Raw genomic sequence first — 69778 nt, 5'->3', positions numbered from 1 at the left:
TGACTGATTTTCTTATGAGCTGTAACTAAAATCGTTGAAATTGTTCAATGTTGCGTTTTTAGATTTTTGTTAAGTATACATAGAGCAGGGGATTTAAAAGACCAAAGAGTTTAATCTGATTCGTGTTTTGGTATCGTCCCGGCCCTAATTACACACACACGCTCTGTTTCTCATTATCTTTACTTCTCGTCAATCTTTTTAGCTGTCTTCCAAATACACACTTGTTGTTTGTCTCCAACTCATACATTCTCAGTACACACAGACCAGTGTGTGTCTTCATGACTGAGATGTTTTTCTGCACCTCCTTGCTTGTCCTCTTTTTCTCAATTGAGTTCTGATTAAGACAAACTGAAATCACAGGATCATAGACATCACTCTCAAATAAAGAACTTCACTGCACCTAATGAGAAGATTAAATCACAGAGAGTGGCAAAAGAAAGTGAGGAGTGAAAGGGTGGTTTGTTTAAGAAGGAAATGGTGTGTGTACTGAGAAATTAGTTTTGGAGACATTAACAACTAGTGTAGGGTTCCCCAACTGACACCCCCGGGTGGTTTAAATTGCCCCCCCCCCCCCCAGTTTTCTGACCCCCTTGTTGGACATAAGACTGTACAAACACCAGGAAATCAGCTCCAAATGATTTTAATTTAAGAAATCTGTTCCCAAGTATTCCCACGTGATTGTATACAAATGTAAGCAAGGTTTGAAATGATTGTTTTAGTCAAACACATGTTTGGGCTTTTTGCAGTCAATTTTCAGTCTACAAATTATTAGTAATTATTTTCCAGTGTATGTCTGTTTGTTGCCTCTCTGCTTGCTCTTTGGGGCTACAGGCCTGGTTTGCTGTAAAATGCATTTCTAAAAATAGCTGTATAGTGAATGCAAATAATTTGAGGGTGCATGATTGTTGGGGTCTCATCATTGGTCTCTCTGTCCTCAGCTGGTGTCAGGGGACGGTGCTCACTCAGACGGGGGCTCGGTGGTTGAGAGTTTGTTGGAGCTGCCGGCCCCCCCCCTGGAGAGGACAGGGGGCATCGGGGACTCCAGACCACCATCCTACCAGTTAGTTGTGTGTGTGTGCCTGTTCAGATGTGTGCGCAATGTACTGTTGTGACTTTACTTTCATTAATCTGATGACTGTTATTTATCTAATCAACTATGTTTATTTGTTACCCAATTTTTAAAGTAATCATGTAACAATTAACTCATTAGGAATTTGGGCACCACAAAAGTTACCATGTCCCAAATTATACTCTAAAGGTCTTTAGCTATCACCTCCATAAACAGTCAACGGATGAATCATAACCTCGTATCATATCATCATTCTGAACAGTCGTACCCTCCTGCATCTGCAAAAAACCCAGCCTTATGATTCAGTACTACACAAGTTAGTTGAATTATTTATTTACTGGCAAACTACAGGATAAACATACAAACTTAATACATTAGAAACGGGTCAACCAAAATGACATTATTATTATTCTTAAGATCGCCTCTGACCATCCCCCACGTTCTATGTTAGAGATGTTGTTCCAGTATTTGCTCTAGGATGTTTTTGAGTTTCGTCGAGAAAACCTCTGTGAAACAAAGGTACACTCCTGTGTGAATTTGGAGAGGGAGACAGCTGAAAGTTCTAATCCTTGATTTACAGCAAGGTATGAGCTTTCAACCCACCCCCCACCACCAGTTCCCTCCTCCCCTCTCTGTAGGTGAGAGAGAGTTTGGTTGAAGTCACCCAATGCAAAGCTGATCCGACCCATCTGGATCATCACAGTACAGTCATGACAGCACATCTATTTGACTGTTATTTTTTTGGTTGTGTGTGTGTGTAAGAGAAGTTGTATGTGTGCTTGTGAATAAGTGTGTTTTTGTCTCTCTCCAAGACTCTGTATATGTCTTAGGGTGTGTTTGTAAAATCACCCTAAAGTGTCAGAGTGCACTCTGGGCCCATTCATAAATTCACAGCGTTTTGTTCTTGGTGCGGTCAGAGTGACCGAGGTGGACATTGTGAGGTTTAGAACACTTGGAACAACGGCAGTCAAGCACCCAAGCTAACTGGCTAAAGGTGGCAATTTAAAAAAATATATATATTATTGTTGAACCTTTTATTTAACAGTTGAGAACAAATTCTTATTTACAATGACGGCCTACCGGGGAACAGTGGGTTAACTGCCTTGTTCAGGGGCAGAACGGTAGATTTTTACCTTGTCAGCTCGGGATTTGATCCAGCAACCTTTCGGTTACTGGCTCAACACTAACTGCAAAACCTACTAGCTTCCAGACACGATGAAAGAACACCATATAATCGCTTGACTCCCAAGTCTACTTTGATATGATGGTAGCAATATTTGTGCATAAAGGTGTTTCCACCTACATTTCTCGCATAATTATTTTACAGACACAAAAAGACCCCACCATGTCAAACGAACAAATTACCTGATGGCATGTACAATTTTTACCGGAACTTCCTGTTTACATCATAGCTGTTGTGATTTTTCTTTAAAATACGGTATGACTTTACTCACAAACTGTGGATAGTAACGTGCTTACTGGCCACAAATATATTTTTTGCCAATGTTTACTTAAACCTGCCATAACAACCAAGTTTATGGTGTTTGTCATTTCCTAAATTATTCTGTGCTCTAGCTCTATCAAACCAGCTCTGAAGTTGGTGTAGATTGACAGGGTGAATTTACAAATAATGTTTTTGTGCTTCTAACATCTGACTAAAAACCATGACAACCGTGAGCACAACTTTTTGCTCAATGGAATAATTATTACTTTTGTGACATGCCACTCTTTTCTCTCTCCCCCTCTGACCCGCTCTCAATTTCTCTCCCCTTCCTCATCCCTTTCTCCATCCGTTTTGCCATGTCGCACTGCAGTGGGAAGGCCACAGGTGGACGAGACTCGTTGGACAACGAGACTGAGACGGGCTCAATGGTGTCCCAGAGGAGAGAGCGGGAGCGACCGCGCCGGAAACCCACTCACCAGCCTGGTCTGAGAGCAGTCTGTCCCCTCCACTCCTCTCTTTAGTCACTCACTCAGCATCTCTCTTCCACTCCTCTTTGACATACTCTCTTAACTCTACTGTCCACTTCCTAGTGGAATGTGACAAATGACAGTTTTTGGATAAGCTTGGTGGATTATGCACCTATCAAGGGGCAGTAGGAAGCTACTACCACCATTTTAACCGATCCAGCTTTATAGTTATCCAAACTACATGACGTTCCTAGGGCCTGGGCCTATAGCGTGAGGCCTTTCGCTGAGTGCCGTGTCGCCCCCTGCAGGTGGGAGGAACGGTTACTCGCGAGTGGGCCGAGGGGCTGAGCTGAGCCAATATGACAGCTGCTCGTCCTTCATGAGCAGTGAGCTGGAGTCCACCAGCTGCTTCGACTCTGAGGATGACGACGCCACCAGCCGGTGAGGCCCTCCACCTAACCGTCATGCAACGTTTGTCTAACCTCCACTTTCTTGCCTCCTTCCAGTGGGAACCTTTGCCTTATGTATACTGTGACCCTTTTGGGCTTTCTCCTCCCAGCTTCAGCAGTTCCACAGAGCAGAGCTCCTCTCGCCTGATGAGGCGACACCGCCGGCGCCGGCGGAAACCCAAAACGTCCAACATGGAAAGGGTGAGATGGGCGGACACGCACACAGTATTTTGATATGTAAATTACCTTTCGTCTTTCGTCACGCTTCTTTGTCTCCCGCTCCTTCTTTGTAGTCTTCATCCTTCAGCAGCATCACAGACTCCACCATGTCTCTGAACATCATCACTGTCACACTGAACATGGGTAAGTATTTATGTTGCTGTATTTCTCACTTTTCCTGATAAATTGTAATAAAACTTTGGATAGTCCTCTCTGTTCGTAGTTCTCAAAGTGTTTTTTGACAAACTGGATTATTAACTAATTAACTACAAATATGAAGTAGAAATCCTACACTGTCTCAATGTGCCTCCTCTATCTTTCTATCTTGTAGAGAAGTATAACTTCCTGGGCATCAGCATAGTGGGGCAAAGCAATGAGAGGGGAGACGGAGGCATCTACATCGGCTCCATCATGAAAGGAGGGGCTGTGGCTGCAGACGGACGCATTGAGCCCGGAGACATGCTGCTGCAGGTGTGTCTGTGACTCCAGAAATGTGTGGCCCCCATTCAACATTGGAGCAGGGTGATCAAGTAGTTGTATTCAGGGTTGAGTTCATGATGCATTAAATGGACTGAAACAGGGTGGAACTACCTGAATATGTCCAATAAGAAATGTTTGTTTTGCTACAATTTCCTACGGTGAAACCTAATGCGTACCAACCAGATCAGACATTGTCTCCTCACTCCTAACAGGTGAACGACATCAACTTTGAGAATATGAACAACGACGATGCGGTTCGAGTGCTGAGGGACATCGTACACAAGCCAGGGTGATTCTCTCTCACACACACACACACACACACCTGTGTGTTTCAACAGCACATTTACAAACACACACAAGTTGCAACCAGTCTTAGGACATAGAAAGAATGTTGTATTTTATACTTTCACTTTCTTTGGTATTGTATTCGGTCTGTAAAAAGACAGGTGTAAGTTTAGCAGCTTTGCCTTATACAGTGGGGCAAAAAAAATATTTAATCAGCCACCAATTGTGCAAGTTCTCCCACTTAAAAAGATGAGACAGGCCTGTAATTTTCATCATAGGTACACTTCAACTATAACAAACTAAATGAGAAGAAAAATCCAGAAAATCACATTGTAGGATTTTTAATTAATTTATTTACAAATTATGGTGGAAAATAAGTATTTGGTCACCTACAAACAAGCAAGATTTCTGGTTCTCACAGACCTGTAACTTCTTCTTTAAGAGGCTCCTCTGTCCTCCACTCATTACCTGTATTAATGGCACCTGTTTGAACTTGTTATCAGTATAAAAGACACCTGTCCACAACCTCAAACAGTCACACTACAAACTCCACTATGACCAAGACCAAAGAGCTGTCAAAGGACACCAGAAACACAATTGTAGACCTGCACCAGGCTGGGAAGACTGAATCTGCAATAGGTAAGCAGCTTGGTTTGAAGAAATCAACTGTGGGAGCAATTATTAGGAAATGGAAGACATACAAGACCACTGATAATCTCCCTCGATCTGGGGCTCCACGCAAGATCTCACCCCGTGGGGTCAAAATGATCACAAGAACGGTGAGCAAAAATCCCAGAACCACACGGGGGGACCTAGTGATTGACCTGCAGAGAGCTGGGACCAAAGTAACAAAGCCTACCATCAGTAACACACTATGCCGCCAGGGACTCAAATCCTGCAGTGCCAGACGTGTCCCCCTGCTTAAGCCAGTACATGTCCAGGCCCGTCTGAAGTTTGCTAGAGAGCATTTGGATGATCCAGAAGAAGATTGGGAGAATGTCATATGGTCAGATGAAACCAAAATATAACTTTTTGGTAAAAACTCAACTCGTCGTGTTTGGAGGACAAAGAATGCTGAGTTGCATCCAAAGAACACCATACCTACTGTGAAGCATGGGGGTGGAAACATAATGCTTTTGGGCTGTTTTTCTGCAAAGGGGCCAGGACAACTGATTCGTGTAAAGGAAAGAATGAATGGGGCCATGTATCGTGAGATTTTGAGTGAAAACCTCCTTCCATCAGCAAGGGCATTGAAGATGAAACGTGGCTGGGTCTTTCAGCATGACAATGATCCCAAACACACCGCCCGGGCAACGAAGGAGTGGCTTCGTAAGAAGCATTTCAAGGTCCTGGAGTTGCCTGGCCAGTCTCCAGATCTCAACCCCATAGAAAATCTTTGGACGGAATTGAAAGTCCGTGTTGCCCAGCAACAGCCCCAAAACATCACTGCTCTAGAGGAGAGCTGCATGGAGGAATGGGCCAAAATACCAGCAACAGTGTGTGTGAAAGCCTTGTGAAGACTTACAGAAAACGTTTGACCTCTCCCGGGTGGCGCAGTGGTTAAGGGCGCTGTACTGCAGCGCCAGCTGTGCCATCAGAGTTCCTGGGTTCGCGCCCAGGCTCTGTCGTAACCGGCCGCGACCGGAAGGTCCGTGGGGCGACGCACAATTGGCCTAGCGTCGCCCGGGTTAGGGAGGGCTTGGTCGGTAGGGGTGTCCTTGTCTCATCGCGCACCAGCGACTCCTGTGGCGGGCTGGGCGCAGTGTGCGTTAACCAAGGTGGCCAGGTGCACGGTGTTTCCTCCGGCGCATTGGTGCGGCTGGCTTCCGGGTTGGATGCGCGCTGTGTTAAGAAGCAGTGCGGCTTGGTTGGGTTGTGTATCGGAGGACGCATGACTTTCAACCTTCGTCTCTCCCGAGCCCGTACGGGAGTTGTAGCGATGAGACAAGGTAGTAGCTACTACAACAATTGGATACCACGAAATTGGGGAGAAAAAGGGGTAAAATTCAAAAAAAAAAAAGAAAACGTTTGACCTCTGTCATTGCCAACAAAGGGTATATAACAAAATATTGAGAAAATTTTGTTATTGGCCAAATACTTATTTTCCACCATAATTTGCTAATAAATTCATTAAAAATCCTACAATGTGATTTTCTGGATTTTTTTTTTCTCGTTTTGTCTGTCATGGTTGAAGTGTACCTATGATGACAATTACAGGTCTCATCTTTTTAAGTGGGAGAACTTGCACAATTGGTGGCTGACTAAATATTTTTTTGCCCCACTCTATATGTGTGTTGTGTGCATAGCCAGCTCTGTGTTAAGTGTGTGTGTGTGAACTCTGTTTACAGTCCCATCACTCTGACTGTGGCTAAGTGCTGGGACCCCAACCCCCGGAGCTGCTTTGCTCTGCCTAGAAGTGAGTATTCTCCTGCTGTGTCTTCCTCATGCAACACACAGCTCAAAATATGTTTATGTTTGTGAATATTTGTGGTGGTTTTATGAATGGTTTTGTGATATCTGTGTACTATATCCCTCTAACCCCCTTTTTCTCCCAACAGGTGAGCCGATCCGGCCCATTGACCCTGCTGCGTGGGTGTCCCACACTGCAGCGATGACGGGGGTGTACCCTGCCTATGGTATGAGCCCCTCGATGACCACGGTCACCTCCACCAGCTCCTCCATCAGCAGCTCCATCCCTGAGACTGAGCGTGAGTCACACATACACCTGGGTTCCATCAAAACTCATGGAAACACTCTAAAATACCTCTTGTTTTTATTGCGTCATGAAGCAATCAACAGTCTAGTATGTGAACGAGATCCTAATGTGATGCCTTTTAAGTTCTACTAATCTTTGAAAGGAACCCACAACTGTCATACTGGGGAAAACCTGCATCCTAACTAAAGAGTCCCACTGTCCCATTCTAAACCTGTAAGCCATGGTAACCACCCTGGCTAAACCCAGTAACCCACACCTCCCATTTGCTCCTCACAGGCTTCGACGATTTCCACTTGTCCATCCACAGCGACATGGCAACCGTTGCCAAAGCCATGGCTTCCCCGGAGTCGGGCCTGGAGGTGCGAGACAGGATGTGGCTAAAGATCACCATCGCCAATGCCTTCATTGGTACGCTCACTCTTTTCCTCTACCTCTCTCTCTATCTACCCCTCTGTCTGTCTTCCTGTTCTCCGTTTTTTTCACTATCTCATTTAGTCTAGATGTCTTTCTAAATTCCCTGTGTTCTTACTTTCATTTTTGCAGGTTAATTGCCATTGAATGTGTATGTTTGTGTCGAGACTCATTGTGTGTCTCTTCCCAGGCTCAGATGTCGTGGACTGGCTCTTCCATCACGTGGAGGGCTTCTCGGACCGCAGGGAAGCCAGGAAGTACGCCAGTAACCTGCTCAAGGCCGGCTACATCCGCCACACCGTCAACAAGATCACCTTCTCCGAGCAGTGTTACTACATCTTCGGAGACCTTTGTGGCAGTGAGTGTTTTCAGTAGATCCTCATATTTCCTAGTTTGAAAACAACCCCTAGTCTGAAACTACAACATTTATGTTCTTGACCTCTCTCTGTGTATCTCTCTCAGACATGGCCCACTTGTCTCTGCAAGACCATGACGGCTCCAGTGGAGGGGCGTCGGACCAGGACACCCTGCCCCCTCTGCCCCACCCTGGGGCGGCCCCCTGGCCCATGGCCCTGCCCTACCAGTTCCCCATCGCCCACCCCTACAACCCCCAGCCCCAACCCGACCTGCCCCAGGGCTTCCCGGGAGTAGGGGCGGGCAGCGCTGGCAGCCAGCACAGCGACGGTGAGGAAAGCTATGACTCACCAGCAGAATTCAGTCAAACCCAGACACAGAGAGATGGGGAACTAGTTTCAGTTAACCAACACTACAGCCTAAGACAATGCAACACTTTGAGTTAACACACATTGTAAAAAATAATTAAACTGCATCATAATACAATCGTAACAATATTTCCTGTTGATTTAAAAGCTATTGAGCTATTTATCTGGCGCATTTGAACTTATTGGCCAGTCAATATCAATGATATGTGTTGGCCCCGGCATGAATCAGCACTACCATGCCTGACTTGTGTTCACAGCGTAAATAAATTATATAGAAAAACCTCAAAAGGAGATTTTAAGATGATACAGGAGTGTTGCTCTAATAGATAAATTAATTTGAATATATCTACAAGTCATGCACGCAGCAAAGCCAGAACGTACACACGGTCAATCATATAAAACATTTGCAGTCATGTATGAAGGACAAATAGTTGGATGTTCACACACTTTGTTTGTTTTCCTCCCCTGACTCCAGGCAGCAGCGGCTCCAACTGCAGTAAGACCGAGGGCAGAGGTGGCGCCGGGGGCTCCAACAAGTCGGGTGGTAGTGGCAGCGAGTCAGAGATCAGGAGCCATCGGGCCCCCAGTGAGCGCTCTGTGGCCCCTAGCGAGCGCAGCACCCGCAGTTCCTACAGCCATCGAAGCGCCCAATCACTGTCCTACGGCCCCGGCTTGGTCTATGCCCCCCCAGGCCTACCCCCTCAGCCCCTCCACCTGGCCACAGCTGCCCCTGGAGCACCCCCAGGCCGAGAGCTGGCCAACGCTACCCCAGAGCTCACCGGCTCCCGCCAGTCCCTGCGCATAGCCGTCGGCAACTCTGGCGAGTTCTTTGTTGATGTCATGTGACGCAGGTCATGTCATAGGCACACCACAAAATGGTGGATAGGAATTGTTTTGTTTAGTGCTGAGAGGGACAGACAGAGGGACAGACAGGAGGAGGAGGTCTCTAGGAAATCGTTGTTGGGGTCAATTCCATTTCCTTTTTGAATTGGCGGAATTAAAATGTAATTGAGCCCAACCCTGCTGGAAATGTCCTCTTGCTCTTCTGCTCTACTTTCTTCAGTGAAGAAACCCCCCGTCAGTTTCCTCCCTGTGAGGCGAGTTGTGTTTGGGTCGTGACCGGGAGGGAGGCCGGGGAAACAGCTGAGGATGACTCGGCGCTTTTCTACATGGATGTTTTTAATTTGTTGTTTTCTGTCTTTCCTCTCCTTATCTGCACGTCCTCTGTCCCCCCCCAACCCCAGTCCATCAGAGACAAAGGTTAAAAAAAGCTTCCTCCCTCCCTACATACTTTCTTTCACCTAAAATGGTCCCTTAACAACCGATTTATGTTTGCAAAGTGAAAGAAATAGAAAATTAACACTAATCTTAAATTGACTTTTATTTGTATGACTTTGTTTGACTATGAAAATGTAGTGCAAGAGACTTGATGCCCTTTCTGTTCTCTTGTGTTTATCATAGCTGGTTGCAGATACATGTAGTTTCTTTTTCAACGCTTAACATGAGCTTCCAGTTTAGACTCATTGTTAAAGTACATTTCTGTTAACCAGAGGTATATTTGTGTCTCTGTCTTGCGATAATGTACAGTGGAGAGAAAAAAGGTTTTCTTACCAACTCACTACTCTTTTATTGAGAAATGTGTTTTTATTTATAAATATAGTTTTATGACTTTAATGTGTTGTTTTGTGTGTGTGTCAAGAAACCTGGGGAAGGACATTATTTGTGTGTGTGTCAAGAAACCTGGGGAAGGACATTATTTGTGTGTGTGTGTATATTTAAGCTTCTTTTTAACTGGTTGATCCACTGCATCAAAAATATTCCAAATGTAAAGGTCTGGATAGGACACTTTATGAAGGGAAAATGCTAAGGGAGCAATGAAATGCCAAACCAACAATGCAGTTTGCAAAAAAAATAAAAAAATAAAATAAGGTTAAGAATAAAAGTAACAAGTGATTAAAGAGCAGCAGTAAAATAACAATTGCGAGACTATACAGGGGGGTACTGATACAGAGTCCATGTGTGGGGGCACTGGTTAGTTGAGGTAATATGTACATGTAGGTAGTGTTATTAAAGTGACTATGCGTAGATGACAACAGAGAGAAGCAGTGGTGTAAAGAGGGGGTGAGGGTGGGCACTGCAAATAGTCTGGGTAGCCATTTGCCTAGATCTTCAGGAGTCTTATGGCTTGGGGTAGAAGTTGTTTAGAAGCCTCCTGGACCTAGACTTGGTGCTCCGGTACCGCTTGCCATGCGGTAGCAGAGAGAACTGTCTGGGTCTTTGACAATTTTTAGGGCCTCCTCTGACACCGCCTGGTATAGAGGTCCTGGATGGAAGGAAGCTTAGCCCCAGTGATGTACTGGGCCGTTCGCACTACCTCTGTAGTGCCTTGCGGTCGGAGGCCGAGCAGTTGCCTTACCAGGCAGTGATGCAACCATGCTCTCGAAGGTACAGCTGTAGAACCTTTTGAGGATCTGAGGACCCATACCAAATATGTTCAGTCTCCTGAGGGGGAATAGGTTTTGTCGTGCCCTCTTCACGACTGGATTAGTTTGTTTGGACTATGGTAGTTTGTTGGTGACGTGGACACCAAGGAACTTGAAGCTCTCAACCTGCTCCACTGCAGCCCCGTAGATGAGAATGGGGGTGTGCTTGGTCCTCTCTTCCCTGTAGTCCACAATCATCTCCTTTTGTCTTGATCACATTGAGAGAGAGAGAGGTTGTTGTCCTGGCACCACACGGCCAGGTCTTTGACCACCTCCCTATAGGCTGTCTCGTTGTCGGTGGTCAGGCCTACCACTGTTGTGCCATCGGCAAACTTAATGATGCTGTTGTAGTCATGCCTGGCCGTGCAGTCATGAGTGAACAGGGAGTACAGGAGGGAACTGAGCACGCACCCCTGAGGGGCCCCTGTGTTGAGGATCAGCGTGGCAGATATGTTACCTACACTTACCAGCTGGGGGCAGCCGGTCAGGAAGTTCAGGATCCAGTTGCAGAGGGAGGTGTTTAGTCCCAGGGTCCTTAGCTTATTGATGAGCTTTGAGGGCACTATGGTGTTACACGCTGAGCTGTAGTCAATGAATAACATTCTCACATAGGTGTTCCTTTTGTCCAGGTGGGAAAGGGCAGTGTGAAGTGCAATAGAGATTGCATAAGTTATAAATAAACAAACAAAACACTCGGTTGGGGGCACTATATCGGCTGCCTTCTTCTCCGGTGCCATCTTACACATTCATATATGGAACTAATGTGGAATCCTTATATTATGTAGGGATACAATTGAATATCCTGGAAACAATATAGATTTTGCTATCCTTTTCCAGTAGACAGAATAAATGACCAATGTGATTATCTTCAGGGTGCGGTTTGACTGTTCCCAGTTCAGTTCAACCGTGCCTTTTTCCAATGGTATCCAGCTGCAACACTGAAGTAGCTGTGACTAAAACTAGGCTGTGACTAAAACCAATACTAACCCCATCTACTGGCCGTGGTTAATCCCTACCACATTTATTTTAATTTTATTGAACCTTTATCTAACTAGGCAAGTCAGTTAAGAACTAATTCTTATTTACTGGCAAAAGGCCTTCTGCTGGGATTAAAATAAAAATATAGGACAAAACATCACGACGAGAGACCTAAGACGACAACAGCGTGGCAGCAACACATGACAACACAACATGGTAGCAACATAACAAGGTAGCAGCATAAAACGTGGTACAAACATTATTGGGCAAAGACAACAGCACAAAGGACAAGAACATAGAGATAACAATACATCACATAAAGCAGCCACAACTGTCAGTAAGAGTGTCCATGATTGAGTCTTTGAATGAAGAGATTGAGATTAAACTGTCCAGTTTGAGTGTTTGTTGCAGCTCGTTCCAGTCGCTAGCTGCAGCGAACTGAAAAGAGGAATGACCCAGGGATGTGTGCGCTCTGGGGACCTTTAACAGAATGTGACTGGCAGAATGGGTGGAGGGATTGAGGCCTAAAATACATGTACTCATTTTCTTTCCTAGATTGCTTTCCTCCTCTCTTTCCGTTCCTAGCTTCCTCTGCTTAGCTTTTTTATGGCTATTTTTGCATGAATTCTTACTTTGCTTGCTCATGTTCATGCAATAATTTTCTATGACTGACAAACCTTTCTAGATCATGAATTGGAAGGTTCACACTTATCTCTCAGCCTTCCAGATCAGGAATACTACATTTGTACCTTTGTTCCCTGCACAGCGTGTTTACCTGTTGCTGCTGACCAAGATGACCAATGAAGAGGAATGAAAGGCAGACTCCAAGTTAGGCTGAAAAGACGGCATACACAACCTCTTCCTAGTATCCTGATGGTTAATGTCCAGTTGCTGGAAAATAAACTTTGAACTCAGAGCAAGGCTTCAATCGTGGAGGGACATCAGGGAGTGCTGTGTGTGTTTTTACAGAGACATGGCTTATGGATGATACAGTCTACTCAGCTATTCAACCAGACGGCTATCCCATTTTCCAAATGGATGGAACGGTGGCTTCTGGTAACAGTAAGCAGGGAGGGTTATGTTTCCTCATTAACAATTCCTGGTGTACCGAAGTTGAAAACATCTATACCCCACTATATGCTGAGGGAATTTACGTGTGTTATCACAGCTGTGTTTACTGCCACAAGCAAATACCAAGGTAGCACTCAGCGAACTGAACAAGATCCTCCTGTTCTGGATGACTGTGATCACGCTCTCGGTAGCCGATGTGAACAAAACCTTTAAACAGGTCAACATTCACAAAGCCGCTGGGCCAGACGGATTACCAGGACGTGTACTCAAAGCATGTGTGGACCAACTATCAAGTGTCTTCACTGACATTTTCAACCTCTCCCTGACCGAGTATGTAATACCTACACCATAGTCCCTGTGCCCAAGGAAGCAAAGGTAACCTGCCTAAATGATTATCGCCCCGTGGCACTCACGTCGGTAGCCATGAAGTGCTTTGAAAGGCTGGTCATGGCTCACATCAACAGCATCCTCCCGGACACCATAGACCCACTCCAATTCGCATACCGCCCCAACAGATCCACAGATGACGCAATCTCAATCGCACTCCACACTGCCCTTTCCCACCTGGACAAGAGGAACACCTATGTGAGAATGCTATTCATTGACTACAGCTCAGCTTTCAACACCATAGTGCCCACGAAGCTCATCACTAAGCTAAGGACTCTGGGACTAAACGCCTCCCTCTGCAACTGGATCCTGGACTTCCTGACCGGCCGCCCCAGGTGGTAAGAGTAGGCAACAACACGTCTGCCACGCTAATCCTTAACACTGGGGCCCATCATGGGTGTGTACTACGTCCCCTCCTGCATTCCCTGATCACCCACGACTGCGTGGCCAAACATGACTCCAACACCATCATTAAGTTTGCTGATGACACAACAGTGGTAGGCTTGATCACCGACAACGATGAGATGGCCTATAGGGAGGTGTGGAGCCAGGACAACAACCTCTCCCTCAATATGAGCAAGACTAAGGAGCTGACCGTGGACTACAGGAAAAAGCAGGCCGAACAGGTCCCCATTTCCATCGACGGGGCTGTAGTGGAACAGGTCGAGAGTTTCAAGTTCCTTGGTGTCCACATCACCAACAAACTATCATGGTCCAAACATACCAAGACAGTCGTGAAGAGGGCACGACAAAACCTTTTCCCCCTCAGGAGACTGAAAAGATTTGACATGGGTCCCCAGATCCTCAAAAGGTTCTACAGCTGCACCATTGAGAGCATCCTGACCGGTTGCATCACCGCCTGGTATGGCAACTGCTTGGCATCTGACCGTAAGGCGCTACAGAGGGTAGTGCGAATGGCCCAGTACATCACTGGGGCCAAGCTTCCTGCCATCCAGGACCTATATAATAGGCAGTGTCAGAGGAAAGCCCATAAAATTGTCAGAGACTCCAGTCACCCAAGTTATAGACTGTTTTCTCTGCTACCACACGGCAAGCGGTACCGGAGCTCCAAGTCTAGATCCAAAAGGCTCCTCAACAGCTTAAATCCCCAAGCCATAAGACTGCTGAACAATTCATAAAATCGCCACCGAACAATTTACATTGACCCCCCACTTTTGTACACTGCTGTTACTCGCTGTTTGTTTGTTACCTATGAATAGTCACTTCACCCCCACCTACACGTACAGATTACCTTAACTAGCCTGTCCCCCCACACACTGACTCGGTACCGGTGCCCCCTATATATAGCCTCATTATTATTATTCTAGTTGTTACTTTTTATTATGACTTTTTATTTTATTCTAGTTGGTAAATATTTTCTTCTTCTTTAACTGCATTGTTTGTTAAGGGATTGTAAGTCAGCATTTCACAGTAAAGTCTACACTTGTTGTTTTCGGCGCATGTGACAAATAAAGTTTGATTTTATTTGAAAATCATTAACCAGTAAGAATCTTCTCACCCGGAATGCAGTCTTTTATTGCAGCGTGTGATTTAAACCAAGCACGTTTAAAACACATTTTTCCAAAATATCACCAACATGTGTCCTGACCATCTACAGTATATTTTTTAGAATCCCATCCTCCCAGGCCATCAGCTTGGTGTAGGATCAGTTAGGGTCCAAGTAGTGGAATGGGGTAGGGATTGTTATTTTATGAAATAGTGGTATAGGTGTTGGGTAGTTGGTGGTGCAATTTTTTTCCTTATTCCACTTTCTATTTTCATATCACAAAATGTAACGCGATTGACCACACACTACCTGACTGTAGGTGGAGGTCTGCACAAACAAAATGTGTGAACACCATGATACCAACAAAGAAGAAGAAGGAGTATCAATGGTCAGCTAGTGGGATGCTGGTACATGAGCAGAATTGAGCAGTCGGAAATCCCGCTCAGTGGTGCGCTGGGGCCTCCTTGCCTCCTTGCTCAAAGAAAATAAAATGCCTCTCCAAATTCATTCAATTCATAAAAATCACACGTTAAACCAACACCCATCTATTTGTGTGACTACCTGGACCTACCATTTGGTTTTAAAGTATTAAAACCAAACCATATGACATGAATGAAAAGTACTTTAATAAACATGAAAAGGTGAATGTAATTGTATCTTTATTTAACTAGGCAAGTCAGTTAAGAACAAATTCTTATTTTCAATGACGGCCTAGGAACAGTGTGTTAACTGCCTGTTCAGGGGCAGAACGACAGCTCAGGGGTTTGAACTTGCAACCTTCCAGTTACTAGTCTAAGCTCTAACCACTAGGCTACCCTGCCACCCCATAAGCACTCATCATTTCAAATAGGCTACATGTTATATTAAACAACATATAAACAATCCAAATAGGTCAGAAACCAGGCAGGGAGCCTAAGAAGGAACGACAATTAATTATGTAGGCTATGTTATTTCAATTATTTTAAGGCTATAGCCTACAAAGAAATACATTGTGAAGCATTTGCGAGTGTGACACAATAGGCCAGTAGGGACAATTTTACCTTGTGCACTGGTCAGTAAAGGACGAGGTGGGAAGTATGGGATGTAGGAAGTTGTGTGGAGTAGAGTATGGGTTGGGCACACAGGGTTGAATGCCACGTTGTGGATGTGAAACAGGTCTGTGTGATGAGTGTTAAGGGGAGGAAACTATGGAGTATGTGTTGATATTTTGGGAGCTGTATGATGTAGATAGGGAGAGATTGTGTGAGGGGTTCGAGACAGTGTTGCCAACTCATTTTCAGGGTAAATTGCTTGAGGCAGGTTGATTTGTTGCTAAAAGTTGCTAAAAAACTCTGATGTCATTGCGTGATAACGTAAAACTGCGTCATTACGTAGAATACACAGTAACGTTACTCAAATTGACTGGCCATCTCTGCAAAAAATATGACTTGACATTTGTTCAGGTACAGACAGACTTCCACTCTTTTCTGTACTTCTGGCTGCACAATTTTGATTGAGACATGTTAATTGATGTTGTAAGTTCTGTTCAAGATCAAACATTCGTGACCAACTATATTCATTGGGTTTGCCTCGTCGAACCCGTACTATTACTGCTGCAGTCAGCCAACAATGATTTGCAATTTGCTGAAATTGCTGCTGCCTGTGCACGAGCTGAGCGCCTGCTGGTGACGTCGCTCACAATGCACTTTTGCAGCCAGGCACGTGTGTTGTGACTGAGTGTGTGACAGAAAATCGTTTTTGTGTCATTTAGAGGGAAAATGCGTGTATTTTAGAATTTGAGTCACTTTTCAAAAGTTGCTAAAGTTCCAAATAAATGTTTTAAAGTAGCTAAATTTGTTGCTGTTTGAAAAAAAAAGTTGCCAGGGTAGTCTGAAAAGTTGCTAAATCTAACAACATTGCTAAATTGGCATCACTGGTTCTAGAGGCTTTGACGGGTTTTTTAATATTTTTTTATTTTTTTATTTCACCTTTATTTAACCAGGTAGGCAAGTTGAGAACAAGTTCTCATTTACAATTGCGACCTGGCCAAGATAAAGCAAAGCAGTTCGACACACAACAACACAGAGTTACACATGGAGTAAAACAAACATACAGTCAATAATACAGTAGAAACAAGTCTATATACGGCAAAAAAAGGCCATGGTGGCAAAGTAAATACAATATAGCAAGTAAAACACTGAAATGGTAGGTTTGCAGTGGAAGAATGTGCAAAGTATAAATAAAAATAATGGGGTGCAAAGGAGCAAAAATAAATACAGTAGGGAAAGAGGTAAATGGGCTAAATTATAGATGGGTGCAGGTACACGTGCAGTAATCTGTGAGCTGCTCTGACAGTTGATGCTTAAAACTAGTGAGGGAGATAAGTGTTTCCAGTTTCAGAGATTTTTGTAGTTCGTTCCAGTTTGAGTGGTGTAGTGGGAGGAAAGGGGCGTGGTCTTCAGGGCTCTATTTCTTAGAGGACTCATGAAGATAGTTTAATGTAACTGGGTCGTGACTGGCCTCACACTCCAGTACAGTTGGTGGCGGTGTACTCACCAAGAAGAAGACGACGCTGGTCAACTGACTTCTAAAGAGGAGGGGAAAGCAGTAGGAGCATAATTAGCGAGTGTGTGTTGTAGAACTTTTGCTAACGAACCCTGAAATATATCGGAGTAAAAAGGGACGTGGACTTAGGTGTGTGAGAAGACTGAGGTAAGATTGTAATTATATCGAAGACAAACTAGTCTTAACATATTCAACAGTAAACACAGTCTAGCTAGCTACCGGCGTTTATACCAGAAAGGCGCTAGCTAACGTTCATTTTAGGCTGGCAGCTAGCTAACTATAGTATCTGTCTTGCTAACTCTCCATCCTGTTTATCCCAAACCGAAGGTCAACTATCCACTAAAGTTGTATGTGTAGCTAGCAAGACATGGTGGAGTATACGTTTTCAGTTGTGCGTTAAAGTGAAGGGAGGATATAAACAATTTATGAAATTGTCGAGATGGCGAGCTATCTTTTCCGGTCAGGCAGACATCTTGGTGGGGCAATAAAACAGCGAGTAAACCGCTTAACGTTAGTGGCTTCATGCCATGCACACCACACCGTGTCCGCCAAGTCAAACAACATCCTCCTTTCGTGGAAGGGAAATTATCTTGCTAATCCAGCTATATGTGTGTCCAGCTAAGTAAAAGCATGTGCTGGCACGGGAAACTGTCGCCTTCTGTTACCGTACCTGGTCACAGCTAGAATTCCAGGAATGTCTTTCATTTAATGCATATTATTCGTACGCCTCATATTATAAACTACAGCAAATTATTAACGTCTGTCCCCCACCGCACTGGGCATAATAAATAAATTCTGTATTCTTCAATCCAATACCAGCAACCGTCCCGTCCATATGAATTTGAAACCACTCCCATACTATTCATAGCTAACTAGCTACTGGGAATTTTGCAAAACATTAAGACCAACTAAAATGGCTCTCATTATCATATCTAAGCTACTACTGCATGTAACAGGAATTTGACTTGCTGAAATGTCATATCACCCATTCGCTCTTCGTTAGGTGGGTGTTGTTTTCACCATGGCCAGTTTGGACTAAGGAGCAGCCACGATGATTGGAGGACTGTTTATCTACAACCACAAAGGGGAGGTCCTTATCTCTCGTGTCTACCGCGATGACATAGGGTAAGTAAGGTGGTAATTGGTTCTGGGGATTATAGAAGTGGGTTCTGTTAAGAGGGGAGAAGGAGATAGGAAATGGTGTCCACCTGGTTGGCCTGAGGTAAGTTAGGGAGATAAATAAGATCACTTTATTTGTAAATTGTACACAAGGTCCAACAGAAATTTGACTTCTGCTTTATCCCAAGGTTGGAGCAGTGGGTTGCCACACGGGGCACCCGCAGAATAGTTGTTGGGGGGTGGTTAGGTGTCTTGCTCAAGGGCATAACGGCTGGCAATAGAATCTAGAATTTGATAGACCCAATCCCTAGCTTGCCAGCTCACTTTCCCGACTGCTCTGCCTTGAAGTGATCACTGAGGTTCAATGTGAACTGATCAGTGTAAGTAATCACACAGCTTTCACCTGTCAAGCCCTGTCTGATCAGGTTTGCTTCAGGGGAGGGATCGGGGAAGGATGCATTTGTATGAACATCTCTGTAGAAACCTGACAATAGCTGTGCAGCGATGCTCCCCATCCAACCTGACAGGGCTTGAAAGGGTCTACAGAGAAGAATGGGAGAAACTCCCAAAATACAGGTGTGCCAAGCTTGTAGGGTCATACCCGAGAAGACAAAGCTGTAATCGCTGCCAAAAGTGCTTCAACAAAGTACTGAGTAAAGGGTCAGAATACTTATGTAAATGTGAGATATCCATCTTTTTTTTTTGTGCCAGGCTCAAACTTCCTGTGTTGTCTGTTTTGCTTAAGCTGCAAACTTAATTACAGCCATTTCTGATTGAAAAGTTCTGTTACTGAAATACCTCATATATTTTTGGGAAAAACATTCCCTATTCCCTCAAGCCTTGCTCTCTACAAAATACATGTATGCATTGTGTGCACATGACCAATAGGGCCTGACCTATAGCATATCATAATCACGTCAATAAATAGCTTACAACAAACTATGAACGTTCGTTCATTCGTGAATGCAATTTCCGAAATGGAACGGTGTATATATTGTTTAAGCAATTTTTTTTTTTTTAACTAAAATGCTTGATTGCATTTCAAATCACGAATGACTCGTATGCTATGCTGTATGACGATTTATTGATACAGTAGCCTATAAGTATTGAAATATAGGCCTAAGTAAGTTACGGTATTAAGACAAAACCGAATGTACTCTTATGCCTACAGCTCGACCGTGGTAATACAAGACTACTATGCTAAGCCTACTAATGATAATGACATTACCTATTATTATAATGATCATAATATTTACAATAAGGAGGTCAAGAAAAGAGCATACTTAAATTATATTTACAGTAATGTAATTATTCTGACTATTTGGAACAATGTAAACAACACTAAATATATGATAAATAATACCAGAGGCTGTTCTAATTAAAATAAGTGTAAAGCTTTTATAGCAAAGATTATTTTTTTATTACACATTTGTGTAATTGTTTACTTGACATGTGGTTGCTTGAGGCTTCGTGCTCACGGATTCAGTAGGCTATTAAACACACACAAACAGGCAACAGAAGCAGGATCTGTCTTATTTCTGTAGATATACATGGATGATTTATAAAGCCAGGCACATTTAACAGTTAGGCTATTGATTATAGACATAAGTTGGGGTTTCCTCTCTCCTCACTTTTCTTAGTCAATAAGGCAAGGCCTGTTTTCTGATCTCCTCATTCTACTGCTGCCTCCACTGCATTGTTCTCTGCATTGTTTGCTATTATGCACATAGCAACATGGTCTAGGAAAAGATGCCAATTCAACAGCGCATTGATGTGTTTCAGAACCACGGAGAGCAACCGCTATCCAACGTGGGAGAAAGAGCATTTGTTATAAAATTATTATTTGTATTATTGTTGCACCATTGTTCTTATGTAATATAACTATATACAATTTCCTTAGACTAATGTACTGTGCCATCCCCATGGCCTCCACAATGGATTAGTACTCAGACGCCAATCAGAGAGGTCAATTGTACACCATGATATTTAGAAGAAAAAAAAAACATTTTTGCTACTGCTCGACTAATGAAATCTGTCGACCAACAGACTATTGACCAAACAATCGACCAGTCAACTAAATGGGGTCAGCCTAATAAATAAATATATAATTGTAATTACTTATGTTAACTTTGGTCTTAAAACAAGTGCAATGCCATTTTTTAAGTTATTGGTCTTTTCCTCCAAATGGTGATGGAGTGTGTGTACATTTTTTACAGGCATCACCTCAATGCACTGTGTATCAATCATTCTAATTCTAGCCCTTTGTCAAACCTAACCTCTAATTCGCAAGATCATAGTTATGGGTAGCTGCTTTCATTAGTTTCATGCCCTTCCTCTTTATCTAGTGGTTAGGAAAGTGAGGTGGAAGGCAGTTTTTACATGTAGAGGAATTAGTGTAAACCGGTTATTAGAAGTACAGTCGAGCCTTGTAAGCCTTTATTTAACATGGGCTGGTAATTGTCTTTTTTGAAATTGAGTACAATGTTTTTACTACTGAGATATTGGACCAGCATTACAAATATCTTGTGAAAGCTATATAAATATTGCGTTGGGGGAATGTTTTATCGTAACCTTGATTGTCAGATGAAAATTTAGAAAAACGTACTCTAAATTGACTCTTTGATAAACAAAACAACTCATCCAACAGGAAGAGTTCAACAGATGGGTCCACTGATTTTCGCACCCACTAAAGAAAATAACTGGGCTAATACCTGACTATCATCTTGTGGATAATCACTATTGTATCAGGTCTCAGACATTGCAAGCTCTCTGGAGTAGCAAATGCTCAACCAACTATCTAACCACACCACTACAGCTCGGATTGATGCAGAATCAATACATTCAACTGCCAAGATTTTCCAGAGGAGACTCGACACGTTCAAGCTGCTTAAGATTTTAAGACAAGTTTTAAATTCAACCACTATTGGTGGTAAAAGTAGTTCATTTAACACATTGAAACTGTATTTGGTTGCCGACTACAGTGTTCCTCTACCATGGATGGTATTTCAACACAATGTTACTCGCTCTATGCACAAAAATGTATTTGTGTGCATTTTGTCTCTCTCTCCTTTACATCATCCCTCATCTCTTTATCCGTTTGCCATTTTCCTCCATATCGCCGTCTTTGCCACTGTAGGAATAGGTAAGCAATGCACCAGCCTATCGAGCATGTCCCCTGACCCATGGTAACCAATTCCTGACTCCCAATGCATGACCTCTGACCCACAGCAACTACCTGATGACCCTTTCAGCATGTCACCTGACATATCAGTGACCAAAGAAAACAAAGTTAATTATTGCAACCAACTAATGCCTCACTGATTTTATACACCTATTAGCAACAGGTGTGGCTGAAATAGCCAAATACACTAAAGAAGGGGTGTCCACATACTTTTGTGTATGTGTATGTATGTATGTATGTGTGTGTCTCTTCCCTCCTTAATGGACATTACCTTCTGAAAAAACAGCAGGACAGACTCTGTTAAATGAGCAAGTATAGTACCAGTGCACCTTCCATCTTTACCTCCATCTGTCTTAACTAGTGCAGTCCTGACTCTGCAGAGTCCGTAATCTGAAATTGGTTCCAGAGATCCATATTTCTGGGAACTATTTCCCTGGATCAGCTCTGGTTCCAAATAGAGGTATGATTAACTACTAGGCAGTAGCTTTGTGGTCCATATCATTTTCACTACTGTCAAGCTCACAGAAGTTGTGGACCCGTCACCTAAGGATCTATTCCAGAATATTGCACATCACTGAGAATCAACAGTCTTGTCTGGACATGCTGCCTCATCTGTAGTAAGAACTGTAGTGATTTATACATCTTGGATGTCAAGTAGGTCTGAAAAGGGAATGTATGGAAGGTAGTGTAGGTGATTCGTGTGTGACTATCCCTCAAAGCCTAGAGGAGACTGGTAATGTATACACATTACTTATGTATATGCGTATTAACCAAGAGCGTGATATTTTGCTTTTGTTGTGATCAATTGCAGATGGAGGAACATCCTCTTCCACATTTGCTCATTACTCCTGACATGAAAGTAATCCGTATCTTGCTCTCTCTACCTCCTTTTCTCAGGCGCAACGCGGTGGACGCGTTCCGTGTGAATGTGATCCATGCCCGGCAGCAGGTGCGCTCTCCTGTGACCAACATTGCACGTACCAGCTTCTTCCATGTCAAGCGCTCCAACATCTGGCTGGCGGCGGTCACCAAGCAGAATGTCAACGCCGCCATGGTGTTCGAGTTCCTCTACAAGATGTGCGACGTCATGGCCGCCTACTTTGGCAAGGTCAGCGAAGAGAACATCAAGAACAACTTTGTGCTGATCTACGAGCTGCTCGACGGTAACTGTCACTTCGCACAGTCATGCCATTCGTATCTTCTTTACTCTCTCTTACCCTTCATCATTTATTCATGGTTTGGTTTCTTTGTTTTGTGCAGAGATCCTGGACTTCGGGTATCCCCAGAACTCTGAGACCGGAGCACTAAAGACCTTCATCACCCAGCAGGGCATCAAGGGCCAGGTGAGGATGAGAAGTATCCCCTTGTCATTGCTGATGACCTCTGCAATGGGCTCTGTAGCAGAACTTGTGTGCCGTCTGTTTTCCAACTGTTTTCTAAAGGTTTCTCCTATTGTTTCTTCTTTCTCTGGGGTTGTGGACACTGCCGGATGCAGCATCAGGTAATGATGAGCCTCATTTGGTTTGGGCTGTTGATTTCAGTTCTATTTGGGACATTGGGCCTGGTTTCAACTATACGCTGTTTTTTTCCACTTCATATCATGTTGATCTCCCTCTCTTTTTACAGACAAAGGAAGAGCAGTCTCAGATCACTAGTCAGGTGACTGGGCAGATTGGTTGGCGTCGCGAAGGCATCAAGTATCGACGCAATGAGCTCTTCTTAGATGTGCTGGAGAGTGTCAACCTGCTTATGTCACCTCAAGGTGACTGTTGGTCATAACACTTGAAAGTAAACGACCTAAACAGGTGTTGAATATGCTAAGAGCAAAAATAACTAGGGGAAGTGTAGGAGTAATGTTGTTTCAATGGGAGAATCACAATGACATAGTGCTCGCGTCCTCTCTCCTCGCCGCCTCCTCAAAACCCATTGAATGAGAGAGCCAGAGGTCCCTCCCCTCTGAGCTTCTCTTCCAATGGTTTTTGAGGAGAGAGGACACAAGGAGTATGCGATTGAGAAAAGGCCCTAATGATTGAACCTTTCACTTTTATCCCCTCCAGGTCAGGTCCTGAGTGCCCACGTGTCCGGCCGTGTGGTAATGAAGAGCTATCTCAGTGGAATGCCGGAGTGCAAATTTGGCATGAATGACAAAATTGTCATTGATAAGGCGGGTAAAGGCGGTGTCACTGATGAGGTGGGAAAGAGGTGAGTAAGAGGTTGTTTTTGGATGGACCCAGGGTTGGGGTTTATTCCTTTTCAATTCGGGAAGTACACTGAAATTCCAATTGCAAATTTCATGAGGAGAATTGGAATTTCATTTTAGGTCCTGTTCTGAATTGAAAAGCATTTGACCCCAACTCTGGACAGAGCTTGTCATTAAAGGGCTGGAGCTTAATACAAGAGACTTGTGCTGCAGAATCAGATAAAGAATGTATTTCTCAATTGATTTTCAACTTGGTGTTGATTCTGACTTATTCTTCTGTGTAGGAAATAGGAATGCGATCTTTATCAGACCAACTGTCAGTCCCTGGACTAAGACCTCGATATAGAGCTTGTGTTGAGACTTACCATTTTTTTCCATTCGCTACATCTTTCTTTCCCTCTCTTGTTCTGTACCTCAGTGATTTAGGGGGAGGAGGAAGGTACTGTATTGATATCTGGCCTTACTCCCATACCTCCCTGCTGTCTTGTCTATGGTGTCATTAATGGCGACTGCTTTACTAAGCATTTGAGGAGGCTCCCAACATTTACTGTATTAATCGAATAGTGTGACTGCTAATTGATGAGAATCTAACTAGCCTCCTCAAATCTTTAGTGGACTTCCCAATGGTTGTGTATTTCTTAGTAATCAGTGAGTGTTAGCTTTATTACCCACCCGCTTGACCCTTAACCCTGACCCAGTCTTTGACAGGGATGGAGATTAGCATCCACTGGGTTGCTGTGGTATCCCTTTTTGTGTGTCTTTATGTGTTGTGTGTTTGGGTGGTGGTGACGTGTTAGGAAGTGGGGAATGTAGAGTAGTGTGTTTAAATGGCTGGTTTGTGTGTTAGTTTTTAATGTCTGAATGAACAGGTGTGTATGGTGCATAGACAGTCAACCCTTCTCCCTCTGCTCCTGTAGTACCAGTGGTAAGCAGTCCATAGCCATCGACGACTGTACGTTCAACCAGTGTGTGCGTCTCAGTAAGTTTGACTCGGAGCGCAGCATCAGCTTCATCCCCCCGGATGGAGAGTATGAGCTCATGAGGTAAGTGTCACAGGCTAAACTTCAAACCTATATTACCCTGTGAATGTGCATGTTTTGTAATTCATCCCGCTTTCTGTGTGCATTTATATGTGCCCCTCCATCTTTGGATGTCTTTGTGCTGTTGCCCCCTGTGTGTGTCTGCTTTGACATGAGTTTGGTGTGGTTTTACCAGGTACCGTACCACTAAAGACATCATCCTACCTTTCCGAGTCATTCCACTGGTCAGGGAGGTGGGCCGCACCAAACTGGAGGTCAAAGTGGTCATCAAGTCCAACTTCAAACCCTCGCTCCTGGCTCAGAAAATTGAGGTAGCTATTCAGCCTTTTGTCTTTTTACATTGTGGTTAGTAACTTCGGGGTAAACCTGTTCTTCTTTTGAATTTATATTATGTTTGGTCTCATAAACCTTGTATTTTCTTGGTCTGTGAATTTCACCTATTGTTATTCTAGAAAGTTTAGGTTTAGACTGCTGTATGAGAATTTGTTTATCACGTTATGACTTGTTTTCTGTTGCTCCAGGTGCGCATTCCCACACCGCTCAACACAAGCGGTGTCCAGGTGATCTGCATGAAAGGCAAGGCCAAGTACAAGGCCAGCGAGAACGCCATCGTATGGAAGTTAGTGTTATTTCAACCCTCTGCTTCTCCCCATCACCGTACCAAAGATCACACTCTTGTTTTGTATCCCCTTCCTTGATTGTGAATGTCTCTTTCTGATGTTGTATTGTTGTGTTTCCTGCATGTAGGATCAAGCGCATGGCTGGGATGAAGGAATCTCAGATCAGTGCTGAAATCGAGCTGCTGCCCACCAACGATAAGAAGAAGTGGGCCCGTCCTCCCATCTCCATGAACTTTGAGGTAAGGTTGCAGTCACACTCACCCTCTCAGCAGTAATGACTAATTTAGCATTTTAGCATGCAGTATTAATATGCAGTTGTGTAGAACTTGTAACCTGGATGTCTTTGTACCCCTCAGGTTCCATTTGCCCCCTCTGGGCTGAAGGTGCGTTACTTGAAGGTGTTTGAGTCCAAGCTGAACTACAGTGATCATGATGTTGTCAAATGGGTGCGCTACATTGGCCGAAGCGGCATCTACGAGACTCGATGTTAGAGCGCGAGCTGAGGCATACCTAACATACTCCCTCCACACTTTACATATTTTCTTATGTCCCTCTCTCTTCACTCCATCTCTCTTCCCTTTATTCTGCAATGTTAGGGATGAATTTAAATAACGTACAGATACTGTATATGCAAAATGTGAACCATAGTATGGCATCTCTTACTATGGTTAAAGGTAGACTCAGCGATATGATGTAGAAAGTAAACAGCATAGTGGGTCGTTTTCTGCAGCAACTAAGAGCGTTGAAGCTCAACTTCTCTACTATTTTGGTGCCCTGAACTGAGAGCTAAGTGTTGCATCTTGCTCATTTCAATAGCCAGTGCTGCTCATGGCAACATCATTTCGATGAGTCTACCTTCAACTTGCAAACAAGCTGCCCCTGTATAGAAGGAATACAAATAACGTGAAAACTGGTGGGGTTGAAGGGTCCATAATGTGGAGGAAAGTCCAGGTTAAGTGTTACTGTCCAGTCTGCAGTTTTTATTATAGGGTCAAGGTCTTTGAAGCGTCCACTTGTTATCCACCGTTTTTCTAAATGGCCTTTTGAGTCCAACATCCTCTCTTACCTGTGACATGCATCTAGTGAGCTTATTGATAATTGGCTGTTTGTAAATGGTAGTTTGTTTCTTTGGGTGGAATACAACCTGAGCACTACAGTGGCTTGGCGCTGACCTGCCTTTTCAGAGCCCGTGATGAGGTCGCCCCACCCCCCGGTGGTCACATTGCCTTGTTTGTAAAACCTGGTGACTGTCCAGTAAAATCCCATCATGTAACCAGCTCTGCCTGTCATTGTCTTTTTCTAAACTGGGTGGTTGGAGCCCTGAATGCTGATTGTCTGACAGACCGTATACCACGGATGTTAAACTATTTACTGCTCTAATTACATTGGTAAACAGTTTATAATAGCAATAAGGCACCTCGGGGGTTGTGGTATATGGCAAATATACCACAAACCCTTGTGCCTTATTGCAATTTACATGAACACGTGCTAGTAAAGGATAGGTTGTGTTCCAGGCAGACTAGAATGTAGTCTTTGCATCAACCAATGGTTGTGTGCCAAGTCATCAAATTGCTATATGTGGTTACCTGATATGACCGACACCTCTAGGTGTTGTAAAATCTGCAATGTAGTCATACTGGAACGCAGCCAATGGGGGATTTGATTAAGCTGGCCCAAGTTTGTACCGGGTGAGAAGTGATTGAACAAATTTCAAAACTAATGCAAAGCCGGCACTCAACAAAGTGACCTATGTCAAGCACGTAGAGTAATGACTTAGGATAGCTGCATGGTTTCTCTTGATAACATGTTGTTGCCTTGCCATGTGAGAATGCATTATGGAAATGTTTCTGAACAATGCACCTGGCGTTGATTGGGCTGTGACCCTTGTCAAATCAATCGCCCAAAACCTGAAGGATAGGTCCAGCTAGTGCACTGAGCAGGGTTCTGATTTAATGTGTGGCTGGTCTGGTGTGTAGTAGCTGCGTCTTGGTCGTGTGATCACTCGGCTATTACAATAAGCATTGAGTTTCACAATCAAGCAGGATTCAACTCAGATTTTTTTTAAAGACATTTTACATGGTTGTGGTTAACTTTTAAAAAATTCCATTTTCATGTTCTACTGGTTTCTCTTAGCCCTACAAATTCAACGCAAACAATAATAGTTAAAACAATGTTCTTGTTTCCATGTATATAGTTAGACAAGTCTTGCCACCAAGTGATCTATAGCCCATGCCCCTAATGAGAAGCAATTTTAATGGACTGATTCTTAAATCTAATACTATGCTTAAAATAATCCCATATTTCAGCTAACCTACTGTATATAGGAAATACTTTTCTTTTTAAATCCTGCTTTGCCACCATGGAGACGAAGCCCAGTAAGGGATGGGCCAACAGCCAAAAACAAGCAATGCCCAACTACAGGAGGGAGAGATGGGACAAAATTGTATTCCCCAGTCGTTTTTAAAATGAAGTCTTGTTTTTTGGGGTTTGACAAGAACCTCCTGAAAATAAGTTCCTTTGAGCCCTACTGAACAAGATCTAGTTCTGGAGTTCAAACGCTGGGCACTATACTTAAATCCACTGTCCAAAGACTGACCATCAAAACCAACTAAGCATTATTACAATGTGCAAAAAAAGTCAAGCTGAATCCAGGTCAGTCCATGGATGGAGGACATTGACATGCCTACACAACTAGCAGTTTACACACATACATGCACAATAACACTTTGAGGGGAGAGCAAGGGACTGATGGTTCCTACATTGCAAAGAAAAAGACTCAGCTCTGCTGAGAAGGAATTCAACAGTGCACCAAACACCCCTCAACACAATAAGGGGGGACACTTGAATTCCCCACTAAATTGCAAAGATTAACATCTTGAGTAGGAAGCGTGCATCAGAGAGAAATTATTGATAATGTGAAATTAAAATTTAAGTGACATGAAGGGTAATATGAACACAGCTCCAAATGCCTCCAGTGAGTAGTGGTTACTGACTGAATAAAATTAAGAGATGTGACCGCTACACTGCATCAACCCTCCTTGGACTGACAAAGTAGTACAGTCCATAAGAAAAGGACACCAATTGAAAAAGGGAGTGAAAAAATTAAATGGGTAGAGCAAATTAAGTGAGAGACAATGCTATACATATATAAGTGGACATACTGATGATTTGTTTGGAGGGGTTGAATGCTGATATTGTTGACGGACCGAGGGGCGGGATTAACAGACCAAGATAAAAAAAAAAAGTGAGCCTTAATCTTCATCAGACTCATCATCCTCGCTGATGTGGTATCCCCGTGCTGCGCTGTGGTGGGATGGAGGGGAAGGTGAGGCCTTGTTTAAGAAGGGCGAGGGGGAACGCTCACGGGTGGGGCTGCTGCTGGGGCTCTGTCTGGGGCTGATGGCCTGCAGCATGCGCCCTCTGCCCTCCTTCAACATGTGCTTCTAGAGAGAGAGAGGCAGCATCTCAGTCTAGATTCCAAGTTAATTTGTTGTTCTTAGGCTATAAAACAAATCCACGTTGATCTACAGCACGACATCTTCCATTGAACGCTTCACTATATTATTCCCCACAGCAGTAAATTAGGATTGCCACAAAAGACACTATTCTAGTTTACATTAAAATACACACACAAAACAAAAAAAGGTCTCACCAGTGCTCCCTCAGGGCCAAACATCTGCAGAAAGTTGCCAATGAACTCCCGGGACTTCTCCTCCCACTTCTGGATGAGGTCAATGCTCTTGTTCTCCACCTTCTGCACAAACTCTTTACTCTTCTCCTCCACATCTTTCACCTTCCTCTTCACCTTGTCCACACGTTCCTGCAGGTGGTACTTCTTCTCCTGAAAGACAGGGACACACATACCAGTGCAGTGTCATAACGCCAGACCTTGGCAAGTGAGGCTGCACTTAACTAGTAAACAAATCATGTTTCCTAGCAGCTTTTATTCAAATACAACTAGTACTACAACTAATTCTGATTCCACTGTCTTCCATGACAAATATACCTTTCACCCCCTTTTCTCCCCAATTTTATGGTATCCAATTGTCCCATCGATGCAACTCCCCTACGGACTCGGGAGAGGCGAAGGTCGTGAGCCATGTGTCCTCCGAAACACGACCCTGACAAGTCGCACTGCTTCTTGACACACTGCTCGCCTAACCCGGAAGCCAGCCGCACCAATGTGTTGAAGGAAACACCGTCCAGCTGACGATTGAAGTAAGCCCGCCACAAGGAGTCGCTAGAGTGCGATTGGACAAGGAAATCCCGGCCAGTAAAACCCTCCCCTAACCTGGACGATGCTGGGCCAATTGTGCGCTGCCTCATGGGTCTCCCGGTCATGGGCTGGCTGTAACACAGCCTGGCATTGAACCGGGTCTGTAGTTACGCCTTAAGCACTGCGATGCAAGGACAAATAGACCAATAGCTACCTCTCACAACTACTGCTCCTTATGACTCATCAAAAGTCATCAACCAAATACCATCATTACTACTAATAATAATGATAGTAACATGAAGTGTTACATTGATGAAGCTGACGTTGAGCTCCTTGGCCGTGTAGCCGCGTTGCAGGTTGCGTCTCACGTACACGTCATAGTCGCGGACGATGCGCGTGATGATGTCCGAGGTGGAGATTCCCTCCGTCCGCTGGGTAGGCGCAAACATGCCTGTAGGCACAAAGGGCCAAAAGGTGAGAGATGTCATCGTGACACACGGTCCCAGGACATTCATAATGGACATTCCTGCTGGTTGTTATGGTACCCACCCGCCTCCTTGATGTGCTTGTAAACGTCGTCCTGGCCTGCTGATGTATATGGGATGTCGTCATGAGCAACAAAGTCGATCTGGTGGGGTGAGGGGGGTGAACGAGAGAAGGAATACATTATACACCACACAGACAAAATACACTCTGAACGCACGACATTGCGTTCCATTCCCCCCCCCATCCTTCCTCTCTCTCACTCTGTGCTTGGAGAGGAACTCGGGCGTAAGCGTCCAGGGCGCGTTCCTGACGACCTCGTCCACGTAGCGACAGTGGCTGACTGCGTCGTAGCGCTCGTCCTCGTTCATCACCGTGAACCCCTTGAACTTGTGTGTCAGGTCGTCACTACACACTGAGACGAGAGGAAAAGAAGCATGGCGGTTCAGGGGAAGTGAGTCAACTTGAATTAGTTCTAGCACTTTACATAGAGGGTGCTTGGCGTTATGCCTCCGAAAAACGATTTCCTCTGAAGAACCAAATAAATGGACAGACAGTAAACCAGCAAGAGGGCACTCAAGGCATGTTGAGCGAGGAAAGCTTGACACAACCAGTGAGACACTCACCGCCCACAATGAGGTGTGTGTTCGGAAAGAGGCCCTTGGCCTGCATGAGGGCCCGGGCATGGCCTGAGTGGAACACATCAAAGATGCCATCTGCATACACCCGAACTGGCCTATCAACTGTGGGAGAGAGGGACATGATGGTGATGACGGCCAATCACAGGTCACGTCAATAGAGAAACATTCCTTATATTTTCAGAACTGTTCATGTCTTTTGAATGGTAATGCTTGCTACAGTTTGAGAGTGATTGAGATGCGTTTCTGAGTGTAGTGTATGTTGATGTGTGTGCGACTCACATGGAGTTCCCCTCTTGGCCTCGTCCATACTGACTCGCAGGTATGGAGTGTCCTCAGCCGACTCCAGCTCATCAGCATAGGGGGCGGGATCTTTTAAACCCTAGTGTACGAATACACATTATTACCATGACAACCATGAGAAGGGTTTCCTTCATAAGAATCATGACTCATTATCTTATCTTAACCAACACACATCAACTCCCTGTAAATGAAGTCTGCTCACACACATAAAGCCTCTTCCTCACTCACCACGGTGGATCTTGGGACTTTCCCTGGCCGTTCTACCTCCTCGGTCTCTCCGTTAGACCCATCTCTCCTCCTCTTCCTGGACAGGCTGGACCGGCTTGAGCTGTGGGCCTCCATCCCGGGGCTGAAATGTTACACACACACACACACACACACAGTAACAGCTATCATCTTGCTTAAAGAGAAAAAGCAATAAGATGCACTATTCCAAAAAAGAGAATTTGCTGTCTGCATGGACAAAAACAACATTCACCTGTAGCGGGATGTGCAAACAAGGAGTCTTATTGCAGCTACTGAAGGTTATACCTTTGTAAGAAATAAGCCTGTCAAAATAACGGAAACCCCAACATAAAATGTCTTAATAGGGCTTTGAGCCACCAGATCAGCTTCAATGCACCTTGGCATAGATTATACAAGTGTCAGGAACTCTATTGGAGGGATGTGACACCATTCTTCCATGAGACATTCCATCAGCTGTTTTGTTGATGGTAGTGGAAAACGCTGTCTCAGGTGCCGCTCCAGAATCTCCCATAAGTGTTTGATTGGTTTTAAATCTGGTGACTGAGACACACACCCTTTAACCCCCCTGTTTCAAAGTCACAGATCTCTTTTCTTCTAGCCATGGTAGTCAAAATAATGGGCAACTGGGCATTTATATACATGACCCTAAGCATGATGGGATGTTTCTTGTTTAATTAACTCAAGAACCACACCTGTGTTGTAGCACCTGCTTCCAATATACTTTGTATCCCTCATTAACTCAAGTGTTTCCTTTATTTTGGCAGTTACCTGTCTGTCATAGATCAGTCTCTCCCCAATGAGTCTACATTGAATGCAATTCACACCAATTCCATTATCCACCACAAGGCGGCGTCCATCCACTGGGCACTACAAGGAGGTAGAAAGGTCGAGTGGTGTGTTTCTGCGTCTGCCGGCAGGGTCGAATGGTGCGGTTACATAATAACCCAGGCATGTTCTCGGTGAACACGTTCACTCACTGGCCTTTCAAATCACTCACACTTTGAAGTCGACACTAATTATGTAAGAGAAGGGGGGGGGGGCGCTTGTTGCGCAACAAACTCGGCCTTTCTTGGACTGTTTCAGAGATTCACATGTCATGTCTGAAATTGGTTGCGATAAGGAGAAGACCAAGGACGATACATGCGATTAATGTGATAGGCTTCTTGAAATGTAAACTGTTGCCAAACTGAAACAGTTAAAACACAACGTTCCCATAGTTATTTACCCGTGTGTATGTTCCATGTGGGACCTGTTAGCGACTTTAGACTACAAAAGAATATTCCATTCCAGTCTACATCATCTAGCAACGTGACTGTGTGGGCTTGTATTACTATCTTCATGGGTACCGAAAATCCCCAAAAGGATAGAAAAACAAGGAAAAGTCTCCCTCATTGGGACAGTTCCCACTTCCCCACGAGGACAAAGGCTATTTTATGCTTAGGGGTTAGGTTTAGGGTTACAATTACGGTTAGGGGATAGTGATACGAGTTCGGGGTTATTGAAAATATTATTTTTTAATTTAAATCAATTTTAGGTCCACACACGGATAGTAAAACGTATGGTGGGTGTATGTATCACCAACGTTGTCACTCACTCACGGGCTTCCTGTGTCGAGTAAAGGCGTCCACATGCTTACTATCCAAAACAGTTCAGTTTGTGCATATATTATGATGACACTTTGTGACGTTATGGTCTTCGGCAAGGTTTTTTTCCCCCGGTTGTTCATGCACACAAAATATTTTCTCGAGACGAACCTTCGACCTTCACTTGAAAGTACCTATACTTGAATAACGAGAAAAAAAAGCAGCAATATTACTATTTACCCATCTTGAGTTACTGTGTAGCCACTCTCAAAATAGTCAGAATGAAGTCAGAATGAATCTAAGATAACTCAAGAAATCATTTAAGTTTGACGTTTTTGCCAAGGAGATCTCAGTCTCGCAATTTTACATCAAACGGGGATGTTTGGTGCAGTATTTCATAGGTGAAAACATTTGCATGAAAATTAGTCATCTCTTGTTGACTGACAACAATCACCAATAAAGGAGCATAGACTCAAAAAAGTGTGTGCACGACCAGCCAAAAAAAAAACATAGCCGAAGACCAAAACGCCACAATATGTTGTCGTTATATATGCTTAACTGTACCAAACTGTTTGGATGCAAGTATGCCAATGGATGCCTTTACACGGGAAGCCTGTCCGACCTTGTGCAGCTGTAAGCAAAGCTGTGTGGGGCGTATCTGCTGGCTACAATCTACAGCAATCGATTGTCATCTGATAGTAGAGAGAAAGACGGAGGTAGGGGTTATCACACGTAGCTAGCTTCGTTTAACTGACAAGGAGAGAGTGACCTCGAAGTGCAGATGTCCAGTCTTAATAACAAGCTGTCTTACATATATTAGCTTGACTATCTCTGACAATCCAACAAAGTACGTAGCTAGCTAGGTAGCCAGTTGTACCAAGTATAACTCTATGGGAAAGCAATCTGATCACACTATAGCTAGCTAGCTAAAAATATTTACTGTAATATGATTCACGAACTTACCGTTGTGCCTGGCCTGGGTTTTGCAGTGGAGAAGTAGCTAACGTACTGTTGAAAACTAGCTCATAGGCAGTATTCTACGAAAATCTTTGCTACCTACTGACTGTGAAGTTGGTGCGCTTTCTGCTGCTAACTAGCTAGCTGTTGGCTAACGCTAAATGTAATAACTAGCTAGTATAACAATTTACCGACTCCCAACATGCAGGTAACGTTAGTCCAATGTCACGAACTGTGCCAGCAGCTCGATATGTAGAGGGGAAGAGCAGACGGATTATCAACACAGTACTTCTGCAATCCTCGGATTGACAGGTTTACTCCACATAGGAACTACAACAACCAGAACATCTTTCCAGGAAGTGACGTTATTTTTTAATGGGTGGCCTGACGTTTCCGGTGAATTTTCCGCTGAAATCTCTGAAGTCGGAGAACGGTATTATTCTGCCACCTTGAGGCAACTAACTATTCAGGCAAATTCCTTTTTAGGAAACTACAATTTTATGTATGTATGCATGCCAGTGGAGGCTCCTGAGGGGAGGATGTCTCATAATAATGTATGGAACGAAGTGCTATGACTGGAATGCAGTGAATGGAATCAAACATCCAAACCATGCGTTTGATATAAGTCCAGCTATTATTTTGAGCCATCCTCCCCTCAACAGCCTCCACTGATGTGTGTGTGTGTGTACATACAGTTGAAGTCGGAAGTTTACGTACACTTAGGTTGGAGCCATTAAAACTCATCTTTCAACCACTCCACACATTTCTTGTTAACAAACTATAGTTTGGCAAGTCAGTTACGACATCTACTTTGTGCATGACACAAGTAATTTTTCCAACAATTATTTACAGACAGAATTTTTCACTTATAATTCACCGTATCCCAATTCCATTGGGTAAGAAGATTACATTCACTAAATTGACTGTGACTTTAAACAGCTTGGAAAATTACAGAAAATGAAGGCCTACCTTCAAACTCAGTGCCTCTTTGCTTGACATCATGGGCAAATCAAAATAAATCAGCCAAGACCTCAGAATTTGTTTGTAGACCTCCACAAGTCTGGTTCATCCTTGGGGGCAATTTCCAAACGCCTGAAGGTACCACGTTCATCTGTACAAACAATTGTACGCAAGTATAAACACCATGGGACCACGCAGCCGTCATACCGCTCAGGAAGGAGACGCGTTCTGTCTCCTAGAGATTAACGTACTTTGGTGCGCAAAGTGCAAATCAATCCCAGAACAACAGCAAAGGACCTTGTGAAGATGCTGGAGGAAACAGGTACAAAAGTATCTATATCCACAGTAAAACGAGTCCTATAATCAACATAACCTGGAAGGCTGCTCAGCAAAGAAGAAGCTACTGCTCCAAAACTGCCATAAAAAAGCCAGACTACAGTTTGCAACTGCACATGGGGACAAAGATCGTACTTCTTGGAGAAATGTCCTCTGGTCTGATGAAACAAAATAGAACTGTTTGGCCATAATGACCAAAGTTATCTTTGGAGGAAAAATGGGGATGCTTGCAAGCCGAAGAACACCATCCCAACCGTGAAGCACGGGGGTGGCAGCATCATGTTGTGGGGGTGCTTTGCTGCAGGAGGGACTGGTGCACTTCACAAAATAGATGGCATCATGAGGTAGGAAAATTGGGTGGATATATTGAAGCAACATCTCAAGACATCAGTCAGAAGTTAAAGCCTGGTCGCAAATGGGTCTTCCAAATGGACAATGACACCAAGCATACTTCCAAAGTTGTGGCAAAATGACTTAAGGACATAAATGTCAAGGTATTGGAGTGGCCATCACAAAGCCCTGACCTCAATCCCATAGAACATTTGTGGGCAGAACTGAAAAAGCGTGTGAGAGCAAGGAGGCCTACAAACCTGACTCAGTTATACCAGCTCTGTCAAGAGGAATGGGCCAAAATTCACCCAACTTATTGTGGGAAGCATGTGGAAGGCTACCTGAAACGTTTGACCCAAGTTAAACAATTGAAAGGCAATGCTACCAAATACTAATCGAGTGTATGTAAACTTCTGACACACTGTGAATGAGATGAAAGAAATTAAATCTGAAATAAATCAGTCTCTCTACTATTATTCTGAAATTTCGCATTCTTAAAATAAAGTGGTGATCCTAACTGACCCCAGATGGAATTTTTACTGGGATTAAATGTCAGGAATTGTGAAAAACTGAGTTTAAATGTATTTGGCTAAATTGTATGTAAACTTTAGACTTCAACTGTACATGCAAATATGTTAGTATTTATTCTGGGTGATGATTGGTATCTTACATAAGAAAAGCACAAAATAATGTACCAATTATCATATTTTATTAATTTCGCTCTTACATTGCCAGCATACTTTATGCACAGTAAAATAACCAGGTTGACATTTTCATCCAGCCCTTAATATTTACTTCTAAACACTGGTTTAGTGAAGATAATGACATTTTATCCAGTAATCTTGAGCCTTGAACTGTTTCCGTAAACATGAGGACAGGACGTCAGATCAACTACCAAAGCTTGAAGATGTCCTTATCTTACTTTTACTGATCCATATTCAACTGACTGTGGATCAGTTGACAATCCCAAAGCCGCAAGAATAGGCAGGGCCAATCAATAGATACAAAATATTTAAAAAGTAGATGAGGACTAGACCGCAAAAAACAATAGGACTGCTTATCATTACGTACCACTAATTTCTACCAAAACCATATAGTTTGCCCAACTTCTTAAACCAACGGCTTTGAGCATTCCATTTGTAAGACAAGTTTTTTAATTATAGACAATCAGGAACTCTTTGATTATAAGGTGTCATGTAAATGCATCATAATGCCATAACTTCAATGTCCTAACTTTCTAAATACATGGCTCTGGTTTCTACCATTTAGTTGTTCTTTTGGCATGAGTATTATATCCAGCTTCAAATCTTGTGCTAAGATTTGTGTTGCTGAATTTCTTTCCAGTCTGACCAAGGCATTTGGCCATTCTACCAAACAGAAAACATGTTCAAAGCAAAACAGAACATTTCTTTCAATACACTAAATTAAAGTAGAAATTATAGTTCATTTTACACACTGAAATTACAACAAAGTGGTGGCAAATAAGACTTCTAGAAAGGACCACCAAAAACAGAGCTCACAATTCCACAAGATGGCCAACTTGCCTGAGATTGACAGAGCACATCACCTTATTATTTCAGAAACCCCACTATTGGAATGCAGCTTGATGGCTTTTTGTTGTGTGCTGAAAATTGTTAACCTCTATCATTTAAGGCACAAGGTAGGAATGACTTGACAGAGCTTGCCAAAAGTAACCAGAGACAAATAACAAAGGTCGAACAAAATAATACAAATTAAGAACAGAAAGTCACAAAGTGCAAGACAGTGGCTCATCGTCCTTGGCCTAGCTGTGTGCAACTTAAGAAGACTGAGAATGTTGAGTGAAGGATAATGGGACGTCATCAAGCTGAGAGAGGTGGTACTTGGTTGGGCGGATACTGAGTGGAATGAACGGGGTGGACATTTCATCCTACATGCCCATCCGAATGCTCTGAATGATCTGGAAGATAGCTGTGGAGAGAGAGAATTCAAATGTCAAGAAAACAAATCTACACTGGAGTTCATTGACAAGGAATTTAGCTGAGTCAAAGAACCCCTCAGATGACGCTAGAAAACCCTGACCCAAAGTGAAGGTTTTTATTCACTGACAACAGCAGTCGTCATTGAAGCTCGGAACACTGTTGGGAACTTACCAGAATGTACTGCTGGAATAGTTTACCGTTTCTCCTTTCTTTTAACTTGCCAGTGTGACTATATCCCTCCTTTCCTGCAAAGTATTAATTTATGTTTCCAAGGTGACTAATGTAATTGCTCTATTATGTTCTGCTGGAATCTCTGAAAGTGTTGCCAAACCCACTGACTACTAAAAGCCTGGACTGGGACAAACAGCAGGAGGGGAGGACAAGGGAGTAAGCCAAAATGTCAAATCAGACCACACAGAAACAGTACAAACATTCTGTCTGACCCAGGATAAATGATGAAAACAGACTCCCAACAGTTAGCAGGCGGAGTTCTTCGAACACTTATCAAAACTGGTCTTTCCCTAATATTAGCTGAGAGAGGCAACAAGCGCATTGATATTGCCTGTCAAAAAGCAAATATTGACAAAAAGATAGATGTGCAGAGGCTGACAACCCTATGGCTGTGAGGAGATATAGTGGTCCTTTGTAGCTCCGTTGGAAGAGCATGGTGCTTGTAACGCCAGGGTAGTGGATTCGATTCCAGAGACCACCCATACGTAAAATATATGCATGCATGACTAAGTCACTTTGGATAAAAGCGTCTGCTATATGGCATATATTAAAGAGCCTAACAAACCCCTAATGAGACCATTGCTTGGTTTGAATACGGTATGAAGGTCCTGCCTACTTCCTGGATCATGTCCCACACTGTTTTTCAATGGCCTTATTATAGCATCATGAAACCGTGACCATTTAAGATACTGTATATGTACAATTCTATTAGTATTTGTGGATTAATTTAATTCTACCTAATGCCTTTGAACATTTTCAATTACACAAAAATAAAATGTAATTGAAAAACCTTAATGAAAGGCATCAGGTAAATGTAAATGATTCCACAAATATGAATATAATCTTACATAGGAATTTGATGATATAGTCTTGAAGGCCATTCAAAAACTGAGTGGTCCATGATCCAGGAAGTAGGCGGGACATTCATACTGTAGACGTGGGTGTATACTAGGAACCAAACAGAACCAAACAGGGAGGGACCTACCTGAATTTGTCCAATAGAAACTAATTTTTGTTGGAAAAGATTTTCCATTTGCTACAGTTAGGACTAATGATTACACCCCTGGTCTACTTCAAAGACTGTTTGTGAGATAAGGTTATGAGATATGTTTTTTATTTCAACGTTATATTCAGCACCATAACAAGTCGTACAAGACATCACACCTGTGGGAATGTGAACACCTGCACACACTTGAGAGAAAACATGCTCATTTCAGATATGAAGAAAGAAGCAATGGGAGGACACAATTTGCCCCAGCACTACGATTTCACATTCCAAATCTACACCTGTAGACCTCAAAGGTATAGATAGGTAAGCAATTTGGTTTCATCTGGCCTTATAACAAGCTCGGCAGAATGTTGGATACACCTTTCCAATCCTTTCAGATCAACAAAAGCGTCTGGGATAAAGTATGGATCCATTTCAGAGTTCTGCTCATCATCACTGGGAAATTAGTAAAATAGTCAACAGAACTCACCTGATCCACACACAACAAAGATGAAGAGGGCCAACAGCCATGGTCCCACAGCCACCTTATCATCTTGAGGGTTTCTCTGTGAAACCAAATACAGTACACGTCATGGTACTGTACTAACATGGCAACGGTCAAACATGTATCATTCTCAAACCGGTAATCAGAAACATACAGCTGTTTAAATAGAATGTAAACAACTTTGTATGATGTTACATTTCATGGATACTATCGCAACAGCTGACCAAAGATTGAAAGCTTGAGCTGGGCAACTTGGCAATTTGCATATACTATGGGCAAAGCATAAGTAAATGTTGACAAAAACGAAACAAAAAACTAGCAAACAATCAGAAAATTAAACATTTGCTAGTTACTCATTTTAAGTAACATATTCCTTAACCCGTTTGCAAACCAAAATAAAATGGTTAAAATGTTACCGTAGATTTGGCTACGTTGCCTCTTTGCGTGATATTCTTGCTGTGTTTTTCGTTGGCCATACGAATCCTCTGTTTGGCGACCATCTTCCAAATAAGTAGGTTATGAATTATTTTACAAAAATGTGGAATGTTAGTTATATGGTTAATCTGGCTCACTGGTATGCAGTTGGCACTCGTCTACTCTACAGTACAAAATGTTTCAAAAGGGAGAATAAAAGCAGGGCAAATGTCTACGTATGCAAAGTCTTAAGCCCGCCCACACAGGAAGACCGCATTTCGAACGTGCAATGTATATTTGCTATATCTTTCCGCCGCTCACTGTGTGGCGATATAGTTCTTCCCACTTTGATCATTACAAACTATCGCTTACCATATTATTGCATTTGCTAGTGTAGTTTCACAATTCTAGTACTTCAGCTCTTTCGACTTTGATATATGTAGTAAATGCAAACCTAATGCACTTGACTTCGATGGCTGCATTGACAGAGACATGTTCATGTCAAATTCATTTCAGTTGTTTTTTAAATTCATTTCAGTATTGTCTTCATTTTTGTATATGGGAACATGTAAGGTAGGACAATGGTTACCCAAACAAACAATGGTCAGAATGTACTCAAGCGGCAGAGTCGATATTCGCGTTTATAAACCCAGGGTCGTTACAGTACTAATATATCCAATCCACAGTTAGATGACAGGCACTTGGTTGTGTGCAGTAAGATAATTCAATATTACAATTGACACATTTTTTGTTGTTGATAATTCAATTGTACAGGTAAACGGTCACCTACTCATGCTCGTTGCGCATCAATTTTAAAGCGTTTGTTCTTGTGATGCGGTCTTTAATGATGACGTGTATATATTTACCTATGCCAAAGAGTTTTATAACTAAACCAAGATAGACCACAGCTTGTCATTTCAATTGGCTACAAATGAGTCATAGTGGCAGAACACGCAAAAGCTAGCGAGATCCCATTGGCGTGTGCTAATATATTTCCGTTAAGGAACGCCTACTCTGAGTTTAAAAAAACTTTTGCAAAGGGTAAAGTCTACAAAAGTCTAAACAGGCTTTCTCTGGTTGAGCAACGTTATTTTTTATTTTACCTTTATTTAACTAGGCATGTCAGTTAAGAAAAAAATATTATTTTAAATTAAGGTCTACCCCCTAACATGGACGACGCTGGACCAATTGTGCGCCGCCCTATGGGACTCCCGATCACGACCGGTTGTGATACAGCCCGTGATCGAACCAGGGTCTGTAGTGACGCCTCTAGCACCGAGATGCAGTGCTTTAAACCGCTGCGACACTCAGGAGCCTTAAAATTGGCTAGTTAACGTGTTTTTTGTAAGTGGCTTTGAAGGTGTACTGTCATGTATATTCATACTCAGAAAAATCACAGAATTTATTATACATGTGCTTAATTTTTCACTGAACTGTGACGTTTCACTTAACTCAATTTCTCGGGCAATATGCTGCGTTCATACTAGTCGGAACTCTGACATGTCCGACTTGCTAACTGGTTGCAGTTATATTACGTGCCGCGCGTTCAATCAGTTAGCAAGTCGGAAATGTAAGTATTTCCGAATTCCGTCTAGAACGTGAACCTGGCAATAGTTTCACAGAGCAGAGTGGGGGACGGGAGCACCGGACTGATGCAGTAGTGAAGAAATCGTAGCAGAATGGCGGAGAGGTGGCTACCTTTTTCGATCATATTTCTAGGAGTTCTCTCCTTGTATTGTGCTGCGTCGGCTGATAACAGCGGCATTAAGAAGATGAAGATGCAATTTGCAACAGGGCCACTTCTTAAATTCCAAATCTGGTAAGGGAGTGCAATACATTTTGAGTAGACCTCTGTTGTTCAGTTAGCATTAGCTACTTGCCTGTGTGTGTCTAAACCGAATTTGCATTTCCTGTCTCGGAACAAGAATCGTTATAATTTCCATGTAATCGAATTGACTGTCAAACTAGTGTAGCGTCCCATATTTTTGTTCAAAACATTATCTAACCTATTTTTCTTGAATTTATTATTTAGCTAGGAGTAACGAGCTAGCTACGGCAGTGCAAAGCTACTGTAGTTAGCTAGTTACCTAATAGGATTTAACTAACTAATTCTGCTCAGGAAGTTGGGTGCAGTCAAAACCATAATCAGCGCAGTATTTTTGGTTAGCTAACAACATCCACATGTTTATGTAGCTAAATGACAACCGTGTTTTGTCTGTTGTTAATTAATCATCTGTAGGTGAGAGTTTGAAAAAAACATCTAGTTCGCTACTCCCACTGTCAAATGGTTAATCCTGTGATTTGCATACCCTTGTAGGCAATAATTGTTGGATTAATTTATACCATATCAAGAGCATGGTATTAACTCAAACCAAGGGAGATTTGTGTTTGGAATGTGAAATGGTTATGTTCAGTAGTTTAATGATGCATTTGTGCAATAGAGTAACCGTGTGCCATACAATGAAATGTCACCACATGCTTTACTGGCAACACACCAGTATTGGTATGGAAGTCGCAACAACCAATCAAAGATGACTTTAGTTTGTGTATATGTTTGGCTGTGACCAAGTGTATCTAGCCTTGCCTCTGAGGACTGTGTGTTATTCTGAGTGCCCCACTATCTGTTCCCATGACTCTGGCCCTGTTTGACTCTCTCTCCAACTCTCTCTCAGCATCTCCTGAGGGTACAAGAGGGTGTTTGAGGAGTACATGCAGGTCTTGTACCAGCGGTACCCAGACATCCGCATTGAGGGAGAGAACTACCTTCCTCTACCCCTCTACCGGTAAATTATACTCAATGATGTATATAAACCCTGGGTTGCTGATGTTATGTATTGGCCATTGAGAGGCTTTGGAGCCACCGGTCGGCCATATTGGCACTCCCCAGTAGGAGCAGTCCTCCATAGGAATGAATGTAATTCTACAGTATTTCAGTTCAATGTTTCAAGAACAAAATTACATGTATTTACATATTTGTGTTGTTGTGGGGACAGTTACATTAGTCATCTCAAAAAATGATACTTTAATTGACATGTGTTTACCTTTTATTTTTATGTTTAGCTTACAATGTAATAATGCATAATGTCATTACAATATGCATTGAGGTGTCTGTAATAATGTAGACATTAATACATTAATTTCTATAGGAGTGCTAAGATGGAGGCACAGTGGCTTCAACACAGCGCTCCCTATCAGACATCTTGTGTATAACAAAATAACTGGTTACACTGTGTGCCACCATACCATGGAAACACTTGACACTTAAATTTGAAGCGTATTGCAATGTATTCTTCCATGTGTGGTTGTTAACAACAAATTGACCCTCAGGTCTTCATCTGTTCTGGGCCTAAGGGCTAACACACTACATACTGCCGGGTGCAAAATCATTTTCTTTGTTGACGATTTACACCTTGATATCTGCCACTGTGTTCTACCCTCTCTCTGGAAGTTGACATCTTGTTTGCTGTCCTCAGACATGTTGCTTCCTTCCTGTCCATGTTCAAGCTGGCACTGATCGGACTGATCATCATCGGCAAGGACCCTTTTGCCCTCTGCGGTATGCAAGCCCCAGGCATCTGGGTCTGGGGACAGGAGAATAAGGTGAGACTCTCTTAGGTAAAAAATGCTACATGACACTTGGTGTTAGCATCACAGGCATACCGTATGTTATTGTATAACAATACTCTGTAGTTTAAGTATAGCCATGTTGATATGTGTTTATTTAACTCAGTCCTTAAGAGATACATTGAAAATGTAAGAGTAGTCATAGTCACTACTGAGACACACACACACTCTCATAACTTACCCATGGGAGTTCATAACAACTGTTTGTTGTTTTACCTGGCTATGAACCTGGATCTCCACGGTAACATGAGCCACTGGTGCTGAAGTAGAGTGCACGCAGTATTGAAATCCCATCCATATATACCTTGAGCTCCAACAGTAGAGCGAGAAAGTTAGATGCACCCTTCTCACCGGGGGTGGGTAGCATTTTTTTTTTGGGGGGGGGGGGGTTATGATAGTTATGATTAACTTTCTCACTCATTATTCATGATTCATTCAGGATTATCTGTAATCATGGTAGCATCCACATTAATGTAGAAGTGTTTTGAAAACATTATATTCTTGTTTACAATCAAATTTACTCCAAAATGACACATTATTTTCCATTAATTTCTATTGGGCACAAAATAATCTGAAACACAACCAAAACAAACAGCAAATGCATCCAACACGTTTATAGAATAACAGTCTTGATGTAGTCATTGCGTTCTAGGAATATGGGATGAAAATAATAACCTTTTTACTACTTTAATACACAAGTGAATTTTACCCAATACTTTTGGTACCCTAAAATGGGGGTTTCACCTGATATGGATGAAAATACCTTCAAATAAAAGCTTTAACCTCATTGTCATTATATCATTTCAAATCCAAAGTGCTGGAGTACAGAGCCGAAACAACAGTCCCAATAGTTTTGGTGCTTACAATATATGCAAAACACACTGTGGGCAAATAAGAATGTACTTGGGTTATGTAAGCAGTAACAAGGGAGCACTATTTTACTCTTGCCTCTGCCTACCGCTACAACATGTTGCTGTTTTATCCTTGAGCTGGGGTACACAGGCTATGGAACAATTTGAGATTGTTATCTATACTTATATACATGTTATATACAAACTTTCTAACTCAAATTGACAACCAGTGAACCTTGCCCCAGTAAACTCAAATCCTGATGTGGAGACATCATTTATCTATGTGTCATGTTAGACACCAGAGAAGATGGAATCCATGGCAAAACACTCATCGATTGGTGTTGATATTGAGTTTCTGTTTGTGTCTCTTTCAGATTTATGCCTGCATGATGGTGTTCTTCTTCAGCAACATGATTGAAAACCAGTGTATGTCAACAGGAGCGTTTGAAATCACGTTAAACGGTAAGGCTCACTTTTCCACATTACTTGTTTGCATGAGTATGCACAAATCCTCCACGGACCTTGCATCATTGTAAAACATCACACAGAAAAGAGTGCGGAGAGTTGATTTGTTTGTACCTACCTGGGCAGATGTGCCAGTGTGGTCCAAGCTGGAGTCAGGTCACCTGCCCTCCATGCAGCAGCTGGTCCAGATCCTGGAGAACGAGATGAAGATGAATGTACCCATGGACACACTCCCCCACCACCGCTCCTAACCCTGTCTCATCCCCCTGGATGGAGCCATAGACCCCTCCACGTACGGAACCCTCCTCTACGTCTTCTATCCACCTCAGTCTGCACAGTGGAAAGAACCACCATCTCACACACACACAATATCTCAGACTTATTTACAATGTGGTATGGTGTTTGTGTGCTTAAGTGTTCTATTCACATGACCATAGTTGTCAGTTTAGGAATACTGAACCTACTGAACCTACTCAACCTTCCATCAAAAGTTAGGGTGTCATTTTTTTGACAGAACTTCAAGGACTTTTGGATGCGCTTGATGTACTCACTTTTGTCTCTATTTCCTCTGCAGGTTTGAGGTGGGTTTCTCAATGGACTGTGAGGTGATGTTAATGAAGGTCTGCGCTGAAGGCAGGAAGACTGCTAGCTCAGACTGGATGTCCCCATTGCTCCTCACCACGCCCCTTAGACGCCCTGCCCCTGATGCTGGCTTGGGATCTATGGCAACCGCAACAGCCATTTTCTTGTACTATTACTACTGCAGATCATTCATCTTGTTGCAATAAACATTCAGTTTTGTCTCTTATGCTCACATGGATCAATTTAAGCGCAACAATATTGATGTGAATGGTCAGATATTAGAGATTAATATAGATTCTCCCCCCCCCCCCCCCCCCCCCCCCACCCTTCCAGATCACAGGTCTTTAATTAGCCACACATCGATCCATGTGAGTTAGGCATGACTATAGGTGGCGTGTCCATAAGGCCAAAATGATATAGCCTAATTAGCCTTTTCCTGTCTATACAGAAATAAATAAAATCATTTAAAATGGGCTACTAAAGTATGATTTGCCCACAGCGGGTCATAAGCATTGCCTGCAGTCGGAAGGAAAGGCAGCACACGGCATACACCAAATGCATGATTGTTTTGTTGTGACTGTCATTGAAAAGCAAAGGCTCAGCCAGGCATTTCACAATGTTTCAAAATACAATCGAAGAAAACCTAGTTTGAGAAGTAAACCTTTATTGCTGTCAGGAGAAAACAATGAAAAGACTAATCTGACTTTTACTATAACAATTATCAACTTAATTGAGCTAGTGGACCCCATCTTGACAGCGGTGTGAGTAAAATAAAATGTTTTAGAGTTAATTTCCTCCAATTCTACACATTTTGCTGTGGGGTAGAGAAAATATTTTACTGTTTTAAAGCTAGTTTCCTATAATTCTACACATTTTGTTGTGGGGCAGAGAAAATATTTTACTGTTTTAAAGCTAGTTTCCTATAATTCTACACATTTTGCTGTGGGGCAGAGAAAATATTTTACTGTTTTAAAGCTAGTTTCCTATAATTCTACACATTTTGTTGTGGGGCAGAGAGGAAGATTAGCTGTTTTACAATTCATTCCCTGCAATAATATTTTTTTGCCATAGGGAGGAGAGAAATGCTTGCAGTTTAATATATGAATGAGACTAACAAAATCAACAGTGGCTGGTCATTTGACCATGACAACAAGTCTAGATAGCTGACCGCTAAACTCATTTAGCAATCCCCCCCAAAAAATGCTGATGTAAAACCAAATTTCGAAATTGCTCCTTGTGCATTCTACTATTCCGAGGGCCGCCAGTTGCCCTGTCCGAAGCCTACTGTACGCTATACATGCTCAGCATTACATCCAACAGGTATTGAGTTATATTATTAGCCTAAATTATGACAATACAATCTACTCATCACATTACGAAAAGTAGGCTTGCATAAGTGCAAATGCGATGATGCATGGAATGCTTTATTATGAAGGTGCATTTTTATGGTGAAAATGTGCTTCCCCAAACTTAACTCACACGCCTCATAGTCATGACGTTTTTCTTTTCAGACATTATTTATATTACAACCATTGTTGGTGAACTACACGGAAAACATTTTACATCGTCTGATCATGAGCATTTGAATAACATTTAAAATAGCATTTCAGAATGATTGTAATTTGTATATTTCTTTGCATAGCTGGAAGTGGAGCTAAGAAGATTAATCATTTGTCTGTCTAATGGTGAAAGAGTTGGGTGAGCTCGGTCTGCTTGAGCTCGGACAAGGTCAACTGGTTTCGGTTGTTGGTATGACGATAAGTAAATTATTTTCTAAAGTGACTAGGCGGATGAGGTCAAGAGAAAAACCACACCAGCTGTTTTTCAAAGGTTACGTGCACAGATAAATCCAGGAGGGGATACATTTGTGTAAGAAACAGGATCACAGTTTCATCCTAAAGTTCTTTGTAAATGCAGGAGACCGATAACTTAGGAGATGTAAAGTGTATTGGAAATGTATTGATTTAGAATTTGCACCCTTCAGTACTTATGGAGGACTACAATGGATAGCAATTATATTCAAGGTACTATATAAACTACCGTTCAAAAGTTTGGGGTCACTTAGAAATGTCCTTGTTTTTGAGAGAAAAGCACATTTTTTTGTCCACTAAAATAACATAAAATTGATCAGAAACACAATGTTGACATTTTTTATGTTGTAAATTATTATTATATATTCCATTATATTATATTCCATATGTTTCATTAAAAATCAGCTGTTTCCAGCTACAACAGTCATTTACACTGTATTTCTGATCCATTTTATGTTATTTTAATGGACAAAAAATGTGCTTTTCTTTCAATAACAAGGACATTTCTAAGTGACCCCAAACTTTTGAACGGTAGTGTATAAAAGTATATACAAACTTTGACTCATCTCATACACTGTAACTACTGTGTATCTTTCCTGTTGTCTAGTCACTTTATTCCTAGTTATATGTACATACACTATATAAACAAAAGTATGTGGATACCCCTTCAAATTAGTGGATCAGCTATTTCAGCCAAACCCGTTACTGACAGGTGTATAAAATAGAGCACACCGCCATGCAATCTCCACAGACAAACATTGGCAGTAGAATGGCCTTACTGAAGAGCTCAGTGACTTTCAACGTGGCACCGTCATAGGATGCCAACTTTCCAACAAGTCTGTTTAGAATGACATTGTAAATGATTCCGTGCTTCCAACTTTGTGGCAATGGTTTGGGGAAGTATTTTTCCTGTTTCAGCTTGACAATGCCCCCGTGCATGAAGCGAGGTCCATACAGAAGTGGTTTGTTGAGATCGGTGTGGAAGAAATTGACTGGCCTGCACAGAGCCCTCACCTCAACCACATTGAACACCTTTGCAATGAATTGGAACGCAGACTGCGAGCCAGGCCTAATCGCCCAACATCGGTGCCCGACCTCACTAATGCTCTGAATGGAAGCAAGTCTCCAAAGCATTGTTTTAACATCTAGTGGAAAGCCTTCCCAGAAGAGTGGAGGCTGTTATAGCAGAAAAGGGGGGACCAACTCCATATTAATGCCCATGATTTTGGAATGAGATATTCGATGAGCAGGTGTCCCCATACGTGAGGGTAATGTATCCACATCAACATCCAGACAGACTCAGGGCTCTCTGGTTTTAGTCCCTCAGCCATCTCTAACGACTCCTCCTTCTTCTGCTCTTGCTCAAAAGTTCTGAGCATTTCCTATATCAAATAAAATTATTCTAATCTTACAATAAAGCATGAAATGAATGATTTCTAATCTAATGCAGTACTTTGCCAGGCCTGTTTGTGGAACAGCCTACTCTTAACACACCATTGGCAATGTTCCAATACCATCTAATAAAATTATTTCCTAGCTAATCACTGACAGTTGAAATGGCTGGAATAATCTTTGCAGGAACACTTTCAGTTCGGGCCCCTGGATTCTTTCTGACCATGTGACTTGACCAGGAAAAACTCTGGGTTCTAGGCAGCAGTAATTGTACTCTATCGCAAGGACCTGGAGTTCTTCAGGATGAGTCTTTGACCTACTCAAATTAAACGAGCGTCGGTGAACCACATGGGGATTTTGTCTCGAATCTCAGAAATGTATCTGAGCAGCTAAGTCCTGGCCCATGTCATGTAGTGTACACCCGGCTTTAGGCGGAGACGTCAGGAGTCAATTCCTAGAAATGCGTGGAAAGCCACACTTAACAAATCCCTTTAATGAGAGAATTCCGTTAGAGTGTTCCACAACTGAAGCTTAACAATGTAAATAGTCAAAACGAAATAACTAAGTGTGTTGCATGGTAAGATGCCCCTTCCCATCATTCTTCTTCACACCAAAAGCTATACTGAAAAAATATATAAATACAAAATGCAACAATTTCAAAGATTTTACTGAGTTACACTTCATACAAGGAAATCAGTCAACTGAAATAAATTCATTAGGACCTAATCTATAGATTTCACACGACTGGGAATACATATCTGTTGGTCAGATACCTTAAAGAAAAATCAGGATCAGAAAACCAGTCAGTATTAGGTGTGACCACCATTAGCCTCATGCAGTGTGACATCTTTGTATAGAGTTGATCAGGCTGTTGATTGTGGCCTGTGGAATGTTGTGCGAAGTGCTGGATATTGGTGGGAACTGGAACACACGGCTATGCACGTCAATCCAGAGCATCCCAAACATACTCATTGGGTGACACTTCTGGTGAGTATGAAGGCAATGGAGGAATTGGGACATTTTCAGCTTCCAGGAATTGTGTACAGATCCTTGCGACATGGGGCCGTGCATTATCATGCTGAAACATGAGGTTATGACGGCAGATGAATGGCATGAAAATGGTCCTCAGGATCTCGCCACGGTATCTCTGTGCATTCAAATTGCCATTGATAAAAAACACTTATTTTTTGTCCATAGCTTATGCCTGCCTAACCATAACCCCACCATGGGGCACTCTGTTCACAACGTTGACATCAGCAAATCGTTCGACCACACGACCGGTTGGACATACTGCCAAATTATCTAAAATGACGTAGAAGGCGGCTTATGGTAAAGAAATTAACATTCAATTATCTGGCAACAGCTCAGGTGGACATTCCTGCAGTCAGCATGCCAATTGCACGCTCCCTCGAAACTGCGGCATTGTGATGTGTATGAAAAATTCACATTTGAGTCTTTTTATTCTCCCCAGCACAAGGTGCACCTGTGTAATGATTATTCTGTTTAATCGGCTTCTTTACAGTGCATTTGAAAAGTATTCAGACTCCTTCAATTTTTCCACATTTTGTTACGTTACAGCCTTATTCTAAAATGGATTTTCTTTTCTTCTCATCAATCCACATATAATACTATAATAATAATGACAAAGCAAAAACTGTTTTTTAGAAATTTTTGCAACAAAAAAATATATAATAAAACTGAAATACCACATTTACATAAGTATTCAGACCCTTTACTAAGTACTTTGTTGAAGCACCTTTGGCAGCGATTACAGCCTCGAGTCTTCTTGGGTATGACGCTACAAGCTTGCCACACCTGCATTTGGGGAGTTTCTCCCTTTCTTCTCTGCAGATCCTCTCAAGCTCTGTCAGGTTGGATGGGGACCGTCTCTTCACATCTATTTTCAGGTCTCTCCATAGATGTTCGATCGGGTTCACGTCTGGACTCAGGCTGGGCCACGCAAGGACATTCAGAGACTTGTCCCGAAGCCACTCCTGTGTTGTCTTGGCTGTGTGCTTAGGGTCGTTGTCCTGTTGGAAGGTGAACCTTTGCTCTAGTCTGAGGACTAGAGCAGGTTTTCATCAAGGATCTCTCTGTACTTTTCTCCATTCATCTTTCCCTCAATCCTGACTAGTCTTCCAGGTTTCCTACAGACGTGACACTCTGCATTCAGGCCTAAGAGTTCAATATTGGTTTCATCAGACCAGAGAATCTTGTTTCTCATGGACTGAGAGTCATTTAGGTGCCTTTTGGCAAAATCCTAGCGGGCTGTCATGTGCCTTTTACTGTGGAGTGGCTTCCGCCCGGCCACTCTACGATAAAGGCCTGATTGGTGGAGTGATGCAGAGATGGTTGCCCACAGAGAAACTCTGGAGAATGACCTTTGGGTTCATGGTTACCTCTCTGACCAAGGCGCTTCTCCCCCGATTGCCCAGCTCTAAGAAGAGTCTTGGTGCTTACTGTGTTCTTGGGGACCTTCAATGCCGCAGAAATGTTTCGGTGTCCTTCCCTAGATCTGTGCCTCGACACAATCCTGTCTCGGAACTCTACATACAATTCCTTTGACCTCATGGCTTGGTTTTTGCTCCTTATATAGACATGTGTGTGCCTGTCCAAATCATGTCCAATCAATTGAATTTACCACAGGTGGACTCCAATCAAGTTGTAGAAACATTTCAAGGATGATCAATGAGAACAGGATGCACCTAAACTCAATTGAGTCTCAGCAAATGGTCTGAATACTTATGTAAATAAAGTATTTCAGATTTTTGTCATTATGGGGTATTGTGTTATAGATTGATGAGGGAAAATTGTTATTTTATCCATGTTAGAATAAGGCTGTAACGGAACAAAATGTGTTAAAAGTTAAGAGGTGTGAATACCTTCCGAATGCACTGTATATGCCACACCTATCAGGTGGATGGATTATCTTGGCAAGCGAGAAATGTTTACTAACCAGGTTGTAAGCACATTTGTGCACATCATTTGAGAGAAATACGCTTTTACAGTACTATGCAAAAGTTTTAGGCAGGTGTGAAAAAATGTTGTAAAGTAAGAATTCTTTCAAAAATAAACATGTTAATAGTTTATATTTATCAATTAACAAAATGCAAAGTGAGTGAACAGAATAAAACATCTACATCAAATCAACCCTTTGCCTTCAAAACAGCGTCAATTCTTCTAGGTACACAGTTTAAGGAACTCGGCAGGTAGGTCGGCCTTAACATCTTGGAGAATTAACCACAGTTTTTATGTGGATTTAGGCGGCCTCAGGTGCTTCTCTCTCTTCATGTAATCCCAGACAGACTCGATGATGTTGAGATCAGGGCTCTGTGGGGGCCATACCATCACTTCCAGGACTCCTTGTTCTTCTTTACACTGACGATACAGCAAAAGTCATTAAGAACTGTTTGGGGTCGTTGTCATGCTGCAGAATAAATTTTATGCAAATCAGATGCCTCCCTGATGGTATTGCACAATGGATAATTATCTGCCTGTACTTCTCAGCATTGAGGAGACCATTAATTCTGACCAAATACCCAACTCCATTTGCAGAAATGAAGCCTCGAACTTGCAAGGAACCTCCACCATGCTTCACTGTTGAACCTCCACCATGCTTCACTGTTGCCTGCAGACACTCATTTGTGTACCGCTCTCCAGCCCTCCAGCGAACAAACTGCCTTCTACTCCAGCAAAATATTTCACATTTTGACTCATCAGTCCAGAGCACCTGCTGCCATTTTTCGGCACCCCAGTTCCTGTGTTTTTCGTGCATAGTTGACTCGCTTGGCCTTGTTTCCACGTGGGAGGTATGGCTTTTTGGCCGTAAGTCTTCCATGAAGGCTACTTCTGACCAGACTTCTCCGGACAGTAGATGGGTGTACCAGGGTCCTACTGTTTTCTGCCAATTCTGAGCTGAAGGCGCTGCTGGACATCTTCAGATTGTGAAGAGAAGTAAGCATGATGTCTCATCTGCTGCTGTAAGTTTCCTTGGCCGACCACTGCTTCTACGGTCCTCAACGTTGCCCGTTTCTTCGTGCTTCTTCAAAAGAGCTTGGACAGCACATTTGTGTCTTGTTGCTGTGCTAAGTCTTGCCATGGTGTATGACTTTTGACAGTAAACTGTCTTCAGCAACCTCACCTTGTTAGCGGAGTTTGGCTGTTCCTCACCCAGTTTTATTCCTCCTACACAGCTGTTTCTGTATCAGTTAATGATTGTGTTTCAACCTACATATTGAATTGATGATCATTAGCACCTGTTTGGTATAATTGTTTAATCATACACCTGACAATAAGCCTACAAAATCCCTGACTTTGTGCAAGTGTAGCTAGAAGAATTGATGCTGTTTTGAAGGCAAAGGGTGGTCACACCAAATATGGATTAGATTTTCTTCTTCTGTTCACTCACTTTATATTTATCAATGAACTAAATGCAATCTATTAACATGTTTATTTTTGAAAGCATTGTTACCTTACAGCATTCTTACACACCTGCCTAAAACTGTTGCACAGTAGTGTATATCAGCTCATGGAACATGGGACCAACACTTTACATGTTGGGTTTATATTTGTGTTCAGTGTACCACCATTTCTTGACATGCCACTTAATAGGAGAATATTGCTGCCTAAAGAATATTGCTATCATAACCGTCTAAAATGCTACCTAGACTCGTAAAGAGAAGCATGTCTACAAGAGCATATCTTCTAATTAGGTTAAATGATTAAGGGGTTTAGCAAGAGCTTAAGCCGAGTCTCATCTGGACGGGAACAGTTCTGGTTGAGACCATCCCATCTTGGATTACACCAGACTCTTTAATCCACAGTGAAAGACATAGTACAACCTACTATCCCCGCTAGTGTTACAACCACAGGAGGTTGGTGACACCTTCATTGGGGAGAACGGGCTTGCGGTAATGGCTGGAGCAGAATGGCATCAAATACATGAAACACATGGTTTGCATATGTTTGATGGCATTCCATTTGCGCCGTTCCAGCCATTATTATGAGCCATCCTTACAACGATTAACACATAGCACAATTCAAGACTACTTTACTATTGACCCTGCTCATATGTGTTTATCACAGGAAGCTGCTGAGGGGAGGATGGCTCATGACGATGGCTGCCATTACCACGAGCCAGTCCTCCCCAATTAAGGTTCCACCAACCTGTGTTGTTTATTGTATGTTGCTACAAATAACATTATTTGATGTAGTACATTTGATACACACTCATGAATCTAGAAAAAATAAATCAGAAAATATCTATTGAAAGTCAGAAATTAATATTGAAATTAAGTTCAGTTATTGTGACACTATTGAGTGGTTTCACATAACTCATTTCATGTTTAAAATTAAATCAAGCTTCTCACAATTATGCATTGCAGAGGTCTAAAAAGTATCAGACAACTGTAATAAAAAAGTTTATATTACAGTCAATATTACACAGTAGGCACAGTCTCATGGCACTATGATGTCACAATGAGCTGAGTGTTCACTGCATGTGACATGATGCAAGTGGTGCTGTGTGAGGTCATAATGAGCTGATCGTTTAATAAGGACCATGGGGGTGTTGTGTGATGTCATAATGGGATGGAAGTTTGTACAAGTACAGTGCCTTCAGAAAGTATTCACACCCTAGACTTTTTCCAAGTTTTTGTTGTGTTACAGGTGGGATTTAAAATTGATTAACTTGAGGTTTGTCACTGGCCTATACACAACACCCCATAATATCAAAGTGGAATTATGTATTTGATATACATTTATCATTCATTAAAAATGAAAAGCTGAAATGTCTTGAGTCAATAAGTATTCAACCCCTTTGTTATGGCAAGTCTAAATAAGTTAAGCAAATTTTCACACCCTAACAAGTCACATAAGAAGTTGCATGGATTCACTGTGCAATAATAGTGTTTAACATGATTTTTGAATGACTACCTCTTCTCTAGACCCCACATCTGTAAGGTTCCTCAGTCAAGCAGTGAATTTCAAACACAAATTTAACCACAAAAACCAGGGAGGTTCTACCTATTGCTTTTTTTAAATGATTTATCAGCCAGACATTGAATATCACTTTGAGCATGGTGAAATTATTAATTACACTTTGGATGGAGTATCAATACACACAGTCACCACAAAAATGCAGGTGTCCTTCCTAACTCAGTTGACGGAAAGGAAGGAAACCGCTCAGCGATTTCAGGATGAGGCCAATGGTGACTTTAAAACAGTTACAGAGTTGAAAGGCTGTGATAGGAGAAAACTGAGGATGGATCAACAACATTGAAGATATTCCACAACACTAACCTAAACGACAGAATGAAAAAAGAACTGTACAGATTACAAATATTACAAAACATGCATCCTGTTTGCAATAAGGCACTAAAGTAAAACTTCTAAAAAGTTGGCAAAGAAATTAACGTCATATCCTGAATACAAAGCATTGTGTTTGGGGCAAAGCCAACACAACACATCACTAAGTACCACTCTTCATATTTTCAAGCATGTTGGTGGCTGCATCATGTTATGAGTATGCTTGTCATCGGCAAGTACTTGGGAGTTGTTTAGGGTAAAAAGAAACAAAATAGAGCTAAGCACATGGGAAATCGTAGCGGAAAACCTGGTTCAGTCTGCATCCCAACAAACACCGGGAGACAAATTATTTTTTTTATACAAATGTTAGAATTTCTCTTCCACTTTGACAGAGTATTTTGTGAAATAGTTGACCATTTTTTTTTATCCCACCGTGTAACAACAAAATGTGGAAAAAGTCAAGGGTTGTGAAAGCTTTCGGAAGGCACTGTAGGCTGTGATGTAAGTCAAATCCATATAATTAGGAATTCATTTAATAGGATCACTATTGTCAAATCTGTGTGGCGTCATAATGAGCTGAAATGTTCAATGTTTCCACATAATGATGCTTTGGTATAGAGATCACAGGCAATCCTGGAGACACCTGTGAACAAAGGCCCTCTCACGCTCCTCAAGCTGAAGAGAGCAACTCAAGTCCAGTAACCTTTTGGCCAGAGAGAGGAGGCTAGGAGCTAGTCCAGCTCTCAGAGGCCTTGGGTTGGAGGGGCAGCGCAGGCAGTGGTGGAGATGCCTAATGACCTGATGGACCCTTATCCGTCCAGCCAATAGAATACACCCCTCCTTGGATATGGATGGACCTGGAGCCTGAATCATCCCCAGAGCCACTGGCTGTTAAGAATAATAATTTGTAAAAATTATTTTATAAGATTTCTAGTTGAATAATTGGGAAAAATGTTGATTTCCGCTTAAATAGACACTCACCTTTCTGGTGCAAAATATTATGAAAAATCATATTTTTTCCCCTATTCAACAAAAGTAGGGCAATAGCACTTGACATGACTGACATGCTTTTAAATATAGTAATAATATAATTATAAATGATTTAAGATTTCACATAACTGTAAATTAAATATGGTCAGTACAATATTGGCACCATTTCATAACACCAAATACATTTTAGAACTAACCCAAGATAAACCACAGTGGGACCAAATTAATAATAGTGGGCAGAACAAGAAAAGAGGTGGGCAGAGCCAAGCATGATCTAGAGAGATCCCATTGGCGCATTCTAGCATGTATTTGCATATTTCCATTAGAGAACGCCTACTCTGAAGTGCGCTTGTGGAATTACGCAATTCGCCCTTGCACTCCTTAACACCATTTTTAAAAACTTTGGCAAAGGGTAAAGTCTGCAAAACTGTTACTAACATATTCTAGTTTTTGGAACAGAAAACTGAATTGAGATCAACATTTTCATCAATGATAACAATTGCATAATGTTGGACAAAATCCATCTCGCTCCATCTTCTCCCATTGCCGGCCACTGGGCTTCCTCTCATCACCATATTTGGTGGTGAGTGGAAATTCCAACCGGATGCTTCAGACTTTTACATTCAGTGAAAAATCTGGCTGTTTGTTTTATCTTTGACAAACTGCCAACAGATCAGTTTCTCCTAAATGTCCACTGAGCGATGCAGACACACCATTCAAATGTTTGTTGACTCATTACAACTTCAGCTTTAAGGACTCAGTGATATCCTCCATCTGTGACTAAGAGAAAGTGATCCTAGTTCAATTCTAATAAATGTAGTATTTTTTAGTGTTGAGAGCTAAATCTGGCTGAAAATATCACAGCGAGATGAAACTAGTATTGTTACATCCACTATATTCCACAGTTTCATACGCTCTACTGCAAGCCCAGCTGTGAGTTTCACAGACACAGGAAATCGTTCCTTTGTCTCGATAGGCCAGAAAATATGACATCTCTGCCTATGCAAATGTCGGGCCTGAAACCTGACATTTCAAGTCAGCCCCGGTGGAGAGGAGGTCAGAGAGGTGGGGCTTTCTTGCACTATAAGACACGGGACCCTACAACATTCACAGGGCACTTTGTACACAAAAATGTCAGTCAGAACCGCTCAAAGTCCCCCAAATACATCTAAGAGGATATGTGTTGGTGTAGACAGGTGTATAGGAATGAGTACATTTGTCAGTGTGAGTTGGCGTATGCTTACCTGCAAACAGGCCCCCACACTGAACTTGGCCTGTTGGCCAGCAGAAAGGAAGGACACAAACATGTGTTCCTGTCCCAGGACCCTCACCCCCAGGCTGCGGTTTAAAGATAGGAAGACCGGCCGCAGGGGGGTGGGCGTCTGGCTGTGGCCTCTCCAACTCCACCTTCTGATCCTGGCCCCCGCATCATCCAGACACTGACCTCCTGACGCGTCCAAGCTCAGCCTGGGACAGACACTGAAGTTACGGACAAGACATTTTCCTGAATAAGTACACATTTTTTATTACAAATTACTAATCACAAAGACTGTCCCCGTCTTACCAGACATTACCGTTTCCATGGTAACATGTGGCCCTGCCATCAGATTGGAATAGGGCCCTGATTGGCTCCCCAAGGGAGTGGTCATCATGTACAATACATACCCTTTCTCTTCCATCAGAGATTATGACCAGGGCCAAGAAGCCAGAGGGATAGCTGTTTGACATAATGATAAGGATGGACAATACAAAATTACATGATCATATAGTTAAAATCTCCAACAATGAGTTTACTTATGTTGTGAAAGGATACAAAACCTGGGCAGAACCATCTGGGAAGACTGTGAGAAACTTGCTCCCACAGGCATAATACTTCTCCAGAAATTGTGCCCCATCCTGCCAACACAATCCATATACAAAATGCATTGATCAGTTAAGATAACCTGTATTCACAAGTGTATTCATAAGTATTTTCAGATGTGACCACCAGTGGCGTATAGTCATTGATGCCAAGGGAAGCAAGGCTTCCCCAAAATATTTGACCATAATTTTCAGTCAATTCGCAAGTGGCTGAATCTCACCAGAGAAATCAGTGTGAAGGAAACAGCACCCCCTCTGTCTTAGTATGGGTAACCATGTATCTAATGCTGCCTGGACCTAAAGAGTGTAACATGTTGCCACCGCACCATTTGATTGATTGATGCCAACTAGCATTTGGCCTCCCTCGATAAAAAAAACAACAAATAATTAGCCAATAAGCATTGAGCTGAGCTCAACTGTGGGCTGTGTAGCCCACAGGCTCAACTGTGGGCTGTCCTGGTGTAACAAAATGCCCGCAAGGGAGGCCAGTTTTGGATTTGGCTTCAGACCAATCAAATCACTTCCTTTGCCAAATGTAATTTTCAGAAAAAGTGTCAGTTTCTGGTCTGCTAGAGTGTTGATGTCCTGCAGTAGGTAGCTTGCTAAATCAGCCCTTTCCTAAGCCATGGATGGAGATGGGGATTTGGACTTGTGGTTTTGACTTAATTCTCTGTACAGGCCAATGATTTTGACGGTGATTCTGATCTAACCATAAATGAATATGTTGTGCCACTGGACTGAGACGATTGAAGCTCAATATGTAGCCTAGCTACCTAGCTAAATTAACTAGCTAACTTAGTGGTTCATTGTTGCCCATGCAAGGACATCAGGCTAGCAAACATTTTAGCTAGGTAGCCTATAACAACAAAACCTAAAAGTGCACTGTATGACAGAGCCATAGACCGTTTTGACAACATGAAAGAGAGGAGGATCAGGGTATTGGCATTCAACTAGTCTACGAGTCAACATGTTTTGTTTTACTTGCGCGAGCGTGGACACACACACAGAGAGAAATCAGTACAATGGACAGCCAGATGATATTTAGAAACATTGATTGGACTAAATTGTTTTTGGTATCTTAATTTAAAAAAATTGTATGTATTAAACAAACCATATATAGCCTTATTGATTTGATGGTCTTTAAATGTTTGGTGCTGGAATAGCGGAGGCAATGTCTGTTGTCTTTGTGCTGATTGTGGTAACCCTGTAGTTCTCAATCAGTAGTTGTTTAGTAAACTTGTCAAACATTAATTAAATTCAAAAACCTTTAATGCAATTGCAGACAGAAGTTGACAATCAGGAACATAGCACGCATGTTTCCGAGTAAGTTCTGTATCAAAGAAAAGGTCCCATGTTATTTTATCAAAACCGAAGTCCAGCCTTTAGTGATGTCACTACGTCAGTACCTTTTACTCCCGAGACCAAAACCATGCCTACAAAGCTATATAAACAAGGCTTTTATAATGAATTAATGATATATATATATATATATATATATATATATATATATATATATATATATATAGTTAATCTGTAGTCTAGGACCATATAAATATGAGGAAGGGGTCTTATAACCCCTCCCCTTAATACAACATAAGCATAATCAATTATTCTAATACATCAAACATTTGTACAGCCCCAATCATGACCCCTAGGTGAACGTCTAACATATGCATCATTTGCTTTGTGGACTTCACCGGACAGATGTTGCTCTCTGGTTTTGTGATTAAACAAACATACGTGTAGTTGAATTTATTACGCCGCTGTGTTGTTGTCACGGCCTTATTGTATATCGTGGTGGCGTATGAACGAAAGGGTTATAGAGCAAACACAATTATCACAACAGAGGTTGTAATATGGCTTTTTTTACTGGCTTGGCTTCCTCAGGGATTTTACACACGCACCTCTACTGGTGACCACATGATGGCACTGTCCTCATGCAAACCTGTACACCAGAATCTCTCACTTGTCTAGCTGCCTCATCCATCATGTTGTTAGGTTCAAAGTAAATGCAATAAAGGTTCAAAATAATTTGTACCTGATGCGGAGAAATGCCAAACTCAAATGACTCATGGTCATAAAGGTTGTCTCCATTTTCTTTTTCCAGGTCCTCCTCAATCCCAGGATGTTGTGTAACAGTCCACTGTCCCTCTTTGGCTGTACAGGTGGACAGCTGGTAGCTGATGGTCCTAGAGAAGGGCGTGTCTATGAAACAGGACAGTAGGTCAATGACATTAAAACTACATCAGTTAAAAGTTAATGGAAATATATGGCTTTTAAAATATATCTATAAAAATGAACATCCTGAATGAACTTAAAGCGATTAATTGACAATTTCCACAGAAAACAGACTCATATTTAAATGTGTGTTTATAAACTGTTGCGTACTCACAGGTATCTGCAGATCGGAGGGTTGACTGTGTGTCCTGGTAGAGTCGCTCTCGCTCTTGCTCCTGCTTTCTGAGGAGGAAGAGGTGGAGTTTGCTAGTGATGTGCTGGATTTCCGTCCTAAATTCAAACTCCACCCATCCGGCACACAAGGCAAGCTCAATCAAGCACACCTGAGTATGCTTTTGGGATTGCAGACTATTCTTCTCAATCCCAACGCATGGAGAACAATAGAGAGTCAGACACTAAGAAACTAATAGCAGATGATCCATTAGGAAGGAAAACCAATGATTCAATCATGTTCAGGCAGCAAGCTGCCTTAGTGTCACCCGTTTCCTAGACAGAGAATAAGATGCAAATTTGTCCCTTATTTTGACCTTTCATCCATGACCCCTCATACCTGTGCTCCTCTCTGTCCCGGGCCTGGGCCTGCAGCTCCTCCTCCTCTCTGGTTGGCTGATTGTTAGGTGGGAGTGTTGCGTCATCCTCCTGATCAGGTCTCTGCAGGGCAAGCCACCTTTCATGGGCCAGCATGTCACACAGCTGCTGGTACTGGGCACAGCAGAAGATCTGTGTGTGTGTGAGGGCATGTGCGTGAGATAGATCATGAAAGAGAGAAATAGAGTAGGGTAGGGTGTGTGTGTGTGTGTGTATGCATACAGAGTGTGGGGAGGGGCAAATGGAGTGTGGGGAGGGGCATATGGAGTGTGGGGAGGGGCATATCATAAAAATCAAGTGTCATGCTTTGTTCACACTAATATTCCCAAACCCCTATTTAGGTGATGCTTGTTTCAGGGCGTTTCATTTTACCGTCCATGACATTCAGCCTTACCCCAGGGTCCTCTGCAAATGTTGGTCCAAGTGGAGGCCTTGCTTTCTCTCCACAGTACTCACACGTCACTGGAGAGTCCACGAGAGGCTGGGGCAGGACAACAGGGGGGTGTGGTCAAAGATGATCACACAATGGATCACTTACAATAATACAGAGTTATACACAGTCTCCAAAAATGTCTCAGTTGTGTTGTTCTAGAAGAAAAAGAAACACCTATTTAGGCGAGGTGCTGGCTAGCGGAGTAAACTTGAAAATAAAAGAGAGCCGCACACTCTAGGAGCTCAGATGCAACAATTTTATTACCAACGTTGACAGCCAAGATGTCTTCATCAGGGTATAATCACAAACACTTGTTTATATAGTTTCAAAAGACACAGGTGTCTGTAATCATGGCCAAGAGTGGCCTAATATCATTGGTTAATTATCAAATATTAAAATGGCATACAAAGAACAGCATACAAACAACAAATGGATAGCATACGATCATAGATTCATTTTAGACTACACAAGCTTACAAACAATTACAATGGCAAAGTCACAAGAATGGCTTCAGATCAAAGTCTACGTTGAGACCGAAGGGAACTCTGATTTACCACCAAGATATTCCTGAACAACGTCTATTTGCGCCCCTACTGGATGGAAATTACAAGTGTAATGGCTGTGCTCAATGCAATGGCACTTATAAATGTAGATCCTTCAAACACCCACAAACAGAGAAATCGATCCCAATCAAAGGTGTTATTACGTGCTCCACTAAGGCGCGGCCCACTTCTTGGAGGCAGGCCACTCGATTTCGTCTCTGCGTTATATTGGCATCGAACATGTCACCCTCCCTAGGAGAGGGGGTGACCTTGATAATTTATTGTCAAAACGAGAGGCTGCCTGGATCTAACTTAAAGACCCTTGCTCCCTTCGGTTTCAACGTAGACTTTGATCTGAAGCCATTCTTGTGATTATTGTGACTTTGCCATTGTAATTGTTTGTAAGGTTGTGTAGTCAAATTAATTTATGATCGTATGCTATCCATTTGTTGTTTGTATGCTGTTCTTTGTATGACATTTTAATATTTGATAATTACCCAATGATATTAGGCCATTCTTGGCCATGATTACAGACACCTGTGTCTTTTGACACTACATAAACGAGTCATCCCGCAGTGTTAGTGATTATACCCTGATGAAGGTATATATACCCTGATTATACCCTTGGCTGTCGAAACGTTGGTAATTACACTTTTGCATCTGAGCTGCTAGAGTGTGCGGCTCTCTTTTATTTTCAGTTGTGCTATTCACAATTTCTATTGCATATGGGTTGCACATTATATTCATAACATCACAATGCCAGTTGTATCCCTGAGTGGAAAACATCTTCCGAGATAGAAGTGCTGGGTTTGAGGGGCAATACTTGACCTCTCATATTCTGATCATTAGTACCTGGCTGACACATGGAACTAATAAAGTGGACTATGAAGAGATTACGGAGACTAGGGTGTGGTAGCAGACAGGTGGGTAAGGTGTTGTACCTCTGGGAGGATGTTCCTTGGGTTTGGTGCTTGGTCCTGGGACTCCCTCTTATATCTAAGAACTCCCAGAAAACCAGAAGTGGGAGTTGGTGGACAATCAAAAGACTGTACATATTCATCTTGCAGCCCCTATAGGGAGAGAAAATAAGTAGTCAGGGAGAGAAGGAGAAAACAACAAGACCTGTCTTAAATTGTACATTTCTCTTACATGGTCATCCATGAGCAAAAATACTTCCTTGGGTTCCTGCTCTAACCTAGAAGACTCATCATCTGAAAAATAGACATATAGTCAACATAACTAATTCAGTATGACATGAGACAGCATTCATACACAGTGTAAATACGTTGCCATTTCTTTTTTTATTTCTTTTTTACAAATTGTGAGTGATGTCTTCTTGCGACTTTGGTTTCAATTAGTGACATTGATCTCATGCATCCTGCTATAATCTCACCCACTCAATTGATCAAAGTTAAAACTAAGCCCAGAACTATACATCGAAGGATATCAAAAACTGTTCCACCTGTCTCTGTGTCTCGCACTTGCTTCTCTCCCTCACTGGGCAGAGTAGTGACATCACCATCACCGTCCACATGCCAGCCTTGATTTGGGGCACCTGCAACTTCAGCCTCCATTATTTCCTTTTCAGAAAAAGACAGATCACAGAGGTAGACATTTACACACACGTCATGGATATGCCTAAACAAATGCATACATTCACCGCAGTGTTGTGCTTGTTCAGACAGCATGTAGCTCAACTTGCTGATGTTGTCAGTAACCGTGGAGATTAAATGGTTGCGTGGGGCTTTCTGGACCTAATATCTAACCATATTGCCTGACATTATACATTCCAAAATAAGAGACAGCAATAGCATGCTTAGTTCTAGCAGGTGGGTGGGTAAAAGTTAGGTGTATTATTGTTGTAATGTAATTTATGAAAGTTAAATCAGGAAGGCTGGTTTGAATGCTCGTTAAACTTCGTCAAGCAGCATAACATAATTCGCTCTTTTCTATTATACAGGACATACAAAGGTATCATCATTAGGATAGCGTCTCGTTCTTTTCCTCTTTCCATTAGCCATGTACGGAATGTCATTCACCTATTTATCTTTAGCCTATAAGCACAATAATGCACATTCTGTATGCTTGCCATTTAACCTATGGGCTCATTCTTGCAATTATTACTTTCCTCTTTCAACCAATGGGTGTAAACCTTCAGATGTATTTACAGTGGGGCAAGAAAGTATTTAGTCAGCCACCAATTGTGCAAGTTGCAATTCTTATTTTTTTAGGTGGTTGTATATCATCTATCCACAACCTGCACTGCAATTAATTTCAGTGTAATTGCACGTGATTTAGATAACATGTTAATCACGCTTTCAAGCTGTGCAAAGACAATTAATTAAGAACACAGGTGAGAATGATTATCCCGGCAGAATTCGATTGGCAAGAGAATGCCTACACTATAACTGTGTTGAATACCCATACTAACATACTGTATACTATATACTTAATGAGTATTGTTTGGGTTGCGTCAATTCGAATCTGGTATCAGGACAAGTTATGACACTGAGTCACCATATTGTATGCTATGTACTTTTATTAGCTTAAGCAATAAATGGTAAATGCAATTTTCATATATACGGGTTCGCTGTAACACCACGCTGGGCAGAACAGAGAACTAGCCAACACACTAATATTATCTTCTAAAATACTCTGACAGAAGTAGTTCCTGCTTCCGAGCTGGCCAGTCAGAGTAGAGACTGGGCGTGGTTTAAACTCACTCAGCCTATCGTTGATTGTTGGCGCACGAGCTGGTCCCAGCCCCTAGGCGCTTCAGCGGTCAGGCGTTGTTGTGTAGAATATCTGTGCGCTCATACTCTCGATACAGTTATCACACATCTGGCTCCTGCTATCTAACAAAATACCGTTTGTTCTCGCAACACTCTGTTCTGTATGTGCCTCCACAACTCATTGCACAGTTCCTGTTTTTATGTTATTCTGTATTTTTCCATCACGAGAAAGGCCCATGGCCCTGAAACTGTTGACACCCTAGATTAGTTGCAATTCACACTATGCTACATAATGTCACAAGTCAGCTATGTTGCACAACACATACACCCACACAAGCCAACAGCAAATAATATTCAATCACCTATGATATGGTAACGGGCTATAGTGCATAACACAGAACCTCACAATCCCCCTTTTCACACCCACTAGGGTGTGAATAAAAATTCAGCAATGAATCATATAAAAGCTACAAAGTTTAAAATACCTTCATGTCCTCCATTCGATCCCACTATGTACTAGATTGGCTACCAGCCACCTAGGAACTTAAATATAATTGTATTCCCCGTGTATCTTTTGTATTGATTTGTTGTTAATAAAAAATCAAAGACTGCAGGTGAAGTTGATGAAATGGTAGTGGTTGCACCAATGCCCAGAGTGAATAAGCCTATTTGTCAGCCAAGAGAAGCGGACATGCTGTATGTAAAGAAATTGGATTTGTGGCGTTCATTGCAACTGTGATAAACTGCACAGCTCAAACAAATTGGACGTGATTGTGGCTGCGGCAGAAAAGTATCTGGGACTTCAGGAATTCATAGTGGAAGATTTAGAAGGGTTATGGGTGACAGAAGCTGTGCCGCCCTCCCTCCCAGACTCATGAGCCTGTGTAGGGATCATACAGGGATTATTGATTTTAAGGACATTATCAACATAAATATTTAACTTATTCATTGTCTGTTATCAACATTATATGGGAATAATAGGCATTTTATTCCATTCTCAAAATAGTATACATTCCCCCCGCTACATTTTCTAATCCAGAGCAGAGTCCAAAAGGTACAGAACGGCATCATACCATATAACATATGGTATGATGGGCATTTTTAAGAACAGACAATGAATATGTTGTGAAATATTTTTGTTGATTGACATTGTCTTATGTTGCCTAAGGATGAAACAGCAGTGTATTTTTTCAGATGGCTGTCTATCCTGTCTTTCCATTTATAATCTAATGCTCTGCAGGTTTTGCAGATGTCACACCCTGATCTGTTTCACCTGTCTTGTGCTTGTCTCCACCCCCCTCCAGGTGTCGCCCATTTTCCTCATTATCCCCTGTGCATTTATACCCGTGTTTTCTGTTTGTCTGTTGCCAGTTCATCTTGTCTCGTCAAGCCTACCAGTGGTTTTCCGTACTCTTGTTTTCTCTATAGTCCTTGTTTTCTAGTTTTCCCAGTTTTGACCATTCTGGCTGCCCTGACCCTGAGCCTGCCTGACGTTCTGAGCCTGCCTGACGTTCTGTACCTTGTGACACTGCCCTGGATTATTGACCTCTGCCTCACCCTGCCTGCCGTTCTGTACCTTTTGGACTCTGCTCTGGATTACTGACCTCTGCCTGCCCTTGACCTGTCGCTTGTCTGCCCCCTGTTGTTGTAATAAACTCTTGTTACTTCAAACTGTCTGCATCTGGGTCTTATCAATTGTGATGTGATAATGTGATTCAAAATGAGGCAACGGTGTGTATTAGGACCATGTAGATGCCTTCGAGCGGTTGGATAGGCTGTTTGAGTGTTTATCCGACGGGAATAATAATAATAATAATTATGCTCCCCCACTTCTAAATCCAAAGTTGCGCCCCTGGTTGCAGCCTTAGTTGTCATTCGTGCAACAAAACAAAGGAGAAGATCATGGACTTCAGGAAACATCCGAGGGAGCACCCCCCTATCCACAGCAGTGGAGAAGGTGGAAAGTTTTAAGTTCCTCTGCGAACATAGCACTGACAAACTGAAATGGTCCACCCACACAGACAGCGTGGTGAAGAAGGCGCAACAGTGCCTATTCAACCTCAGACTGAAGAAATTTGTCTTGTCACCTTAAACCCTCACAAACATTTACAGATGCACAATTGAGAGCATCCTGGCGGGCTGTATCACCGCATAGTACGGCAACTGCAACGCTCACAACCGCAGGGCTCTCCAGAGGGTGGTGCGGTCTGCACAACGCATCACCGGGGGTAAACTACTTGCCCTCCAGGACACCTACAGCACTCGATGTCACAGGAAGGCCCAAAAAATCATCAAGGACAACAACCACCCGAGCCACTGCCTGTTCACCCCGCTATCACTCAGAAGGCGAGGTCAGTACAGGTGCATCAAAGCTGGGACAGAGAGACTGAAAAACAGCTTCTATCTCAAGGGCATCAGACTGTTAAATAGCCATCACTAGCACAGAGAGGCTGCTGCCTACATACACAGACTTGTAATCATTGGCCACTTTAATAATGTTTACATATCTTGCATTACTCATCTCATATGTATATACTGTCTCTTAGTGTTGTCACCCCTTGCTCCCACTCTAGTGCTCGAGTGTGCCAGGTTGCCCTTCATTACGCACACCTGTCACCATCATTACGCGTAGCAGCGCTCATTGGACTCACCTGGACTCCTCTTTGTTGATTTTCTTGTCTATAACTGTCTGCTTCCCTATTTGTTCCCTATGTCTGCATTGATGTTGTTGTTTTTCCCTTGTCACACCCCGATCTGTTTCACTTGTCTTGTGATTGTCTGTTGTTGTATGTTTTTCATGTCAAAACCAGCTTACTGGTGTACTGTCACAACTGCTCCCGCTCTCCATCTCTGCCGCTCAAGGGCGCCAGGCTGCCCTTCATTACTCACACCTGTCACCATCATTACGCGCAGCAGCACTCATTGAACTCAACTGGACTCCTTCCGTTTGTTGATTGCCCTGTTTATAACTGTCTGCTTCCCCGTTTGTTCCCTGTGTCTGCATTGATGTCGTTATTTTCCCCCTGTCCAGACGCTGTTCCTGTCCTGTTTCATGTCTGTTATTTATTAAATGTTCTCCCTGCACCCGCTTCCTGTCTCCAGCGTCGACCCTCACAATTCTATGCCGCTCTGACATTGCTCATCCATATATTTATATATTCTTAATTCCATTATTTTACTTAGATTTGTGCGTATTAGGCATTTGTTGTGAAATTGTTAGGTATTACTTGTTAGATATTGCTGCACTGTCAGAATTAGAAGCACAAGCATTTCGCTACACCCACAATAACATCTGCTAAACACGTGTATGTGACCAATAACATTTGATTTGATTTGAATAAGGTATTTTTATTGTATTCTTTTTTGTGTGTAAAAAAAAATATTTAATCCATTTTAGAATAAGGCTGTAACAAAATGTGGAAAAAGTCAAGTGGTCTGAATACTTTCCGAATGCACTGTAAATCATTGGTTAATACAATAGAGAATGATAGAGGCCTCTAGCGGCCAAAAGGCTGTATTAGCATGAGCAGCGCCATTGAGGGCTTTCACTATTTTACATAGTCAACTGAGTGGGACTTCCAACTTCATTGGCTCCTTTTGACCCTGTTTGAGTCATGTCCACCTGGGTCATCAGGAGGGGTCAGGCAATCGTGAAGAAGAAATTGTACTACTTCAAATTGAAGATGCTCAATAGATGAGGTTATGCGTACATTCAACAAATCTGATCTTATAGTGGATATTTGCTAAATCAGTCATGATTTATATATTGTAACAGGCCCACAATGTGGTTACTCAAGTCAGATTTTGATATATTTAGCTGTTTTCCCTGCATAACATGTAGAAGTTGTCTCTTTTCAGGTTTAGAAGTAGTGACTGCTAAATGCCAACTCTTCTTTGTATGTGTGCCATTATAGCCTTTGTGACATCATGGGCAGCGCCATAGATGCGGTAAAGAGGTCAATCAAACTCAACCAAAACAATGGAATTGCCATTGACTGACCCCTCCTGATGACCCAGGTGAACATGACTCAAACATGGTCACTAGGAGGGATCAGCCAATGAAGTTTGAAGTCCCACCCGGTTGAGTTCGATTGACCTCTTTGCTGCTTCTATGGCGCTGCCCATGATGCAGTAGTGTCCTGTCAAGCATATTCTACTTGATAAGCCTACCATAATGTGCAGTGCATGTGAGCAGGAAATTCTACAATGCGGATTGCTTGACTGAGGATTTTCGTTTGCAGAATAGCTTAACTGCAGTTATACACAGGGAAATATTAGTCCATTCGGAAGAGAATAGTTTATGGCTTGGGTGATTGGAGTCTTTAACAATTTTCCGGGCCTTCCTTTCACTGATATAGAGGTCCTGGATGTCAGGAGGCTCAGCCCCAGTGATTTACTGGGCTGTCCGCACCCCACTCTGTAGTGCCATCCGAGGGCGGTGTTATTGCCATACCAAGCCGTGAAGCAGCCAGTCAAGATGCTCTCAATGGTACAGCTGTAGAACTATTTGAGGGTCCATGCCAAACTTTTTCAACCTCCTGATGGGGAAGAGACGCTGTCTGAGCCTTCTTCAAGACTGGGTGCGTGTTTTGGGACGATCAGCTCCTTGATCTTATTGACATAGAGGGAGAGTTTGTTGCTCCAGCACCACATTGCCAGGTCTCTGACTGTAGGCTGACTCATCATCGCCGGTGATCAGGCCTATCACCGTTGTGTCGTCAGAAAACTTGATGGTGGTGTTGGTGTCGTACGTGGCCACACAGTCATGCGTGAGCAGGGAGTAAAGGAGGGGAGTAAGCACACAGCCCTGTGGGGACCCTGTGTTTAGGGTCAGCGTGGCGGAGGTGATGTTCCTTCCTCTTACACCCTGGGGTCGGCCCGTCGGGAAGTCAAGGATCCAATTGCAGAGGGAGGTGTTCAGATTGAGATTGTGTCTTCTATTGATCTGCTATTGCAGTATACAAATTGGATTGGGTGTAGGGTGTCTGGAATGGTGGGGTTAATGTGTGCCATAACCAGCACCTCAAAGCACTTCGCGATTATAGAAGTGAGTGCTACAGGGAGGTAGACGTGGCATGAAGCCTTAGAGTTCTTGAACAGAAATTATGGTGGTCATCTTAAAACGTGGGGATTACAGACTGGGAAAAGAGAGGTTGAAAATTACCATGGATATGCCTGCCAGTTCTGCGCATGTCTGAGAACGTGCCCTGGAATACCGTCGGGCCTTGCGGGTGTTGACCTGATTTAAAGACCTTTCTCACGTCAGCCTCGGAGAGTGGCCCTCACACCTGGCACAATGTTGTGATTGTCAAAGAATGCATAAGAATGCATACAATGCAGATCACTGTTGGGTCTTCCGCTGCAGCCCCTGTCACATGCCTGTGCCTCATTCCTATATTGTCTTTTTGAAACTGCAGAGGTCATAGCTGGACTTCTTGTACTTATTCCTGTCCTCAGCCGTAGCCTCAGGGTTGTCTATAATAGCTCTGTGCGATAGCCCTGTCCTTCAGTTTAGCGCCAAAAATGGGCTTTTGATTTGGGAAGCAGTGAACCCTCACTGTGTGGACAACGTCTTTGATGCATTTTCTAATGAAGCCAGTGACGGAGGTGGATAGTTCATCAATGTTATCGGAGGAGTCTTGAAACATATTCCAATCAGCTCTAGCAAACCAGTCCTGTAGCATAATCTCTGATTCTGGTGACCATTTCTCAACGGAGAGAGTCATGGGTACTTCCTGTTTGAGCTTCTGCTTGTAAACAGGAAGCACGAGTATGGGGTCATGAACTGATTTGCCGAATGGCGGATGAGGGAGGGTCTTGT

General features: G+C 42.6%; 6 protein-coding genes across 13 annotated transcripts in view; 3 read left to right on the top strand and 3 right to left on the bottom strand.

The window, feature by feature from the left end:
* LOC110508883 (segment polarity protein dishevelled homolog DVL-3) overlaps window positions 1-9936 on the top strand; it is a 14524-nt gene extending 4588 nt beyond the window's left edge. Inside the window, exons 3-15 of one of the 2 annotated variants that reach the window (XM_036966977.1) lie at window positions 939-1069; window positions 2884-2996; window positions 3289-3421; window positions 3540-3630; window positions 3723-3792; window positions 3980-4119; window positions 4341-4417; window positions 6762-6829; window positions 6972-7121; window positions 7406-7537; window positions 7731-7898; window positions 8003-8224; window positions 8738-9936. In XM_036966977.1, the coding sequence (XP_036822872.1) occupies window positions 939-1069; window positions 2884-2996; window positions 3289-3421; window positions 3540-3630; window positions 3723-3792; window positions 3980-4119; window positions 4341-4417; window positions 6762-6829; window positions 6972-7121; window positions 7406-7537; window positions 7731-7898; window positions 8003-8224; window positions 8738-9108 (1866 nt within the window). In that variant the 3' untranslated portion in view covers window positions 9109-9936. The remainder of the gene's footprint in view (window positions 1-938; window positions 1070-2883; window positions 2997-3288; window positions 3422-3539; window positions 3631-3722; window positions 3793-3979; window positions 4120-4340; window positions 4418-6761; window positions 6830-6971; window positions 7122-7405; window positions 7538-7730; window positions 7899-8002; window positions 8225-8737) is intronic. The other variant, XM_021589767.2, reaches the window with a different exon arrangement.
* Window positions 9937-17160: 7224 nt separating this feature from the next.
* Window positions 17161-26670, top strand: LOC110508881 (AP-2 complex subunit mu-A). Of its 2 annotated transcripts, XM_021589762.2 has the most exons (13): window positions 17161-17379; window positions 18236-18357; window positions 22430-22695; window positions 22793-22875; window positions 23028-23033; window positions 23159-23294; window positions 23590-23734; window positions 24151-24171; window positions 24650-24775; window positions 24948-25083; window positions 25294-25391; window positions 25520-25631; window positions 25749-26670. In XM_021589762.2, the coding sequence occupies exons 2-13, from the start codon at window positions 18284-18286 to the stop codon at window positions 25881-25883; spliced, it is 1338 nt and encodes a 445-aa protein (XP_021445437.1). In that variant the 5' UTR covers window positions 17161-17379; window positions 18236-18283; the 3' UTR covers window positions 25884-26670. The 2 variants fall into 2 exon arrangements, with proteins under 2 accessions (XP_021445437.1, XP_021445439.1); XM_021589764.2 differs by lacking the exon at window positions 24151-24171 and having other exon boundaries at window positions 17162-17379.
* Window positions 26671-27431: 761 nt separating this feature from the next.
* LOC110508882 (choline-phosphate cytidylyltransferase A) lies at window positions 27432-34180 on the bottom strand. Of its 4 annotated transcripts, none has more exons than XM_036966975.1 (10): window positions 33825-34166; window positions 32047-32185; window positions 31261-31381; window positions 31012-31111; window positions 30718-30834; window positions 30355-30506; window positions 30158-30236; window positions 29917-30059; window positions 29045-29233; window positions 27432-28835 (listed from the first exon to the last, which is right to left on the bottom strand). In XM_036966975.1, exons 2-10 carry the CDS (start codon window positions 32055-32057, stop codon window positions 28644-28646), a joined length of 1104 nt encoding a protein of 367 aa, XP_036822870.1. In that variant the 5' UTR covers window positions 32058-32185; window positions 33825-34166; the 3' UTR covers window positions 27432-28643. The 4 variants fall into 4 exon arrangements, with proteins under 4 accessions (XP_036822870.1, XP_021445440.2, XP_021445441.2 ...); XM_021589765.2 differs by having other exon boundaries at window positions 32047-32145; XM_021589766.2 differs by lacking the exon at window positions 32047-32185 and having other exon boundaries at window positions 33825-34180.
* Window positions 34181-36131: 1951 nt separating this feature from the next.
* LOC110508880 (stress-associated endoplasmic reticulum protein 1) lies at window positions 36132-39849 on the bottom strand. The gene is made up of 3 exons (XM_021589759.2): window positions 39546-39849; window positions 39115-39190; window positions 36132-37394 (listed from the first exon to the last, which is right to left on the bottom strand). Exons 1-3 carry the CDS (start codon window positions 39627-39629, stop codon window positions 37354-37356), a joined length of 201 nt encoding a protein of 66 aa, XP_021445434.1. The 5' UTR covers window positions 39630-39849; the 3' UTR covers window positions 36132-37353.
* Window positions 39850-41062: 1213 nt separating this feature from the next.
* On the top strand, window positions 41063-45757 carry LOC110508879 (thioredoxin reductase-like selenoprotein T1a). The gene is made up of 6 exons (XM_021589758.2): window positions 41063-41362; window positions 42216-42326; window positions 43017-43143; window positions 44393-44480; window positions 44610-44775; window positions 45058-45757. Exons 1-5 carry the CDS (start codon window positions 41223-41225, stop codon window positions 44732-44734), a joined length of 591 nt encoding a protein of 196 aa, XP_021445433.2. The 5' UTR covers window positions 41063-41222; the 3' UTR covers window positions 44735-44775; window positions 45058-45757.
* Window positions 45758-54629: 8872 nt separating this feature from the next.
* Window positions 54630-64123, bottom strand: LOC110508878 (glutamate-rich protein 6). 3 transcript variants are annotated; one of them, XM_036966822.1, is made up of 12 exons: window positions 63949-64123; window positions 62688-62805; window positions 62375-62436; window positions 62167-62295; window positions 60645-60731; window positions 60213-60382; window positions 59817-59884; window positions 59463-59629; window positions 57378-57460; window positions 57129-57281; window positions 56809-57031; window positions 54630-55462 (listed from the first exon to the last, which is right to left on the bottom strand). In XM_036966822.1, exons 2-12 carry the CDS (start codon window positions 62797-62799, stop codon window positions 55196-55198), a joined length of 1521 nt encoding a protein of 506 aa, XP_036822717.1. In that variant the 5' UTR covers window positions 62800-62805; window positions 63949-64123; the 3' UTR covers window positions 54630-55195. The 3 variants fall into 3 exon arrangements, with proteins under 3 accessions (XP_036822717.1, XP_036822718.1, XP_036822716.1); XM_036966823.1 differs by lacking the exon at window positions 63949-64123 and adding an exon at window positions 62886-62948; XM_036966821.1 differs by lacking the exon at window positions 63949-64123 and having other exon boundaries at window positions 62688-62933.
* Window positions 64124-69778: the final 5655 nt, after the last annotated feature.

Source organism: Oncorhynchus mykiss, chromosome 28 (assembly GCF_013265735.2).
Source record: "Oncorhynchus mykiss isolate Arlee chromosome 28, USDA_OmykA_1.1, whole genome shotgun sequence".
Lineage (NCBI taxonomy): Eukaryota > Metazoa > Chordata > Actinopteri > Salmoniformes > Salmonidae > Oncorhynchus > Oncorhynchus mykiss.
The sequence above is the reverse complement of the archived record's forward strand: the minus strand, read 5'-3'. Positions and strand labels throughout refer to the sequence as shown.

Excerpts from the sequence above, each read along its gene's own strand:
- LOC110508878 (XM_036966821.1), bottom strand. The coding sequence starts at position 62,913 with ATGCTGTCTGAACAAGCACAACACTGCGGTGAATGTATGCATTTGTTT. Across the intron at positions 60,732-62,166 it reads CAAGGAACATCCTCCCAGAG|CCTCTCGTGGACTCTCCAGT; the intron begins GTACAACACCTT and ends GTCCTGCCCCAG. Across the intron at positions 57,461-59,462 it reads TTGGCATTTCTCCGCATCAG|GATGGGGCACAATTTCTGGA; the intron begins GTACAAATTATT and ends TTGTGTTGGCAG.
- LOC110508881 (XM_021589762.2), top strand. The coding sequence starts at position 18,284 with ATGATTGGAGGACTGTTTATCTACAACCACAAAGGGGAGGTCCTTATC. Across the intron at positions 24,776-24,947 it reads GGAGAGTATGAGCTCATGAG|GTACCGTACCACTAAAGACA; the intron begins GTAAGTGTCACA and ends TGGTTTTACCAG. Across the intron at positions 25,632-25,748 it reads CCATCTCCATGAACTTTGAG|GTTCCATTTGCCCCCTCTGG; the intron begins GTAAGGTTGCAG and ends TGTACCCCTCAG.
- LOC110508882 (XM_036966975.1), bottom strand. Across the intron at positions 30,835-31,011 it reads GGCCAAGAGGGGAACTCCAT|TTGATAGGCCAGTTCGGGTG; the intron begins GTGAGTCGCACA and ends TCTCTCCCACAG. Across the intron at positions 29,234-29,916 it reads TCAACGTCAGCTTCATCAAT|GAGAAGAAGTACCACCTGCA; the intron begins GTAACACTTCAT and ends CCTGTCTTTCAG.
- LOC110508880 (XM_021589759.2), bottom strand. The coding sequence starts at position 39,629 with ATGGTCGCCAAACAGAGGATTCGTATGGCCAACGAAAAACACAGCAAG. Across the intron at positions 39,191-39,545 it reads GCAACGTAGCCAAATCTACG|AGAAACCCTCAAGATGATAA; the intron begins GTAACATTTTAA and ends TTGGTTTCACAG. Across the intron at positions 37,395-39,114 it reads CTTTGTTGTGTGTGGATCAG|CTATCTTCCAGATCATTCAG; the intron begins GTGAGTTCTGTT and ends CTCTCTCCACAG.